The sequence below is a fragment of the Protomyctophum parallelum genome, assembly GCF_964188405.1.
Source record: "Protomyctophum parallelum genome assembly, chromosome: 14".
Taxonomy (NCBI): domain Eukaryota; kingdom Metazoa; phylum Chordata; class Actinopteri; order Myctophiformes; family Myctophidae; genus Protomyctophum; species Protomyctophum parallelum.
In genome coordinates this window covers 49,977,799-50,049,887 of record NC_139709.1, presented here as the reverse complement: position 1 = coordinate 50,049,887, position 72,089 = coordinate 49,977,799, and the positions used below count along the sequence as shown (strand labels likewise).

The 72,089-nt window shown below is 43.4% G+C and overlaps 1 protein-coding gene across 1 annotated transcript; it reads right to left on the bottom strand.

Moving 5' to 3' along the window:
- Window positions 1-19,819: 19,819 nt before the first annotated feature.
- slc6a9 (solute carrier family 6 member 9) lies at window positions 19,820-68,155 on the bottom strand (the record flags this gene model as incomplete). Its single annotated transcript, XM_083781660.1, has 13 exons — window positions 19,820-20,071; window positions 20,377-20,547; window positions 21,301-21,401; window positions 21,826-21,925; window positions 22,678-22,812; window positions 23,201-23,438; window positions 28,273-28,376; window positions 28,589-28,723; window positions 30,277-30,409; window positions 32,447-32,750; window positions 35,166-35,297; window positions 36,484-36,640; window positions 68,114-68,155. The coding sequence occupies 13 exons, from the start codon at window positions 68,153-68,155 to the stop codon at window positions 19,820-19,822; spliced, it is 2,004 nt and encodes a 667-aa protein (XP_083637786.1).
- Window positions 68,156-72,089: the final 3,934 nt, after the last annotated feature.

The following is a 72,089-nucleotide window of genomic DNA, read 5'->3' as shown; positions in this document are numbered from 1 at the left end:
AGCATGCAGTAGTGCAAAGCAGGTACATTTTACTGTAAACACAAAAATAGACGAAACACACCATTAACAGCAGATATACCAGCCACTAAAATCTCTGTGCATTTGCACACTTCTTTTTCAAGTCATGATTGATTGATTGGTTTATTAAGTTTGCAGAATTACAGTACATTTCAAGTACAACTCTAACAAAACGGTAGAGAAATGACAGAGTTACCATTTGGGGGTCCCTGGGGGTCCCTGGACCTTGAGACCCCCAAAGACGCCCCCAGGGGGGCGACAGGATTCAAATGAGCCCACCCCCGTTCAAAACGGTTGAGAAATGACAGTTACCATTTGGGGGTCCCGGGGGGTCCCTGGGGGTCCCGAACCTTGAGACCCCCAAAGACGCCCCCAGGGGGGCGACACAATTCAAATGAGCCCACCCCCTTTCAAAACGGTTGAGAAATGACAGTTACCATTTGGGGGTCCCGGGGGGTCCCTGGGGGTCCTGAACCTTGAGACCCCCAAAGACGCCCCCAGGGGGGCGACACAATTCAAATGAGCCCACCCACGTTCAAAACGGTTGAGAAATGACAGTTACCATTTGAGGGTCCCGGGGGGTCCCGGGGGGTCCCTGGGGGTCCCCGAACCTTGAGACCCCCAAAGACGCCCCCAGGGGGGCGACACGATTCAAATGAGCCCACCCCCGTCCAAAACGGTAGAGAAATGACAGAGTTACCATTTGGGGGTCCCTGGGGGTCCCTGAACCTTGAGACCCCCAAAGGCGCCCCCAGGGGGGCGACACAATTCAAATGAGCCCACCCCCGTCCAAAACCATTGAGAAATGACAGTTACCATTTGGGGGTCCCTGGGGTCCCTGGGGGTCCCCGAACCTTGAGACCCCCAAAGACGCCCCCAGGGGGGCGACACGATTCTAATGAGCCCATCCCCGTCCAAAACGGTTGAGAAATTACAGTTACCATTTGAGGGTCCCGGGGGGGGTCCCTGGGGGTCCCCGAACCTTGAGACCCCCAAAGACGCCCCCAGGGGGGCGACACAATTCAAATGAGCCCACCCCCGTTCAAAACGGTTGAGAAATGACAGTTACCATTTGGGGGTCCCGGGGGGTCCCGGGGGGTCCCTGGGGGTCCCGAACCTTGAGACCCCCAAAGACGCCCCCAGGGGGGCGACACAATTCAAATGAGCCCACCCCCGTTCAAAACGGTTGAGAAATGACAGTTACCATTTGGGGGTCCCGGGGGGTCCCGGGGGGTCCCTGGGGGTCCCGAACCTTGAGACCCCCAAAGACGCCCCCAGGGGGGCGACACAATTCAAATGAGCCCACCCACGTTCAAAACGGTTGAGAAATGACAGTTACCATTTGGGGGTCCCGGGGGGTCCCTGGGGGTCCCCGATCTTTGAGACCCCCAAAGACACCCCCAGGGGGTCGACATGATTCCAACGAGCCCACCCCCGTCCAAAACGGTTGAGAAATGACAGAGTTACTGGGGGGGTCTTGCAAAAGGAGCCCCCCCCCTTACAATGTAAGGAGCCATAGGATTGGCTGAAGGCGGACCGATCTGATTGGCAGAGGAATCTGTCAATCAGAATGATTGACAGATTCCCTCAGCCAATGATGACGTTCGTTAACGCCCAACGTCAGAAGAGTCTCAAAAACAGTCTCAAAAGTCTCACAGATTTGTAACTCACAAGTTCAGATTTGCAACTCACGTGAGTGAACTCACAGGTTCACATTTGTCTTTTGTATCCACAAGTTCAGATTTGTGTTTTGTATCCATGTTTCGCATCTGTGTTTTGTATTTGTATTTTGTATTTGCGTTTTGTATCTGTAATCTGCATCCAGGGTTGGGAGGGTTACTTTTAAAAAGGAATCCCCTACAGTTACAAGTTACTTGCTAAAAAATGTAGTCAGTAACGTAATCCCGATTACTCCATTTAAAAAGTAACTACAAGTTACTTTCAGTTACTTTTGGATTACTTTTAAGTAAAACTCAATTTAATTAGATAATACAAGTTTTACCATTGATAGACAAGAATGTTGAGCCTATGAAATTAAGATAAGGACAACTGAAATATGGTTAAGGTCATTTAATTGTTAAGAATTTGACCTCTCTGAACAGGTACATTACTGTATAGTCATTGTGTAACTTATAACCGATCATAAGAAAAATGCATCTTGACCTACAGAACCATTTTCATTGTTTGATTGACAACAACCAACAACTTTGACAACCAACAACTCCATCCATGTGTGGTCAAAGTGGCAAATAAAAACTATTTTTGACATTCCTGGCTGACACTCATTTAGATAGACATGGCATGAGTTTAAAACATTGACTAGACAGTAAAGACTCATTTATATAGTCTACAAAGAACTCAGCCCTATACAATTATATTTATACCCCGTAGGCTACTCTTTAAATAAAAAGCCTCATTGTATTTGACCTAAAAGAGAAGACTGCGCTACCCATTATTTATCCCCAATCCAATATATCATATATGCTCTCCTATCTAGTATCTCTGCAGTGTTGCCTGGTCTGATTATTATAAGCCACATTGGGCTTATTTTTCTGAAGTTGCTTGTAAATAATGGTAGAACGGTTGTGAGCTTGTAGATCGTCTATTTTCAAATAGCAAGCCAACATATATAAATATGCACATTGTTTAATGGACGATATCTTTGAAGTGCTCGTGTGGCCTTTTATAGTCACTTCTTTTGGGCTTGTTTTCATAGACCTGGTTGCTTATTTCTCTCGCAAATTGGCAACACCGCCCTGACGCAGCAGCAGCCTCCACTGTGAGGATTTTACACAGAGTCAGAGAGGTGCGCGCTGCGCTCAACTCCAATCCATTCCGTTTGGTGTTATAATAATTTATAACTTGTTTGTAAAATTAATGAGGGGAAGGGGAGAATGTAATCCTCATGTAACCCCCGTTACAACACCCCCGTTACTGTAATCCAGATTACACATTTTAAAATGTACTCTAAGACGTTACAGTTACGTTTTTTTTTTACTCAGATTACAGTAACGGATTACATGTAATCCGTTACTTCCCAACCCTGTCTGCATCTGTGTTTTGTATCCGTGTTTCTCGTCTGTGTTTTGTATTTGTGTTTTAAAACACAGATGCGAAACACGGATACAAAACACAGATGCAAATTACAGATACAAAACACAAATACAAAACACAGATGCGAAACACGGATACAAAACACAGATGCGAATTACAGATACAAAACACAAATACAAAACACAAATACAAAACACAAATACAAAACACAGATGCGAAACACAGATACAAAACACAGATACAAAACACAAATCTGAACTTGTGGATACAAAACACAAATGTGAAACACAAATTCAGTCACGTGAGTTGCAAATCTGAACTTGTGAGTTACAAATCTGTGTTATTTACTGTGAACCTTTTGAGACTGTTCTAACTCCATACTAGCCCTCCAAGCAGAACCCAATGGTACTGAAGTTTCTGACATTTTTTCCGAGAGGGGCTAGCACAGCCCCTGACCCTGCCGCTGTTGGCCTGGCATTGAGTGAGAGGGATGAGATGAAGGATGAATCACTCGACTGAAGAAACGGGTGGAGGACTTGAAGTTGTCACTGAAATGTAGCTTTGGGCTACATCGATTTGAAGGCTCAGACTCACAGATTAGAAACTTCACAAGGTGATAATGACTTGCATAAAGCATACCAATTTCATATGCATTATTTTGCATTATTTTCCCATTTCACAAATTTAACTTTAAGAATTACTTTATTAGTGAATTAAAACGCGCAACCTCCGCCTCCGCGACACCTGCATCACAGGCCACCGTTCTCGCTGTTACCCCACTGGCATGCTTCCTCTAGCTACCGCCGCAACACAACAAACAGTGGCCTATACAATTTTGCGCCGCATACATCAGGCAGGTTCCACAGCTTAATGCACACGTTGTCTTGGCTTCCACCACTTTGTCCAAATTCCGAGCCGCTTTGTGTGTGTGTGTGTGTGTGTGTGTGTGTGTGTGTGTGTGTGTGTGTGTGTGTGTGTGTGTGTGTGTGTGTGTGTGTGTGTGTGTGTGTGTGTGTGTGTGTGTGTGTGCGGTGCATGCCTGTGTCTGCTACCCCCCAATATGTGTTTGCCTACACTGGTCAATGCCTGTGTGAAAAGTAGGAGTGATTGGTGCAGGGCAGGCAGAGGAGCTACTGCCGGTCCACCATGTTCAATTCATCATAGTGAGCTACTCAGCCTGCCAGCCTGGATTGCTGCTGCTACCCATGGTGTCGGGTTACAGTAGTGGGAGCGAGGCTAGTGAGGAGAGGAGGCAGGACAACCTGATGTTTGTTTGGCTTTTCTAACATTAGGAATGTAATATTGTGTTGTCCACTGTCCAGGAGGACTAGACTGCTGGCTTCCTTGGATCTACTTTGTCTACGGTAAAAATGATTACATATGCATAATGCATGATATTATATGCATGAAGATTATCTGACTTGATAAGGAGTAGGCCTACAGGCTACAGTACATTTTAAAGTTTGATTTTCCTTATGAATGGTCGATGCAGAAATATAATTTGACTAAATCGATAGTTCGATTAACTGTTGCAGGCAGCCCTATGGATATCACAGTCCATTTATGCTACTGTATTTAAAGATATAAACATAGGAATATGGGATGTAGATATATTATTTTGTATAACATTTGATGAACTTGTGCAGCCTCAGTCTACTTTATTAGTCTTGTCTTGTGAAAAAGGAAGTCAAATTACTTAATTAGTACTTAGTAGTAGTCAATTGGCAATGGGCCACTCAGCCTATTACACAGTTCAAATAAATCACACCCGTGTGAAGTGAGGGGCGCTCTTATCAGAGCCATAGAGTAAGACAGAGTTACGACATTGAGGGGGCAGAAAACAGCCCGGTCACCGGGTCATGTGGTTCATGTAGGCTAACTAGTCTAGTCACTGGAGGGGGGTATCATGCACCCCCCGGAAATATACTTCTAATCAGTGTTTTCTTATTGGAAAAAATGAGCTGAAAATGATGAGCTATGATAAAAAGTTGTCAAAATGTCCCACCTACCTCAAAACCCCCTTTTTGGTATATGGCTTTGGCGAAATTGTGTAAAGGCAAATATTAATTTGCTAAAATGACACGAATAGACATGGTAGTCTGAAATTGGTCATGGAGTATTCTGACTTATAGGGGTAAGTAGCAGAACAGGATTTGAGGGGTTGCTACCATTATATTCTTAAATATGAGTATGACCCACATCATCCTAAGAAACACAAAGAAATGTGGTCCACATTAGGGTGAAAATCACTGCCTCACTTGTATACGTAATTATAGAAAACTTCCCATATCCCTATCCATATCCAATTTGAGCCCAAGATAACATTTCTATCTTGTAAAATTCTGAACTATACCTCAAATCGGTGAAAATTGTATATTCAGTCAGTATCAGCTATACATTTTGAATGAATGATTGAATAACTGAGTTTGAACTGACTCCACATTATGGAATATTTCTTACTTGAATAAGCTATGTTAAAAAGTTGGCAAAGTGTCCAATCTACCATTTCTATGCAAATGAGTGTCACCATTATCAAAACAATCGATTTTCACTATATCTCAGCCAATATTGCACTTAAATGAACAAATAAGGTGTCTAGACCTATGTTTTGAGGGTTAAGGATCTCAGTTAACCTATTCTTAAAGTGACCACATGTGCCCGTGCCCCGTGCCCCGTGGCATGCTAGTGTAAAAACCAGTGCCGCCATTGCAATAACATCACATTTATACCAAGTAAGAGATACCAATATTGCATATAACATCTAGACAGGTGCTGTGTTTTTAAGCAAGCTTTATAATTTAGAATATACTGTAGCATAACAACTAAAAACATCCTTAGTATGAACAATAGTATATGGCAGTATACACACTAGGCTATAGAATGGCCTGCAATATGCACTACAAAATTAAAACGGTCACACAATCCTGTAACAGTATTCCATCATATTCCTGTACACACTCAAAGGCAAAAATGTAAGCAACATGTACAAACTGTGACGACCCTAGCATGAATCAGTCATCGTGTTCATAGATCTCATCAGTATTCTTTGTCTGCTTGTCCATGGTCTCCAATGACAAGGATTTTCAACCATCTCTGCCCTTCATATGGTTTTGGTCTTTCCACAATAGCTTCATCAGCTACATCAGCTATCAGGCAACACGATGGTTCTCTTCAGAGCAGAGTATCATGGAGGAAGACGAGCCAGGTCAACTTTAGATTTAAGAAGTGGGTTTGTCATTTGCCCCCACCATTGTCCGCAGCAACTTGGCACGGGTGACGTCCACTGGGGCCGGGGCGGCGGTGGCTCAGGGGTAGAGTGGCTGGATGGCAACCACAAGGTTGCCAGTTCAAACCCGGGCTCCCCCAGAGCTCCCGATGTGCAGGTTGGTGCCTTGCATGGTTTCCGCTGCCATCAGTGTATGAATGGGTGAATGTAATGCACAATCTATGTAAAGCGCCTTGGTTAAAAGCGCTTTTCTAAATGCACCATTTACCATACTGAAGACTCGCAACTCTGTCCATACAGCAGACGAATTGAATTGCTCCAACTATACTAATTAAGGATCTGTTCCATATAGTGTAGCACAAGGCACATTTCAAAGACCCCCATAACCCTTATGGTTCCATTTATACATTCAGAGTTGCACACCCGTAAGGGGCCCTGGATATCAACAGCTCAGTGGCCTTGTGGTCACAGCATTTGCCTTGAGCCTGGGAGGTCGGGGTTCGATCCCCGGCCAGGTCATACCAAAGAGTGCTTCGTACTCAGCATCAAGGGTTGGATTGGGGTACGTCCCTGCTTCATACTAGCATCATGTCCAGGGGTGTACTTGTAGTGTACATCAAGCTGCCTCCTACTACAGAAACAGGAGTTGGCTCCTGCCCTATGGGCCTCATGGCTCCGCAAGGCTTACAGGTCCATTTGGTTCCATTTTGTACACTCTAGAGTTACACACCCGTAAGAGGCCCTGGATATCATCTACATCTCAGTGGCCTTGTAGTTAGAGCGTCCACCCTGAGACTGGATGGTCAGGGGTTCGATCCCCAGCTGGGTAATACCAAAGGGTCCCTGCGACATACTAGTCATGCCAGGAAGTGTACTTGTTAGACTCCTGCCCTATGGGCCACATGGCTTGGCTAGAGCTATAGAGCTATTTGAATTGTGAGTCTTCAGTGAAAGAGTGGTGGGGGAAGATGACAAACTCATTTCTAAATCTAAAGTTGACCTGCTCGTCTTCCTCCATGCTACTCTGTTCTGAAGAGAACCACCGTGTTGCCTTATACAAGTGAACTGATGAAGCTTTTTTGGAAAAAACAAAACCCTATGATGAAGGGCAGGGGTGGTTGAAACTAAAGAGTTTTTTAATCCATTGTGTCCTGCGGTGCAGTCCTACCAACCTCACTGGTTGATCTCCTACACTGTCTGGAGAGCATGGACAAGAAGCCGACGAGATAGAGGAACTGATTTAATCGGCACTGATTTGTACACCAGCATGCCACGGGCACATGTGGTCACTTTAAGAATAGTTTCACTGAGATCCTTGACCCTCAAAACATAGGTCTAGACACCTTATTTGTTAATTTAAGTACAATATTGGCTGAGATATAGTGAAAATCGATTCTTTTGATAATGGAGGCACTCATTTGCATAAAAATGGTAGATGGGACATTTTGCAAACTTCTTAACATGGCTTATTCAAGTAAGAAATATTCCATGATGTGGGAGTCAGTTCAAACTCAGTCATTTATTCCAAATGTATCAACTGATACCGACTAAATATACAATTTTCACCGATTTGAGGTATAGTTCAGAATTCTGGCTACAGAAAGAGTAATTTAAAAGATAGAAAGGTTATCTTGGGCTCAAATTGAAGCTTAGGGATATGGGTAGTGTTGAGGTAAGTGAGGCAGTGATACACACCATAATGTGTTGGAAAATAACCATCTTTGTTGTTATTAGTCAAGCATATTTTCTTGTGTTTTTGAGGATGATGTGGGTCATATTTAAGAATATAATGGTAGCAACCCCCCAAATCCTGTTCTGCTACTTACCCCTATGTGTCAAGATACTCCATGACCAATTTCAGACTACCATGTCTATTTATGTAATTTTAGTGAATTCATATTTGCTTTTACACAATTTCGCCAGAGGCAGAGCCATATACCGAAAAGGGTGTTTTGAGGTAGGTGGGACATTTTGACAATAGCTCATCATAGCTCATCATTTTCAGCAATTTTTTTTCCAATAAGAAAACACTGATTAGAAGTATATTTCCTGGGGGGTGCATGATACCCCCTTCCAGTGACTGTACTAAACTCGTTTGTCACGATGAAGCCTATAGACTCCAATGCATTCTGTAAACTTCCGGTTCAGGCCTTTGTCACTATTCGCCAATAAAACTATGTAGAAGAGCCGCCATTGGACTGGCCCCATGCATGAAGGTTACAGAGTTGTCGTAACTATGGCTTATCTTCATCATCTCCTTTTATACGTCATCATAGATCATCTCATTCTCAACCAATGGCGCATCTCCTATCCAATCAGGCCGGCCAATCACAATTTGTGTCCTCACTTTTGTCTTCAATGTTTGTGTTTACACACTTTTGTCTTCAATGTTTGTGTTTACACAGACCCTCAAAGCTGGACATGGGAGGGGCTAGCGCCTATAGCGCCCCCTCAATAACTCGTTTTTAGACGGTCAGCTTAATAAGAGCCCTTTTACACCTGTTTGTATGTTCTTTGCTGCATGGTGGTGACACAATGCAGCTCCAGTGTCACTCCAGTGTGCCCATTTTTGTTGTATTATCTTTTGATTGTTGTCTCCACCAGGCCGAAGGCATGTGGGGAGAGTATGTTTTGCACTCCGTCCGTCCGTGTGTCCGTCCGTGTGTCCGTCCGTCCGTCCGTGTGTCCGTCCGTCCGTTAGCAGCTAATCTCGGCCACCGTTAACCCGGTCCATGCCACATTTTGCACACACACTCCCTGGATGCCAACGATGAACCTCTGCCCCAAACTTTCCAGAACGGCCTGTTATAGCGCCACCAGGAGGCCGCTTTGTGCAAAACAAGTTTTTGCACAGTACACCTACAGATTTTGTCCAAACATCACGCAAATTGGTACACAGTCTCTCTAGAGCCATTCAACCAAACCGCTCTTTCACATTTCTCACACTCCATCCTGATTGGTTAAGATTGGCTTCCAAAGTTCACAGGAGTGCTCAGTTTAAAACAGAATGCTGCAAATCATGAACACATCGCGTGATTTCCGTGAAATTGTGCACCCACATTCCCACTAGGCCAAGGACGAAATGTCACATGAACAATTTCAACTCAGCCTCAAGGTGGCGCTATAACTGGCCAAAAAGTGTTTTTACCTCTAACTGCACGGATCTGTGGATAACTTTGTATGCCAACTCCCTAGAGGCCAAGGAAAAACCTTTGCCTGGAATTTTTCACATCTGCTCTTTATAGCGCCACCAGGAGGCCGACATATGTAAAACACATTTTCTATTATTACTCCTTCAGATTTTATCCAAATTTCTCGCAAATCAGTACACATGATCTCCATAGTCATGTGATCAAGACAGGTTTGTTTGATTTCTCATATTCCATCCTGATTGGCCACGATTGGCTCCTACAGTTTTCAGGAGTAGCAAATGGCCACAACTCCTCAATGCAGCGTCCGATTGCGATGAAACTGTGCACGCATATTCCCACTAGGCTGAGGAAGAATCCTGGTGGAGACCTGTGCCGATTGGCACTTTATCTAGTTTAATCTGAAATACTGAGCATACTGAGTACTGACTCTAATTTATACTCTGTATGACGTAACAACCGACCAACAATTCCAATGCTCAAATTTCGGCCTCCTCCGCCCTCCATCCCTCCAGCATGGAACTGGTGGTTCCCAAATATGTGACGTTGCGCAGCGTCAATGTCCGAATGTAAATCACAGCTCTGAAATGACACAGATGCTTCACCGGTTTTAACGGGTTAACCGAGTATACTTGGTTGAACTCTGTTGGCCCATTAAGACCTGGAACGCTTTTAACCATTATTTGAAACTTTAGCGATTGAAACATTAGCAGATATACAAGCTCATAGGCCTACCGAGTGCCGCGCTAGTATGAGCTTGTAGAGTTTTAGAAAAATCGTGAAAACGTGTGCAAATCTTTCAATATACAGTGTATATTCTTCTCCCGTTTTACGATTTCTCATAAACAACCCTTTTTTCATCCCCCCCCAAAATAAATTATAACTGCTTTTTTGTTCTTCTCTGCTGTCTCTCATTTCCTCTCCAGTCTTCCAGGACAGAAATGGAAAGCAGGTTGGACCACCATCAACCCCAAGTAAAAACATATTGACTAATTCACAGCACTTTGTGTGTATTTATTATTATCCCAAGGAAATATATTTCACAAAGATCTGCCCAAAAAGATGTGCTGAGAATATGCTTTGGTTCACGATAAGACATATTATTTTCACATATACACTATTCAAAATATATTTGAAGTATGGGTATTCTTGTATCTGTGACTCAGTCAGTGTACAGTTTTGTGTCTGTATATACTTTCTTGTGTGTGATGTGTGTATTTAGGGGTGTGTGCAGATGTTGTGGGTCTTTGTTGGAGTCCATTCACCTCACCACTGAGGAGTACCACCAACTGAAAGACGTAGTAATGACTAGCATCATCCAAGGAAGAGATGTCTTCAAGAAGACTACACTTGAGACACACACACACACACACACACACACACACACACACACACACACACACACACACACACACACACACACACACACACACACACACACACAAATGAGCAACAAAGACATTAAGAGAATGAAATGAAATCAAGCTACTATACTGTGTATAATTCAATTAGGTTATAAATGATAAAGTAAGTAGGCATGTCTCCACTTGGGGCATGTGTGTAAAGCAGCCAGTCTATTGAGATTGATAGTAGAATGCTAGCGGGCTCTAGTGGTGCTCGGAGGAGCTGCTTTCACTTCACTTCATGATGACTCTTCGGGACTGCAGTGCAAAGTGTCTCTTCTCCTGTCAGTGTTCACTGCGGATCAGCAGACTGGACTCAGCGCTATTCAGTACAGGACCCCCAAATTGATATGTATTTGCATTTGGCCAAAGAACCCCATCTGTAAAGGTTTTATGCCAGGGATGCCAAGAAGAGAAGATTTATGTAGATATGTAAATTATTCAAAGGTTTCCAAACATATTGGATATTCTTAAAATAAATCACACGCGTACACTGCACGATCGTGCATGCGCGTTCATGTGAGCAGGGTCCCTTGGGTGCGTGTCTGTCTGTCAATCTTTCCACTGTCCACTGATTCAAAGAATCAATATAAGGATTGATGAATTTGAAACTTTGCAAAATGACAGTATCATTGAGTTTAATTCTATTTCAGTGCAGAACTCTTTACATATAGGCCTATATGGGGCGGCAGTGGCTCAGGGGTAGGGTGGCCAGTAGAGCAGCTAGATGGGAACCATGAGGTTACCAGTTCGCTCCCGGGCTCAGGGCTCCCCCAGAGTCAGTGTCGAAACCTGTCTGTATCGCACGATAATATCTAAAATAAAATAAACTGAATAAGATATGATAAAACAAAGTGTAATACAAGTCAAATTAGTATGTACTTTAGTAAATTAGTATGTAGTTTAGTCCACCCAGAACTGATACTATAGGACAGGTTCTGACCTTTGACTTAAGGGTGAATATATACTCAGGGTTTGATTTGTTAAACGGACAGAGGGGGACATTTTATTAACCACTTAAGCCCTGTTGTATGACAGACAAATAATGAAATTAATTAATAGAGATCCAGTGGAAAAAAATAGTGGACAGTTGAGAAAAGGGGCAGGCTGTATTTTACTGTACAATAATCTATCTCTAGAAGTGTATATAGCACCGAAGTCTGACGTCAATATCGGTAGAGGGCGCAAATCCACAGGTTCGTGTACTTTTTATTTGCATTATAATCCCCATTTTAGATCTCCTCATATAAGAACTGTGTTTGAAAAATAAACATGTCACCCTGGCCGCTTCACTCATATGGATATTAAGAATCAACTGACTGAGAGAAAACGCTAATGTTACTGCTACTGAATTAGTTACATTTTCGCTAGAAGCAGACTGTATCATATATGAGTGACTGAAACGATACAGAGACACCTCCCTGACAATAACACTGAGACAGATTGTTTATTTTTGGACCACAACGCTTATATGAAACGATTTTAAGATGAGCCTATGTTATTCTCCATAGAGAAATTACTTCTGCGAACCAGGGGAATCGAAGGGATGAGCGAGTTATGTCAGGACTTCGGTGCTCATTAATGAACTCTGGGAGAAGGGATGACATTGTTACAACCAGGCATTTGGACCATGGGCTATAGCCCATATCGTACGGCATACTATAGCACGCCGTTTTTCATCATTTTTGAGGATTTGAAAAAACAAACAAACATGGGTTATAGCCCATCGTTTTTTGAATTTTAGATTTTCTTTTTTTATCCTCGTTTTTCATCATTTCTGAACATGGGCTATAGCCCATACCGTACGGCATACTATAGCATGCCGTTTTTCATCATTTTTGAGGATAAAAAAAAAAAAAAAAAAAAACATTGGTTACAGCCCATCGTTTTTTGAATTTTTGAAAAAAAAATTAACCTAGTATTTTATCATTTTTGAACATGGGCTATAACCCATACCGTACGGCATACTATAGCACGCCGTTTTTCATCATTTTTGAGGATTTGAAAAAAATGAAAAAAACAAAACAAACATGGGTTATAGCCCATCGTTTTTTGAAATTTTGATTTTCTTTTTTATCCTCGTTTTTCATCATTTTTGACTACCGTACAGCATACCGTTTTTCATAGCCGTTTTTCATCATTGTTAAGGTTTTGAAAAAAAAAACAAAAAAACATGGGTTATAGCCTATCGTTTTTAGATTTTTTAGATTTTTTTTAATCCTCGTTTTTCATCATTTTGGACCATGTGCTATAGCCCATATCGTACGGCATACTATAGCACTAAAAAAAATAAAAGAAAACCTGGGCTATAACCCATCGTTTTTTTCAATTTTTTTTTAGTATGTTTTTATCTTTTTTTATAGTATGCCGTACGATGGTCAAAAATGATGAATAACGAGGATTTTAAAAAATGAAAAAAACTATGTTTTTTTTTTTTTTTTTTTTTCCTCAAAAATGATGAAAAACGGTGTGCTATAGTAGTAATAATAGTAGCTATGCCGTACGAATACGATATGGGCTATAGCCCACCCACTGAGCAATAGCCGGCTATTAGACGTGCATCTAAATATATATATATATATATATATATATAGACGTCTAATCAACGTCTAATCTAAGAATAGACGTCTAAAAAACTTAAATTTTTAGATGTTTTTTATCCCATTTTGAGACGGCCCTTATTATATTATATTAGACCAAAAAATGCTCAGTGGGCATGGTCAAAAATGATGAAAAACGGGGATAAAAAAATGAAAGAAAAAGAAAACAATTGTTTTTCTCATTTTTTTCAAATCCTCAAAAATGATGAAAAACTGCGTGCTATAGTATGCCGTACGATATGGGCTGTAGCCCATGGTCAAAAAAAGAGGGGGAAGTCGCTGAGGAAGACATGCTCTGGGCCGTCATCTCCCTCGCTTTCCAATGATGAAGGCTGTGGGAAGGTCGTTCTGTCTGGGATGTCTTTTGATGTCTGGGTCCCCACCCACTCACTCAGGGTTGACGCGTCACAACTGCAGTGACGGGAGGGGCGCCAAAATGTGGTGTTTTGATTGGACAATGAGGGCACTCCCTTATTATAAAAGTACAAACTTTTGTGTTTGTTCACATGACCTGATGAAGATCAAATAGATCGAAACGTTGTCAGAGAAATGTTCAATAAAGAACGTCTTTCTTATACCTGTGGTGTCCATCTACTGGAACCTTTTACTTTGAAATGTTTTGTAGTTTCTGAGTTATTTTCGTCTTTTTTTCAAATCCTCAAAAATGATGAAAACCGGAAACGGCATGCTATAGTATGCCATTCGGCTATAGCCCATGGTCAAAAAGGATTAAAAACGAGGATTTGAAAAAAAGATGAAAATCACTCAGAGACCATGGCCTATAACCTATTTAGGTTCTTCTTACGTTGGACATGTGTAATAGTTTTAGAAATATAGTGCTTTCAAATGTTATACATTTATAATAGGGGTCAATTAATTTTGGCACGTCAAAAAATCACTTTCACCTAGAAACACTTTATATAATTCAGCTATGGTGGAGACACATTCTGAAACTTTTTACTTTGAAATGTTTTGTAGTTATTTAACTTAAACGCCCAATGCATTCTCTATTGCAATAGCACAAACTTTGGTACGCTACTAGTCCTACATATACTGTACTGTAGGTACGTATGTAGTACGGACACAATATGTATGTGTCAATTTCACTCTTTGCTCCAGTTTGTCATGTGCTATATCTCAAAGAAAGAACAGCAGAGCATATAGTTAGCCTAGTGGAATCAATAAACAACATGAATACAGTATGTGGGACAAAAACGTCACAATGCGTTGATCTTTAAAATAGATTTTATTTTCCATTTTGTAATTGAACAGTTTACGATATACATCTGACAGGACTAAAACATTTCAATGGATTTTGGCCCTAAAGGTTGAAGAACAAGAAGAGACATGGTTAGATAGATAGATAGAATGATAGATAGATAGAATGATAGATAGATATAGATACAGTAGATATGATAGAAGACACCAGAAGAACTGTGTTCTCTTTTTCATTTGTGCTTTTCCTTTCCTCTCTTCCCCATGATAATTACATTGGCATAGTAACAACACAGAATTCATCCACTGAGTATTTCTTTTTTCCAGCCAGACCATTGAAAAAGGCATTAACTTGATGTATTTTGTATGTGCTTGGAAGTGTGCTACTATAATGTTTTTCCTGTTGCTTATGAACACAAATTATTTTAAAGTGCTGAGACGATAAGGATGACATAATTCTTTTTATGAGTAGTAGTAAGAACTTCAAGAGGTAATTTCTGCAATTTACAGATAACTGCAAAAATAATAAAGTTGGGGGGGGATCAGTTTTACTTTATTTTTTAGTACAGTAGAGGAGTTGCACTGTCAGTTTGTGTTCAGAATAGCTCAAAACCTACGAGTCCTCTTCAACATCCAGAGGCTTAACAGCCATCTTTGTATGAGGTCACTACATATAGTGTTAGTATGTCCAGGCCAGTGTAAATCCTTCATTGAAACCCTTTTCAATTAATTTCACAGTTGGATTTGGTCTTCCTGGAAGGCCAAATGGGTGTAGTCTCACCCATATGAGATAACGCTATCTGCTACTGTATGTTCCAGTCTAAAATGACCAGCTGAGAAGAAGCAAAACAAGTCCATTTCAAATAGTAACTGGATACTAGCCTGGTATCAACAATATATAACAAAGTGCTTCTCAAGATGGAAGGTAAAACTAATTGAGGAGGTGACGAGTGATATTGTACAGTGTCATAACAGAGACACTACCACAGTTGAGTAAAAAATGAATGTGCCTCTCACGCTCATCTTGGAAGCAACTATGTGGATATTGGCATTTCATAAGAAGCAGCTTTAAAAGTATGTCGATTCAATCTCTCTTACCATGTTAGTGATTTTGGCATTTGAGTTATCTGTGTGTGTGTGTGTATGTGTGCGTTTTTTTTTTTTTTGCCACATGTAAGGTCTTATAAAACACGAATCCCAGATTAAAAACAACAGTTTGGGTAAAAGGCCAAACACATACCTCTGTAAACGGATTGTAAACGGGTTTACACTGTAGTGTGCCTGGCTGTATGTTATCCTGTACCACCGCCGGCCCTGTGATGTGTAACAATGCTTTAGGTACTGTAACACACGCCAGTGTTACACAGATAAGCACGTTCCTCCCCCTGCAGCTATCTCACCAACCTCACTGTAAAAACGAAGCGTTCCTTTGTAGTTCAAGTTTCAATCCAAAGCTTTTTGTTTGGCAATTTTGATATCAGCTGGCTTTTTATCTCATATTTATTTCTCTACATAATACAACTTCAATAAGACAAAAGAGCAGTGTCTTTGAACGTGGATAAATGGTGATTAAAATCTGAACATAACATGTGTAGCTTTCTTTCACTTTTAGTAAAAAAAAGGAAAAAAAAAGAAGAAAAAAAATTATTAAAATACACATTAGCAGAATAAGGACTTTGCTAGTTGTGGTGGATTAGAGGTACACACACATCAATATGAAACTATGGCTGCGCTACACGCAGACTCAGCAGTAAATCCACTACACAGAAAATACACAAAACACTCAACATGGCCTAAATGACACTAACACAGTGATCAAACCCCAGCACACCTCAAACACACCTCCCGTCCCTCGAATAAAAACAAAGAAAAACACACACGTACACACATCGCTCTTACAATTACTATGTTTTTTTGTTTTTTACATGACTGTACAAAGGGATAGGCAGACCAGCAAAGATGTTGAGGGGTGTGATATAGCTAGATAGCATGGTAGCATCGTGGAGGCTATGCACCACTGGCTATACAGAAGGCAGATATACACGGGACTAGGGCTGCAACTATCCTTTAGTCTTAGCGAATTTTCCATTACTCTTTGCTAATCAAAAAGCTATTATTATAGACATTTAAATCAATTTTACACATCAACAAGTCAATTAAATACTTAAAGGACGACTTCACTCATTTTCAACCTATCCACATATTATAATTGGTCCTCACTAACGCTCATGATATGTTTACCACTTATAGGAAGATAGGTTGAAAATGTCTAAATGCATCCTTTAAGTGTTATTTTCTACTTTGTTGCACAACAGTGTCATGCAAAAATAGTGAAACATACTTTGTTACATTTTCTTTTACTTCACCAATAATGACATGCCCCAAATATAGGGATTGATTATTAATATATATTTGTAATCGATTACATCGCTGTTGCAGCCCTAAGCAAGACATAATGATGAAACCAGCACCCCCATCATGCACTGACATTTTAACACTTCGTCCTTCAGCCAGTTTACTCATGCAAATGGGGTATCATAAAAAAATATTATTTTTAAACAGCAGCTTTTTTCTTTTACAGTGTACAGAGCTGCTAAGTGTTGGAAGAACCCGATTTAGCTGTAGTTGATATGAAACAATTTGATGTTGTGTTCTTTTTTAGATATCATTTCTGGAGAATAGTTATGTAAAAAATACATGTGACTGGATGAGATTAAAATGTTTTGAACCAGTGTTGAACTGGCACAGTGATTAACAGGATCTCGTCTGCTCTATAAAGTCTTGCGTTGTGTGACAGACAGTAACCTTTATTTAAATACTGAGAGGCTTTCTATTACAAAAAGCCCATTAAAAAAATACTAATTAAAAAAAAAGTGAGTTTAATTCATGACCATTTGGAAAACAAGACCCACTTTGAGCTTATTGTGTTCGCCTTCACTATACCTAAGGCTACTCTGTGATGAACGCTTCTGAACCAGAGTCCAGCCACAGCACCTTGAGTCTTTAGTCTGTTAGGCTGGCTATATTAATGACCTAGACTTAGTTTTAGTGTCCTTATGGACTCCTAATCCTTGCTGTATTAGCGTGACTTTGTGGTGATTTCCCCCATTGTTATTCTCCCATTAAAATGTCACATTTTCAGAAGTAAACTTTTCTTTGTGTAAACCCAGTCAATACTGCTAAGATCATAGCTCTACTATGATATGTCCATCGTGGTCATACTGAGATGTTGGAGATAACAGAACACCAGTCACTATCCTATCAAAGCTACCCTATCACACCCTCCAACAAAGTGACAGCGAATCAAGTCATGGTTGAGGAATGGTAAACAGTACGGTTATGTTCAATAAGATTCTGTAACTTCTTTACAAAATAAACATATGTTGTCTTCCTTATAATTATTTACTATGTTACTTTACAATAATGAGAGGTAAAATAAGACAATTCTATTGAAATAACAATACTATACAACTACATTTTAACCTACGTAATTCAGTAAAGTTTTTTTTTTTGTTTGTTTTTTCCTTAATGGAGACAAGCTCCATCTCCAAGCCAACCGATTGGCCTTTCTCCTTCCCGTTTTCACGTATAGTCACCCGACCGCTTGGCTCAGAGCTTTTAAAAAAAACAATGCCTACAAAAACATTTAAGGTTCCGTTGCAAAGCGACAGAATGGATACCAGTCTGATATATATATTTCTTTTCTATCTGAAAAAGAAAAAAAAGTGATGAAAGACACAAAAGTTCATGCATGTTGAACACGTTTTTGGTAACATGCCTTGATGGGGGCACATGGCTACATGTTGTGAGAGACTACCGTGACACAAGAACTTTATCCTATGCTCTGGTCAAGCCGCCTGAAGTGACCCGCCACGTACCAGGATGCATTTCACTTGGAAAGAACGCTTGGAAGACTTAAAAAGAGATGGCACTTTTATGTACAAAAATGAGTTGCATCCACCTATATTATTTCTGCACGGGCGCCGCTCGTACGTGTTGGATTTCCAACAATGAAACATTAACACTAGCCAATTTTAGTTCCCTAAAATCTGCAATCCTAGATTATTAAGCCCCTGTAGTCGAAGCAAGGTTTCCACAGGTAAGGAAGAACGTCCACCCAGGAATTGTAGCTCTTTTGGGACCCTGAGATTGGGTATTATTAGGATCTCTTGGGCTTCGGTCAGGATGGACATTTAGAAAGCTGGAGACAAACATGCCTTGTGTTTGAACATGTGTGTAATTTGTGTGCGCATTGTGAGCATGTGCACATAATACACATGCAACAGCAGTGGCCATTTTTAAAAGCAGCGGTGACACTAAAAAGGTACAAAAAAAACAACGATCAGGAAGTGTGCTTGTAAATTCCTTGTGCTCTGAGTCACCCTCAAGCAGCAACATGAAATGACGGGCTTCGTCTCAACGGAGGGTGACTATGGTGGAGATCAGTTTTTTGTGCCATGAAACAACGTATCGTTCCTCAATTACCCCTGCACAGAATCATACTATGAAAAGTCATTCTGTCTCCAGCTTTCAAACCGCACGTTCACTAGAAAGCAGCTGATTTCAAACGGATAAACGTTAGCAAACAAAAAAGAAACAAGGGGGAAAAGGTGAGTGCCCCTCCAGCTGCTACGCTGCGTGTATTTCCACAGGATCTGCCTCCATCTCCCCAATGAGAAGAAGAAGAAACATAGGTCAAGTTGTACAAAAAAGAAAAATGAAAGGAGAAAAAAAACAAATTAAACAACATCCCCAAACCCCCGACTAAAGAAAAAAAGATAAAAAAAAATAAAAAGTAAAAAGGAACTTTTGGGACGATGACCTAATTTATCTTTCTTTCATTCTTTCTTTCTTCTTTTCTATAGAGACGACAGACAGATAGAAGAGGTTAGGACAGAAATAATAAGCCCTTACAATATGTAAAGGTCTCCAGCGAATGGGATCTCCCCCACAGAGGACTGTGGGAAAGTCGGGTGAGGAGAATGGGTGGGTATGAGGTTGGAGGACATGGGAGGGATGAAGGGAGGGAAAGGGAGAGAAGGTGAATGAGGGAGCAGATGCCGGGGCGGCCGAGGGCCGAGGCCTTCCCCTCCCCTCAGTAATGTGGGCGACCGAGGCAGCGTGGCCCCACCCCTCCCCCCGCCCCCCGAGTGTCTATGCGCTGGGGTTGGGGCTGTTGTGTGTGTTGGTGGTGGAGCCGTTGCTTCCCTGGATGGTGAGGCTGATGTCCTCCTTCTTCTCCTGCTCCTTCTGCTCCTCCTCCTTCGGCTCCTCCTTCTCCTTCTCCTTGAGCGGGCACACCTCCACGGCGTCCGGCTCGGACGCCATGGGCGCATAGACGCCTATCCGGTGCTCGCGGAGGGCAGGGCCCCACTTTGGGTCTGCCCGGCATGCAGCCCGCACCCGCTAGGGAGGGAGAGAGAGAGAGAGAGAGAGAGAGAGAGAGAGAGAGCCACACAGAGAGACAGACAGACAAGAAAGAATAAGTGAAAGGGAGAATGAAAAACAAATACATACATAAGAAATGCAGACCTCGGTCCCAGTGTTGTCAAACTGTGTGCCAGGTCCTCTGTAGTAGATATTATATGTATGTTTGTTTTTGTCTATGGTGCATTATAACCAACCACTGTGCAAAACACCAGTGAGTATGCAGCAGATATGCCAGGAGAAGCACTCTTCTCCCGGTCGTTCAATGGGACACAGCGCCGTACCTCCATGAAGGTGTTTCCCGGGGACTTGGAGATCTTGTAGAGGGCATAGATGGGTATGCAGACCACCGAGGACATGGCCATGAAAAAGCCGATCAACAGGGCCCAATTGGGGTACACGTAGTCGTTGTAGGTGATGGGTTTGTACTGGATTACCGTGAAAATCAGAATGAACTGGAAGGAGATGTGGGAGAGAAGAAGAGAGTTTATTAAGCCTTCAGTTGAATACCACCATCATCATCATCATCATCTGGTTTCAGGCATTTATTGTTGAATACTAGTTTAAAAACAGTGAGATTTTAATAATTGCTATGGCTGGTCATATTATCACATGACAAAAAAAAAAAGGAGAAAGAAAATAAAAGTTCAGAACACTAATCCATCACGCCGTGTTTCTTGGTCGGCATAGCAGATTAGTGCACTAATATGCTTTCTGTGGAAATACCACTGATCATAGTTGCAAGGGTTCAATTCTCTAGCAAGACGTGCAGAAGTGTAAAACTTTATATCGGGAATAAAGCAACAGCGGCCGGATTGAAATGTAGGTCAGGTCCATAATGACAATGTGTCACCAAGACCAAGATGCCAGGGACTGTATAAAATACAGCGTTGGCACGCTTTTGTGAGTTTACACCGGTTCATGCAATCCCAAATGTTCTGGCATTTGTCATTGTTAACTTATGAAATGTTCTGACAAATTTCAGGTCATGTTCCATGGGATGTGAGAAGTTGATTACATGAAAATGACATTGGAACACATTTTCGCAGGGCACTGACAACATACACAGTATCATCAAAAGTGAGTCACAGTAATTCAACTGTGTGTGTGTGTGTGTGTGTGTGTGTGTGTGTGTGTGAGTGAGTGAGTGAGTGCGTGCATGCATGCGTGTGTGCGTGCGTGCGACGTGCGTGTGTGCGTGCACTTACACTGATGATGACAGGAGAGACGAATCTCCAGCAGACCCTGAAGAAGAGTGGAGGAGGGAATCCCAGCATCATCTCAACGTCTCTGAAGTAGTTCTTGTGCCCTGCACCCATCATGCAACACAACACAGTCAGTCACAGTCCACCACGCAGAGCAGTAGGGCCGGAACAGTTAGCCCATTTAGACCCAGTCTAAATGAACGTTGAAAAGTGTAACAACTTATGGGTGTTCAAGGTCTAAAATTCTAAATGATTATACAATAAATAAATAAATAATCGTTTCATAATCTATCATTGATATATAACACCTATAAAAACATAGAAAGGCAACATATTAATAAAAGAAAATTGTTTATTGGAATTATTCAAATTCAAATAATTCCATAGATTCATCAATAGAATAACTCACTACTACGTGTGTGTGTGTGTGTGTGTGTGTGTGTGTGTGTGTGTGTGTGTGTGTGTGTGTGTGTGTGTGTGTGTGTGTGTAGTGGTGAGATACAGCAGGAGATGACCGTGGTTACTTACCATAGACATACATAACACAGATGCACATAATGCAGGAGATGACCACCAGAGAGAAGCTAGCAGCGTAGTTATCCATCAGCAACAGCCAATAGATTCCTGCCTAAACACACACACAGCAAACAAAGGCAAAAGTCAATATTAAAAGTGCGACACACAACGTTCCACCACTAGATGTCACACTACACTCATACAACATCACAATACCTCTTCTGCATGCACTGCAGCACTAATGCACATCACACACCACTAGAGTTAAGTTAAACTTTAGCTATTGAAAAATAGCAGATCTACAAGCTCATAGTGCGCCACCGAGTGGCACAACTTGTAGGTCTGCTATTTTGGAAAAATCGTTAAAATGTGCCTCAAATCTTTCAGAAAATGTACATGATTTAGAAAACATTTTTCTAAATGCTACTTTTGTGTGATGCTGTAGTATGATTGAGTAGGCCATTAATATGGCCATATATATATATATATATATATATATATTATATATAAAAAGAAAAAGGTGAAACTATGAAGCTTTCCGCTCGACAGCAACGCTATGTGTTTGTGCAACGTGTATGATGTACCAGTGTGGTTAGTGGAACCCCGAGCAGGAAGCCCACTACAGCCACTCCCCCAGTAACCACGGTGATGTACCTGTGTGGTCAGTGGAACCCCGAGCAGGAAGCCCACTACAGCCACTCCCCCAGTAAACACGGTGATGTACCTGTGTGGTCAGTGGAACCCCGAGCAGGAAGCCCACTACAGCCACTCCCCCAGTAACCACGGTGATGTACCAGTGTGGTTAGTGGAACCCCGAGCAGGAAGCCCACTACAGCCACTCCCCCAGTAACCACGGTGATGTACCTGTGTGGTCAGTGGAACCCCGAGCAGGAAGCCCACTATAGCCACTCCCCCAGTGACCACCGTCTTGTTCCTCATGATCCAGTCTGTTCCGATCTCATCGACCACGGCCGTCACCAGGGTCTCCAGCAGGCAAAACTACAAGTACGGCAAACAACACAGGGTCAAAAATCAAGAACTTTAGTATGCCAAACACAGAGATACACATAATAATGAGCTAAAGTCTCAGACAATATCAGCCAGGAGAAAGATGTAAGTTAGACATAAAGTACAGCATTCCAACCATGGCACACAATGTATGCATTTTATGTAGCTTTTCTATACTTAAATTGCTTTACAAAACAAAACAAACAAACAAACAATTAGGAAAATAACAAAAATGGTAAAAACTAAGTGAAACATGCATGTGATTCCACTTGCAATACCCGTATTATGGTATTCTCAACCTTGAGACTGAATTCACACCAATACACTGAACCAAACAAAATGGCAAACATGTCCATGAACACGTGCTCCCGGGTCTCACCTGCGTGCCCAGTCCCAGCAGGATCAGCATGAAGAAGAACAGCAGGGACCAGAGCGGCGAGATGGGCAGCAGAGTGAGGGCTTCTGGGTAGGCCACGAAGGCCAGCCCCGGGCCGTGGTCAGCCACCTCGTCCACGGGGACGCCCAGGTGGTGAGCCATGAAGCCCAGGATGGAGAAGATGACGAAGCCCGCGTACACGCTGGTCGCACAGTTCGTTATGCTGATGATGATGCTGTCCCTGGATATATGAGACAGAGAAAACTAAGCGTCAGGAGTGATTCAACTTGAGCAGTGCAGTTGAGCATGCTGTTGAGAAGTGACACTGCGGCTGAAACTAGCTAGCATGCTGGCAGTTGAGTGTAAAGGTTAATGCAGTCTTTTCAGATGCAGTTAATTGCTAGCTAATCTCTCAAGAACAGTTTCGATACAAACAGCAGAGGGCACTGTTTTTCCTTTTTTTGGCCGACGGGTTCCCATATTGATTGCTAGCATACACATTGTAATAATGGCAAGGGTTAGTAAAAGTATTTTTATCTATTTATTAAGTCAAATGAATTCATTCAAATAATGATGTATAGGACACAGATTTCCATTTTACCCCCCATAAAACTCTATAGCTTTGACAGAAGACAAACAAATCCAGAACCATGTCCACTTAGGACCAGATACGGTATTAATACTAAACTTCATTTCAGTTTTGAAAGCCCTCGTCCTCGATAAATCACTACAGTACAATGCTTTTGAACTCCCAGTCCCAACCTTCTACAAGTCAAATTACTTCAGCTTTTAAGTCACTTGGGTGCTGCAGGAGGCCTGGTATAGAAGGTCGTCCAATGATCCCTGGGTCGGCGGTTCGAATCCCGGCTCCTCCTGTCAAAGTGTCCTTGGGCAAGACACTGAACCCTACATTACCTCCAATGAGTCGGTCGGTGTGAGCTCGCCACCATTGGTGTGTGAAAGTGGGAAGTGAGGACGCTGGCGTCGACTCTTCGCCGCTTCACCTCCCAATGTATGAATGAATGAAATGAAATATCCTTCACAATGTGTGCTACATTCATCCATTCACACAGATGGTGGAGGCCACCATGCAGGGAAGCACCCTGCAACGGTAGAAGTTCAATGCGGTTCATCTCACGGACACTTCTTCAACATGAAGCCAGGAAGAGCCGGGGATTTAACCGGGAACCTTCAGGTTTCCACAAGGCCACTCATACCTCCAGAGCCACAGCTGCCAAGGAAGATGATTATGCGACTGACTGTACTGCTGCAAGAGGAGATACCACGCACAACCTCACATACTCCTGGCAGAAGAACAAAATGATAATGCTCTGCCTTCAAACACCCCCCCCCAGTTTATATTTCCTCCAACGCTTGCTCCTTCAGCACGTGGGGACCGCACAACCTACAGTACAGCTCACTCACATGGGACTCAGCAGCATCTTCCTCTGCTCCTTATCTTCTTCCCTGAACCCACCACCCCCATTCCCTCAACCCTCAGGCACACCAGCTCTCGGGCACACAGGCTTACAGGTTCCTTAACTGCAGTCAAAACAAAGTTTCCTTTATCTCCGTCGCTCCCGCTGACCTCCCCTTATCTCACGTCTCTCCACCCCGTCCCTCATTTATATTTAGTCAAGACTTTTCCTCTTCGGCACCTACAACTTGAGCCCTCCGCACTCCGCCGTGAAACCTCACGTGCCTTACAGGGAGAGGCCGAATGACAGGTCCTCCTCCTCTCAACTATCCTCCCCCCTTGCATTTTCTCCTTCCTCGTGTCCCTCTCTGTACAGTGGCCTCATTACCTCCAGTACTGTCTAAGACAAGCTCTCTATTCTGTCACCACTGTGACATGCATGTACAGTCGGCCCTTCACTTCCTTTCTCATCCCTCTATCTTTACGTCATCGCCTATGCATGCTTGTCCTCTCCTCTTACTGCAGTCTCCCCCCCCCCCCCACCCCCTGCCAGGCTTATCTCCGGGTATGGCTACACTTGTTTTTACAATGCAAATGTTTGCAATCACATCGCAACTCAGGTGTGTCCGCATGTGTGTTCACACTTGACATTTCAGTGCACATGCCTGCTCAGATTTGCAATGGGTGAGGCCCCAGGACTTGGGAAGACGCAGGTGTATTCTACAACTGAAAAGGCTCGAGCATAATATATGCTCCATCAGGCAATTAAGCATGAATTGTACGTTATCGTTTTATTTGACCGTTATTTTTTTACAGGTGAATTCCATTGAGATACAAGATCTCTGTTACGAGGGAGCCCTTCTACTGCTGTGGTTGTGCTGCTCCTTAAACCAAACCAGACCAAAATAACATTGACAAAATCATCATTGTCACTACAGGGCAAATGGGGTCCTTCGAATGGTTAGGGTTCACCCACCAAAAACTTCAACAAGCAAGTTTCTTAGCAATTATGTTCTTTAGTTAGGCACTAGGAAAGGCCATTGGGTGACTGGGGAGCAGAGGAAGTTTTCAAGATATCTTGTCAAGTGTGAGCAAGAGGTATTTCCTATTTTTTGGCGAAATGGTGGCGCTAGAGGAAGGAATATGTGTCACCAAAATCAGTCGGACCAATCATAGGCGGAGCATGATGTTACACAGGAATCCAGCCTGCAGTTTTCAAGATATGATATTTGGGACCAAACCAACAGCCAAGCCTCAACCCCTGCCACTAGCAGGAGCTAAAAATAATGATGCTAAAAATAATGATGCTGCACAGTAAGTACCTGGCAATCCAACCTGTAGTTTTTATAGAATGGCCCTAGGTTATATGCTACAAAAACATTTGGCTTTTTACAGTAATGGGACCATTGATTTACATAGTCTACTGTACCTTTTAAGCTTAAAAGGATCCCTGGCTAATAAGACAAATATGCCTTAAAACATTATACCTCTACAACTAAAATAAAAAAATAAAAACACCTTCAATATTTTATTTATTTCATAAATAGAGAATCTTTCACTCAATAGGAGCTGCTCCTGTCGCAAGTTGATGATGTCATATGGCCTATGGAATGTATGGAATGCATAATGCTAATACAAATCACACCTGTGTGAACTGAGTGGTGCAACTCCCCTCTCCCCCCCTCCCCCCTCTCTCTCTCTCTCTCTCTCTCTCTCTCTGTCTCTCTCTCTCTCTCATTAGCAGACAACAGTACAGCACTATCTCTCTCTCTGTTTCTGGCACAACAGCGCCCCTACTGGTACTAATAGTCATACTCGTGCTCATTAACGTCACATAGGTGGGTGAACCAACACATAGGCGGACACGCGGACACCGACATTGCTGTTCCTTGGAGTGGTTGCACCACTCAAAAAACAACTTAATACTTCCTAAGGTTAATATGAGCATCAAAGCAATATTTTTAAATAATTTGTATTAGCATGTGCTAACATTACATAGGGCTGGACCACACATATGACATCGTCAACTTGCGACGGGATCAGTTCCTATTGAGTGAAAGATTATCTTTTCACGAAAGAAATAAAATGTTTATGGTGTTTTTATTTTTAGTTATAGAGGGCAAGTATAATGTTTTAAGGCATATTTGTCTCAATAGCCAGGGATCCTTAACAGTTAATGACATAATTACACAATCAGCGTGGTGACAATCAGACATGAATCCAGATTCAACATCCCTAGGCCTGACCAATAAGCATTTAACAACCAAGCATGTAGGACGTTTTCAGCGTTCAAGGCATAAATGCAATACATAGGGCCTAATTGGTCTAGATTGTGCCCAAATAGCTACCTAAACTTCACTGGGATGTGAACTCGATGTGAGCCAGGCCGCCTCAGCAGGAAGCCTGGCTCGCAATGTGGCCAAGAGTGTTCACACCTTCGCAGTTAATGTGAACTGGCATGATGGATGCACCAGGTTGTAATGAAAAGACCAAGTGGAACCACCCCATCTGTCAGTGCTTCTTGCTGAACAGCCCAGCAACACACACACGCTGCTTAATTCACCACAACCCCAAGCAGTACACACACTTGTCTGTGGGAATTTGCAGCATGAGAGCAAAGACAAAAACAGACACTACAGACCGACAGAAGCCCTGCCCCTGACACAGATACGTGCATGCAAACCAAAGGTTTCACCACACATAATATAGTAAAGCACACAGGCTCATCATACACATGAATAACTAGCTACTTTTCTAGATAAGAGCTGCCATTCAAGAAGGCAAACATCCGAAACTTTGCAGAAGCAATTCATTGCACTAGAGGAAAAGGCACCGCGGGTCGCATTTCACCTCCATATATGGTCACGCCTCGTGACATAACGCCTCCATATATGGTAACGCCTCGTGACATCATGCCTCCAAACTGTATATGGTTATGCCTTGTGACATCACGCCTTGTGACACGTCACGCCACCATATATGGCCATCTCCATATATGAAGATCACGACACTGACCTCATCTAACCCTGGATAACCATACATGGACTGGATCATCACCTAGATCTGCATATATGGAGCCGGCCAGCAACTCCACATCTGACCTCAAACCCTTAGATCTCCATATATGGAGCTGACCGGTTCTATGTTGATCCCTTCTCACCCGTCCTTCCTGTTCTGACATTCCATATGTTGATATGACCTCATCAAACCCTGTAGACACACTCCATATATGGGCAGTACAGATCTGACCCCCCATGCCAAAGCGTCAGCGCTCGCCCAGCAGTCTGCCATCACCCAGGCGGATGTGTGCAAGCGTCCTCGCCCGCTTCTCGCCCTCAGGGCGTCTTACTGGTATTAAATACTCAATGATGTTTTGGAATCGCCAGAATGGCAGGACGCTAATTAGTAACTGGTCGATGAATTAGTTAAGCACTCTAATTGTTAAAACCAATTTTGCTAAGGGAAAGGTAAATCCGACTGTATTGGTGCATGAGTACACTTGATGTATGTATCGACGCACTTTGGTGGAGAAATTGCTGAACTCGGCAATTGCATTGTTCACTTGACTTTCCCTTCCTCTGAAATATCTGACAGATGCTATCATTTAATGGCGGATTTCTTGTTTCCGTTAATAACAGGACCTACTAGGGGTACCAACCTGTAACAGTTGTTGTGGAACTTATTGTAGGAGGCCATGGTGATGAGACCGCCCCAGGCACAGCCCAGAGAGTAGAAGATCTGGGATGCAGCATCTCCCCAAACCTAGTTGGACACACGTGCACGCACACGCACGCGCACACACACACACACACACACACACACACACACACACACACACACACACACACACACACACACACACACACACACACCATTAAATCCAGAGCACAAGAGAATGCAGAAAATCGGTCTGTCTACAGTATGAATGTTGGGTGGCAATCAATCAATCAATCAATGTTACAGTGGTACAGTACCTTGGCATCAAGGATTTTCTCCCACTGTGGAGTCAGGTAGTATTTGATACCGGTCATGGCTCCATCCAGAGTGATTCCCCTGATGAACAGGATGGTCAGAACTACGTATGGGAATGTGGCTGTGAAATACACCACCTGGACACGCAGACACGCAAGCATGCGCACACACACACACGCACACGCACACGCGCACACACACACACACACACACACACACACACACACACACACACACACACACACACACCACATGTTTCAATTCACAACATGTTTGCCACACATTTGGTCCAGGTCTGCCATAGGATTTTGTGACAACCACATACTAATACGTGAAAAATATTATCTTCACTATATATAAATGATATCCCTGGACATTGAGTTTCTCTAGAACAGTCTGCAGCCACTGCCAGCATTTTTGAGACCCACAGAATATTTTTGTAATATGTAAACACCAAAGAAAGAAGTTAGTCTCTACTTGCACAAGTGTGTTTCGGAAATGTTCTGTGTTTTAGTTATTAGCAGTTGAATAGCTTGTTTTCACCAAAACACTGTCTAGGAACGAAAAGCAGAGAAAAATTTAGTTTTGTGAAATCCTATAATTCTATAACATCCGGCTTGGTTTTGTTTATATCGCATTTTTTCCCCGGTTGACTCACAGGTTGCGGGTGAGCGCTCTCTATAGCAATCTATCCCGCTATAGCCCTCTATCGCAATATATCCCTCTATCGCCCTCTAACGCCCTCTATCGCAATCCCCTGAAAACACGGATTGACGTTTTGTTTGTTTTTTTGTTTATTTCATAAAACGGCCGGCCTGGTTTGGCCTGGACTGGACCGGCCGGACAGACAGACAGACAGAGTTGTCCCAGATTTCCCAATGGTCAGCACGTCCCTGTGTAAAAATATACAGTGTATATATATTGATTTTAATTATTCACCCCTCCCCATAACTGTCACAAAAAACTATGTATTATCAGCTTGAACTGCTATGACAGCTTGACAGCTTGAATGTTTTACTTGACAATCGGTGTGCCTTGGGCACAAAACATTTGGAACCCACTTCTGTAAACAGTGCATGCATGGTTCTCCATACCCAATGCCTGATTCTTTTTCTTTTTTTTTATATATATATTTTTTATCCCACGATTTTGTAACCCATTTTCATCCCTGTGTCAATCATCTAATGTGATCCTGGGCTCTACACACCCTCCGCCAACCTGGGGAGAGCAACGGACTTAACTCATGCTTCCTTCATGCTTGAGTGTCCAAGTTGCTCCTTTACACCTGACAGGGGGGAGTTTCCCTGGTTGGACGTAGCGCGTGGAAGGAACACGTTATTCCAACCAGTTCCTTTCCCCTCCATCAGGCGCTCCGGCTGGCCAGGGGGAGGCAGTTTAGAGACCAGGATTACTGCATGTTTTTGTGAGGGTACCTACCCTAGGGGACACGGGGAGAACATGCAAACTCCACACAGAAAGGCCCTTTCGCCAACCCCGCCTTCGGGTATGGGCACTGATGACGCGGAGGAGGAAACACGCCGCCAGCACCCACAGCGCCCCGAGCGGGAATCGAACCCAGGACCTTCTAGCTGTGAGGCGACAGCACTACCAACTGTGCCACCGTGCCCCTTTAGAGGCAAAACAGAACAACGCCTTTCAAATATAGTGATGTCAAAGCTGTGAGACTGACCTTTCCTGAAGACTTGACTCCTCTGATGAGACAGAGAAACACGACCACCCATGAGACCGCGAGGCAGCCCAGGAGAGGAAGCCTCACCTCGCCAAAGTTACCGATGTCGTCTGAGATGTTCAGCACATAGTTTCTGACAAATTAATTAAAAGGGAAAATGAGAAACATTAAATACACACAGACATGTCACAGTGTCAAACTGTAATATGGCACTTTAGAGCAGAGGTTCTCAAACTATGGGTTGACTCGGGAGTCGGGACCCCAAGTGGGGTCACAGGAAGATGAAGTTGGGGTTGCAACTGAAAAAAGAAACATTCCCATTACGTCTGTCTTATTTGTTTTTGAAAAGCACAAGTTTTCTTTCTTTCTTTCTTTCTTTCTTTTAAGGTTCTGGCAAAAGATCTGTGTTCAGAAACACTTTTATGTAACACAATATCAGCAGGAATCACTGCATTCTTCTCACTCCAATTCAAGGCTACCAATGAATGATTTATAATATTAAAATATGCTTTATTTCAAAACCTACCCCCATAAAATGGGGCCGTGGTATAAAAACATTTGAGAATCCAGCCTGCCAATCAATCTGGCTGTCGAGATAGACACACCTGTATACTGGCGGCGGTGGCGGTGCCTGGATGTGCTAACCGTAAGGTTGCCAGTTCGAACCCGGGCTCCCCCAGAGTTACTGTCGAAGTGTCCTTGAGCAAGACACTGAACCCCTAATTGCTCCCGATGTGCTAGTTGGTGCCTTGCATGGTTTCCGCTGCCATCGGTGTATGAATGTGTGTGTGAATGGGTGAATGTAATGCACAATCTCTGTAAAGCGCCTTGGATAAAGGCGCTATATAAATGCACCATTTACCATTTAGCATTTACTGGCGGATATATGTTCGGCAGGGTGAGAGGCTAAAGCTAAGGGCTGGACACAAAATAGCCTTTATATTTCCAGTTCTCTTTGTTTTTCTGTTGTTGCTGCATGGTGAGAGCTGTCTGCTCTGTGTGTTTTGTGGTAGGCTACGACCAACAGTAGCCTGTTCAAATGGCTTGATCATGAATAAACCTGAGTAACAATGGAGGAGTTGGTATTGAATCACTTGGGGCAAACGCTACAATAATAGAAGGAGAATTGTCCAGATATAGCCATGCACACGGCTGCAGCCCATATTTCAAGGCTGGAGTGTGGCACACCGAACAGCAGCCATACCAAAACAATGGCTTACTTCAACAGACAGAGGGGAAAGAAACAAGTGGCCCTTTCTTCATGGTGTGCTGAGAGAACCACCCAGACCTCAGAACATACAAGCTGTGCATAATTGCGTCTTGTTAATGCCAGCACTGTGTTTGGATAACCTATCATGTACACATGAAGGAAGTGTGAGTGTGTTTGCAGAACTACATAACGGTTATCCAAAGATTGAAGCCTAGAAGCCTGATATCTCCCTGAGGGTGGTAAAGGGAGGATTCCCCTATGTAAATGTTTGTTTTCTAAGTTGTTACATTTAAACTGTTTATCATGAGCATTTGTGAATAATATTCACAAAAAAGACAACTAGTTGTCTTCTCAAGTCTTAATATTGATCTGATCTGAGCTCACATATACTGTATATAAAATATATCACATGAAGGGCTCTATTCAAGTGCCTATCAAAACAATCACTTACTGCACTACTTCAACTGCAGAAAAAAAGGAGTCTGACTTTCTTTAAAAGTGAACTGCGAGAAATGCTAATCCTGGTTGTTGCTCAAAAATGAGTGTTTGAAAAATGAACCAAGAATGCACTAAGCAGTAGGCGTTCTGAAGCCCTTCTGCATGCTGATTAGCGCTTAGCCACGATTAGCCAAACAACCAACCATTCACCTCGTTTAATCCACATTGGTATTCACAAATCAATGACAAAATCTCAGAAAATTTTCCCTTAATCGTTTTATTCAACATATTGTTTTTAATGGGCGTAGCTAGCAATTCAGAGCTGGAGCCAGGCTACCGAAAATGGAGCGTTTCAACAACAACAACAAAAATCACGAAGAAAAGCAATTTTTTGCGATCTGCGTGTGACACTGCAGTATGACAAAGTAGTAAAATAGGGCCTGTGTGCATTTTATCAATGAAGCGATGAATCATGCATTGTTCTGAAACTTCAACCACAGCGTTTCCAACACATCTCTTTACCTCCAGTACTCTTCGCTGGGGCTGGTCCTCTTGGTCTTGTTGACCACCTCTGTGACGCCCGCCGCCACCACGCTGGAGGTGGCGTTGGCCAACTTGGCTATGGACTTGACCAGGCTGGTGTTGAGGCTGCCGCTGGTCGAGTCCATCACGCCCACACAGGCGGGCGTGTTCCAGGGGTTGGAGCAGTAGGTCCATGGCAGCAGGTTGGTCATGGACGTGAAGAAGTAGTAGAAGCTGATGCAAATGACCACGTTGTAGTAAATGCCGATGTATGTCGACACCACCATCATGCCGTAGCCCACACCTGGAGTCGAACAGAGATAAGAGACGTTAGTAAGACAATATTATGGTCAAGATTATTTGGGTGTTAGCATTATGTTATGCTTTAGCTATTGAAAAATAGCAGATCTACAAGCTCATAGCGCGCCACCGAGTGGCGTGCTACGAGCTTGTAGGTCTGCTTTTTTTTTTTTTTTCGAAGAACGACTGACATAGAAACTGAAGAAAAAATGTCAGGATGTAGAAGACATTTTTAGAATCTGATCTCAGGTCAAAATGGGTTAAATAGCCATGTCACAGCATCACAGGGAATACATTTTAAGATTTAATTGGTGACATTAAAGGCAATAAATTGACTAGCACAAACATTGCTATTATGCTACTACTGCCTCGGCTGCCAGTGAGGAGACACATAGTGCCTCCCTCCTCTCATTCAACACCACCGCTGACTTTTTTCTTTTCATTTATTTCTTTAGCCTTGTAATAAGTGGGACAATCAACGGAGAGGGGGTCATTATTGAGAAAGAAACCCTGCTTATTTCTCAATAATGACCCGCTCCCCATTGACGATCCCTTGCATAGTTCCTTTAATTTTACTCTGTGTTCAATGTTCTGTTATTGTCTAAGCACTTTGTAACATTGTTAAGAAAAGTGCTGTTGACCCTGTCATCATGTACTGTACCATCTACATTCTACAGTACTGTGAAAACACAAATTCAGTGAAATAGGCAAATCATGCAACCGTGACAGCTGTGGTAGGAGCTTTTTCATGTCCAACATGTGCAAAAGTGTTGCTTTCCATTGCACCTGGCAGACACACAATGCAGACACAATGCATTACTAAGGCCTCAGAGCCGTGTTCAACCTCAAGAGCACTTAAGCATTCTATGACAACAGGTGTCTATGATTGCCAGCACCAACACAACGGTCGCACGGCAACAATTCAACTCAGAGCGAGGAATAAGTGCTGCCACGTGACTGATGATGGAATGTGGACGTGACTGAGAACCAGGCAATGTTGGCAAGTTCAAAACATGGCTGAAGATGTCTTGAACCCTGCGAGGCGTGCCTGAGAGAAGCGACGGCCAAGCGAGTGCCCGGGCAGAGTGGTCGAAGCCCGCTTCTGCAGACTCAGCGCTGTCCAATTAGCGTAATTATGTGTACATTAAATGATCCGACATCGTCAAAGTGGTAACTGAAAGGGTGTCCTGTCATTGGATGCCAATGGTATCTGAAATGACACGAGTTGGGAGCGAGAACGCAATCATTTTATTTGTGGCTCAGAAGGTCAGCCAACGTTTCTCAAGAGCAAAAAAGAGAACGCAACGATCAAATGAATCTGGAAAGTGTTTGGTTGGGTTAAGAAAAAGAATCTGCCAAAAAAATATGGTGACAAAAGGTAGAAAAAGCCATGACATGAGTATCTGTTCACACCTCTATGTCAAGTCTGATCCGAAGGCTTACACAGACAGCCCCCACTGGGGGTGGCAGTGGTTCAGCGGTAGAGTGGCCGGTAGAGCGGCCGCTTTGGAACTGTTCCCAATTAGATCCAGGGCTCCCCCAGAGTTAAAACTGTCGCATTTTCGCACATTTGCCACTGAGCTTGCATTGACTTCAATTGGTTTAAAAAAAAAAGCCAAATTATTCGCACGAATAAATCGCGTCGCTAATTCGCCAGTGTGTAATGACCTTTAGTGTTGAAATGTCCTTGAGCAAGACTTGCAAGAATTGCGCAGGTTGGTGCCTTGCATGGTTTCCTCCGCCATCGGTGTATGAATATGTGTGTGAATGTAATGCACAACCTATGTAAAGCGCTTTGGATAAAGGAGCTATATAAATGCACCATTTGCCAGTTATGTACAGCGCATCTTAGCGAGCAGCTCCAAAATGTGGATAGTGGATAGTCCCAATGTATGGATGAATGGACCACTGCAAAGCGCTTTGAGTAGGGCACGTAGTGGATAGGATAGTCCCAATGTATGGATGAATGGACCACTGCAAAGCACTTTGAGTAGGGCACGTAGTGGATAGGATAGTCCCAATGTATGGATGAATGGACCACTGCAAAGCGCTTTGAGTAGGGCACGTAGTGGATAGGATAGTCCCAATGTATGGATGAATGGACCACTGCAAAGCGCTTTGAGTAGGGCACGTAGTGGATAGGATAGTCCCAATGTATGGATGAATGGACCACTGCAAAGCGCTTTGAGTAGGGCACGTAGTGCAGCGAAAACTCTCAAAACTAGTCTTTTACCTATACGTCTCATAAACTGGCTCAATCAATCCCTTTTCAACTCTCCCTCACTAATGTCTGTAGCTATTATAGTATCTGTACTGTTGCAGCAGTGTAAGGAACAAATAGACACACACACAGACACACACACACACACCGCACATCCGGTATGAACGCATCGTGCGCGTCACAAGTGGATGCACTGACCTTTGAACATGGGGCTGATCTTCCAGACTCCTAGACAGCCCTGGCTGGCAAACTGACCGAAGGACAGTTCCAGGAAGAACAGGGGGATCCCACAGAACACCAGCATGATGAAGTATGGCAGCATGAAGGCACCTGGACAACGCACGCACCAACACAAGCAAGTCAGTCACACTTCCAGGGACACACGGTTACATCATTAGTGTTAATGCCATGTCCCCCAAAAGCACTGACTGGTTCTCAAACTTTTTCAGTTCAAGGTCCCCCAGTTAGGGCCACGGGACTCCCATAACTCTGAGAGTGTACACATTGAACCAAATTGTACACTCTCAGTCTGAGAGTTACCAGTTTAGCTGTGGACTCCCTGGAACCCCCTCAAGGACCCCTGGGGGTCCCAGACCCCACTTTGAGAACCACACTGGCCCATACCAGCTGTAGGACAGTGGTTCTCAAAGTGGGGTGTGGGGACACCCAGGGGGCCCTTGAGGGGGTTCCAGGCGTTCCCCAGTTACTATGGCATCACAATCATTTCCATATTTTATACATTGTCAGGTTGGCTATTACAACAGACATCATAGTCACAGTTTTCAAATCTTGAAAGTGTATGAAAAATGGTGAATCATTTTGAAACAGTGGTTAAAACCCCCCGCTAAAATGTACCCAGTACAATTAATTATCAGACCAGAACATCACAACCTGCTGATAAAAAGACAAACAAGAGCATATGTACACTTACAATAATTTATGTCCTTCAACGGGGGCTTCTGTGACCGCTAAACATACAAGACTAACCCAAATATTTGCAGTGAAAACATGTGAACATAAGAGGGACTGATGCCAAGGAAAGGACTTGGAATATTGGCACGGTTAAGAGGTTACTTGACCGAATTAAACTATACAGACTTTAAATGGTGCTGGTGGACAATCTGGGGTTTTGGTCTGCATTTACTTTCAGAATTAAATACATAAAGAACGTATAGTAGTCAATCTAACTCTACAGCTGCCCTTTAAACCGAACACAAATCTAATTGCTTTTGGCAGGGATCAGTAATGACATCTGAAGTATCACAAAATATATATTGATACCTTGGTCTTACAATTCCTTTACATGTTTCAAAATTAAACATATCTGAAAAATTATAAAATAAGAAGTAGCATATTGTATTCTTACAGTCCTAATGTATTGTATATCGTCTCTGTTGGGTGGAAACCTCATATGTCCAAAACTGGTGGCAAAATAAAATATCTCTAGGTCTGAATGTTAACATTGAATACATCTCCCAATATCCAAAATCCTGGGGTCAGAAGGAACATACTGTACCTCCTCCATTTCTGTAGCAGAGGTAGGGAAACCTCCAGACGTTTCCCAGTCCCACAGCGTAGCCCACGCTGGTCAGGACAAACTCAATCTGGTTCCCCCAGTTCCCTCTCCGCGTGTTCTCGTCTGTCTTCGCGGGCTCACCTGGAACGGCTCCATTCTACAGCAGAAAGAGAGAGAGAAAGAGAGTGAGCATATCTGAGATTTAAACACGAGACAGACAGACGTCGGCGAGGAACATACGGTATATGGCAAAAGTTAAAGGAGACTAGCCATTTATTTTCTTTTTTTTTTAATGCTGATGACAATAAATGATGTTTGAACCACTGTTAGTGACAAAAAAGATTATATAGGGCGCGGCGCAATGGCTAACACCAAAAGGGGTTCCCGTCCAGAATGGCTTTAAGCAGGTAGGCGGGGGTTAAACGTCGTCCTGGTCAAGGCGGAAGCCACAGACATTCTGCAGACTTATTTTCAACATCTACTAGTACAGATGTAAACAAAAATATATAATCGTCGAGCAATCTAAATAAGTAATTCAGCAATTCACCCGCCGGTCGGACCTGAGGAGCTTCTTTTTTTTTTTCAATGATCAATGGATATTATTATCGACATTTTACGGTAAGAAAACAGCTAGTCCGGAATTCACCTTCAAAATAGTACTGATGTTGTAGAGAAAAGTCTAAAGCCCAAGTCATCATATTATGCTGAACATTTTTGTTGTATTGTAAAGTATAAAACAGGCTTTAAACAACCACACACGCGCACGCGCACACGCACACGCACACGCACACGCACACGCACACGCACACACACACACACACACACACACACACACACACGCACACACACAGCACTGTGAGTCAATGGTCATGCCACTATGGCATGTTATCTGTGGCATGAGGTAAGTGCACTGGAGCAGACAGGATGCAAAGTGAAATCAGCGCCTTGGGAACAGCTGATAAGCATTTGGTCTTGTCGTCCTGATTTCAAGTTTCTCCTCTCGTCTCCTGCACTGTTCCACTTGCTCGCTCCCTACCTCCCTACCTCCCTCCATCCATCCATCACTCCATCTGCCAGAGTCAGATGGTCCGTCTCTCCTGATCTCTAGAACCTCAGCTGTGTCCGTCTGCCCTTGTGAACTTTATTTACTCAAGAGAAATCATTTTGACTTGAAAAGTTACCTATGGAAGTGGTTCTCAAACTTTTTTAATTTCAAGGACCTCTTATGCATTAGGCCACAGAAAGCCCATCAATCTGAATGTGCAAACGGAACCAAATGGACCCATAAGGGACTAGGGGCCCTATTATTTACCAGTACCTTAGCCGTTGGCACTACCCGTTGCCCTTGAATTACTGGCAGGGCAGCTTGCACTGTCCCTACATTCATTATGCCGCATTGCAGACTCCATTATTTGCGCCTGGGGTGTGTTGTTACACTTTCCCTAAAATTGCTATCTTGCCTCTTTGGGAAAGGCCAAAGGGGGCATTCTAACACCACACGCTATGCCAAATTTGTTTGGTAGAGCACGTGCCTGCAATGAACATGTCCGGAGTTGGGCTACGGCACAACATTCAGAGGTCTCCTTCTCTCCTACTTCTCCACAAATCTGTGATTCTAATTTTCCTATAATCAGCAGAAGTGTGTGTCAATTCCTTGTGTCAATTGTGTTGATATAAGATGATTGTCTATTCAAAGAAGATCTATCTTGGGCCCTTTCCCAAAGGTGTGTAGTAGACAAGATAGCAATTTTAGGGAAAGTGTAACATTCCCACAGCCACACCTCCAGGCGTCAATAACAGAGTCTGACCTACAGTACATTTGACTGAAAACACAGAATACAGAGATATGTTATCATTGTGACCATTACAACAGAGAACTGTCAGTATATACACCCAAAGTAACATGTTTTGTTGTAGATTGATTGTTAACGATTTGTCTGTGCTTAAAACAATCCACGAAACAGTCCTTCAAAGAATGTAGAGCAACGGTTTGTGTTTCTAACAAAGCTAAGCTGACAGATCTGGACTAATGAAGCCATAATGTGGGGGGTGCTAATTACTCGACAACCTAGACGTTATTGTGCAGTCAAGTTCACACTGCAGCAAGAAAGTGTGATTTATATATTTTGATTACAAGTTGTTGGAGTGACTCCAGGCCCACTGGACACATGGCAAGCAGTCTGTGAAAACTCACTACATATGCAGAGAGGCACGTGTGCATGTGCGCACACACGCGCGCACGCAGAGGGCCATTTCTCCCAGCACAACAGACTGCGTCTGTCAAAGGAACCAGACGTCGAGTCCTATTCAGCTGAGAAATATATCAACAACAAACGCAGCCAACAACTGAAAAACAATCATATTTTCGCCCTACTGCGATGCAGTTTGTCTTTGGTTCAGGCTGTGACAAAAGAAAAACAAAATGACTAAAATGGATGAGAAAACACAGACAAACAGCTGGCAAGTCGTTCCACAAAACATTATCATCGCTGTCGGGCAGAAAGCTCTTATCTTCAATTCTCTGTATTTCAAAAAAGTTTAAAAGAAATCCTGTTCCTACATACAGTACATAGCAACAGGTTCTGGTTTTGTTGCTATATAAATAGCAACGTCTGAAACGACACGGCTGCATTCCCGGTTTCAAAGGTATAACAACGTAGGCTTTCCCGGTACCGAAAAAAGCGCTTGTGACTCAATGCCTACATTGAATCCATTGGCACACAGATCATTTTTGAGTGGTGCAACCACTCCTACGTATCTGGAGCTTTGTGTGTCCCTGGCTGTGTCCCTGTGTCCCTGGCTGTGTCCCTGGCTGTGTCCCTGGCTGTGTCCCTGGGTCCAAGCACGAAAATAGCGTTTGGTTGGTTTTCATCACCAAGTGTCACTGTTGTGCAGCCTAACACACACACACACACACACACACACACACACACACAGTCACACACATATTAACTGTATATATTTTACAACGCTTTTGGTCATACAAGGCTTCTGCTCGACAGTGACAATGATACAATGTTTATCTCTGGTCCTGGCTGTGGCCAACTGTCAGCAGAAGAAAACTACGGTAAACTAAACTAAACTAAACAAAACAAAAGCTTGAGATGTCTTGGTGTTGGGACAGGTGGGACCGACAAGACGAAGGACAAGAGCAAACACAGGTGTTGTTGATAAAGAAATGCTCAGAGTGACCCCATCGGTCGTGTGTGTGTGTGTGTGTGTGTGTGTGTGTGTGTGTGTGTGTGTGTGTGCGTGCGCACCCGCGTGCGCACCCGCGTGCGCACCCTCGCAACGAACCCACTGTCACAGTGGGTGATGGTGACACACAATGTCACCATCTGGAGTTGTCTTTGGAAGGACAATGTTTATCAGTGTGAGTGTGAGTGTGTGTGTGTGTGTGTGTGTGTGTGTGTGTGTGTGTGTGTGGTGTACATATCCTTGTTGCACCCATTGCTACAGTACTTCGTTATACCACATCTGGCCTCGCCAACAGCAACCAAGTGTGTGGCTCTTCCAGTCACACACACATTACGCGCACACACATGCACGCACGCACACAGCGCCGTGCACACACACACACAGCCCACCTGTGAGTCCGTCTTAACAGAGCAGCAGTGTACTGTAGAGAGTCACACGCTGGGAATAACAATGAACACTCCACTACTTCCTCACTGCAACTCACCCAGACGTTCCCCTAACACACACACACACACACACACACACACACACACACACTGTGTAGAAGGTACTGTGTACGTGTTGAAAACACAAAACAAACAAGGATAGTGGGTGGGTGGGTGGGTGAGTTGATTCATAGCCAATTCATAGTCCAGTTGTCAGTGAAGAGGTGACCACTCACACAACACATCTCTCTGTTTTTACTAACCACCGTTTTGGTGGTCAACTCTTCACCGAAAGGAAGGCCTTAAGGAACAAGTGTTGCAATTATGCCCCGTTTTCGTCAGAGGAAGCCAAATACACCTTCAAAGTCTGTTCCCAAACAGCCTGCTAGTGATGATGCATTTCCTCTACTAGAAATCAAATATCTTTCTTTCTAATTATAAGTCCCTATAATTTCCTTTATTGTCAATGCGTTTACTAAACAAACGTTTAACTAAAGACATACATTAAACCCCCTCAAAAATACACACATACACTCGAAACAAGTGTATATTGTGTACAAGATCATAAGATTGCCACACATTATGATAGAGATGACCGATCGGTCATGCCTCCAGATCTGTCTCTGTCTCTCTCCCTCACTCCCTCCCTGTCTGGATCTTCCCTAATCTCTAACCGCCTCCTCACTCCTTGCCCAGGTGTTCCAGCCTTGTGTTGCGCTCCCAAAAATCCCCCTGGCCAGCGACAAAACACAGACACTCTCATCCAGCCTTCCTTCCGTCTTTAGTTTCCATCTATGTGTTGGAAAGACGGACCATCTGCGCTTTATGTAAGATCCCACATGGCCTCATGTCTCTCTCTCTCCATTATGTCTCTGTGTTGTAGCTTCTGCCACTTTGTCCCAGCAGCAGTGACTTCAGGCAATGTCTCCCATGAGTTACAGACGTACACACGTACATATGGAGTTCTGTGTCATGAGTTACAGACGTACACACGTACATAATTATGGAGTTCTGTGTCAGGCATGCCCAAATATGGAGTGTTGTGATGTCATGGAGCCTGCTGGGTGCCCTGACCAGCAGGCTGTCTGAGCTGGAGCAGCTCAGACCAATTTAGGCCCTTTAGTTTAATAACAGGGTGCAAGTAAGAAGTGACAACGTTTTGATGTTTCAGTTACATCCCAGCCAGACTACAAAACAAGGCCCTGAGCATGAACATGCCAATGTTTAACCTGCAAATGTCATTGGGACTAAAGTCCGAAATAGTTTTTTTTATAATCAATTATTTAGAAACTTAGTACACACACACACACACACACACACACACACACACACACACACACACACACACACACACACACACACACACACAGAGGAGAGCCCATGCAGGGAATATGTAACATGCACACACCTAATACATGATACATACATGACACACGCACAAACGCACAGAGACAGGGCCCATTCATTCGTTATTTTGAGCAAATCAAGCATATATCTTAAATCGCCTATAATGGTCTAATGGTGCCTATTGTGCTTCATCTTACATTTAAATAATGAACCATTTCTGATTATCATTACGATGATTTGCTCGGATCATTTTGGTGCACCCTCGTGAATGTTATGGCAGAGCGGTGGCATCCATCCATCCTTTGATTGAATAGAATATATTAACCCATTCTGACCGGGCACCCATTTTGGTGTCAGCATCATGTTGTGCTTTAGCTATTTAAAAAGCAGATCTACAAGCTCATATCGCGCCACCGAGTGGCGCGATACAAGCTTGTAGGTCTGCTATTTTTGAAAAATCGAAGAACGACTGACATTTTTTAGAATCTGATCTCGGGTCAGAATGGGTTATAATCAGACCAGTGTGTGTCCAGCGGAAACCTCGTATGAATCTGATCCCAGGTCAGAATGGGTTAAAACTTTGAAAACAGCAAGTACAAGTTCACAAGCTATGCTAAAACTGGATAATGCAAAAGTGATCACAGGCAAGGTGTTACGTGAGGTGGGATGTGGGCCTCGTTTAGGCAAACAATAGTATCGTTCACACTAGCTAAAGGAAAGGTGAACCTGATGCTGCAGTGTCCCTGTACCATCCTTGTTTTAACAACTTTTAACTGTACGCAATGTATATCTATAAGACCATTGTACAACGAAGAATCCAAAAGGGCTTAAATGGTTAAAGTGAATGACACTTTCACACAACATAAGTCACATTTATATGGACATAATGTAAAAGTTCTTTCCTATCATTCAAGAGGACAAATCCAAGAATCGAAGACTAGAAGACACAATCTACACATCCAATTACCCGTCTCACCGGATTCTGTAACAAGCCCATACAAATGTATGATAGTAGTTATACTATATACAGTACGATTCACATTAAAATATGGGTCATGGGCATCTGGAGGCATGCCTTCCCATAATGCCTCATCAGCTATACCTCTGGATCGCCTCATAGAGCTAGGGTGGTTTTGTGTTTGTTTAATGAATCTGAAAAGAGGATGGAGGGGGAGAAAGAGGACGACAGACAAGACACAGACTGAGAGATAGACAAAGGCCGGTATACAGTATACAGTAGTAGCATCAAACCAGGTTGCCTAAACCAGTGCTTCTCAAACTGTATAGTGCCAAGGCAAGGATCCCCAGCAAATTGATATACTGTACCTAAAAAAGTATTGTGACGCACTGTGAGCTTGTATATCTGCTCTTTTTGAGAGAGAGAATCAGTCACATTCGAGGCACTGGGCAGCGTTGTACACAAACAATACATTTCTGTCATTGTATAGATTTTCTGGAGCTGTTTGATTTAATGTAGGATTTATATTGATGGGAGCTTATACGTTCCTGCGTTTGCTCTCAGCACCGTTGCTCACTCATCTCCTCTACTCTACTCCCCTGCAGCAAAAAGAAAGTACTTCAGCAAGCCTGAATAATCACTTACCGTCCTATGTACCAAAGATAATTGGCAGAACTGTCCTCCGCATGCACAGATGTATGTGTGCAGTGCACACAGACACACATGCACTCGCGCACACACATACACACACACACACACACACACACACACACAAAACCACTTTGACAGACAGCAGTGTTAACCTCTCAAACTCCTCTGCTGACAGCAGTCGCCCGGTCAGTGAGGTGTAACACACCACACACACACACACACACACACACACACACACACACACACACACACACACACACACACACACACACACACACACACACACACACACACACAGAGAGCTTATGGCAGCAGATGTTGGCGAGTTCCGAGTTGCCTGCCAAACAGCATTTTGGACAGTGAACTGGGTTGCATCCAAACAAGCCTCTCTTTTTTTCTTTCTTTCTTTCTTTCTTTCTTTCGGACTGACTGTACACATAAATTAACAAGTTATGGTATATAATATGGACATAATTAAGCAATATTACACAAGAGGGTGTTCTTTAATGTCATTAATGCAACGCCTGTGGTGCCATAGGTACCGAAGTATCGCAGAAGTGCATTAATGACGTTAAAGAACACCCTCTGTGGAAATATTGCAATTATACAACAGTTACCCTTAAAACTAAGAGAATCGCTGAAAAATAATATTTTTACAATGACAGATGATTGTAGCTACTACAACCTAGCTAGCCTATAGTCTGCTGTGCTCTGAGACAAAAGCACGGCTGAATTGTATGTTTTGATTAGGTGTTGAAATAATGTGGTTTAAGCACTGCTAGAAATCAGATTGCCTCCTCAAAACGACCTGTTGTATAATTAATGATAGTTATCTTTGAAAACAGAGCAAACACTAAAGCAAGTTAACTGATAATGAAAAACAAAAACACTTTTGAGTGAGATCTGATTCAGACAGCTCTTTAAATAGGGTCTTCTTGAGTTCCCCAGAACTGATGTTTAACAAGAGCAGAGAGATGCTTCAGAGCAGCCGTCTTTGATTCAACTTGACAATATGCGCATCTGCGACCCACAAACAAGCTCGACTTTCTGCCGGCATCACTCAGCCCGAACACCATGTACTGGCAATGACTCTATAGTCTCTGCGGGGGACTATAGTGAACAGTGGTGGCCACCTGAGCACAGCACCCACATCATGTCTCTATGTCGGGATGTTTGGCTTCTTTGCCAAGTCCCTTCATATACTCCTCCATTATACAATTCCATACCATTGCCGTCGGGCAGAAAACCCCCACAAAAAAGGTTAGATCATGGAGATTAAATCTCCACATTCTAACTTTTTCGTGAATGAATGCCGTGCCTGATCATACCGCAGCCGCAGCGTCACACACAAAAGCATGAAAAGTAGCAGATCAGTAGCACTTGTGTTAATGTAACTCTGAGGGCGGGCGTCCATTTGGGTAAAGTCGGTGTGCTCTGCGTGAGGATTTTCACTGCAGCAGTATAGGAGCAAGGGACATTATGTTATCAGCTATAGATGAGTGGCAAGAGAAGCTGGGCTGGATGGAGCCAGGAGCGATGGAATGGATGGACAGAAGAGAAAAAAGAACATGTCTTTTCATCTGACATCTGTTCAAACACTGAAAAGCCAAGGGTCAGGAGGAAAAAGGAGAGAGAGAGAGAGAGAGAGAGAGAGAGAGAGAGAGAGAGAGAGCGTGCGTGCATTGCATGTGCATGTTTGTGGTGCACAAACGTGCATGTCTCTCACTCTAACCTGTCAGAAACCGGTGGCATCAGTAAAGATGAAACATGTTATTTCTGTACGATCAAGTATAACGCCGCTGTCAGGCAGAAACCTCTTTTTTTAAAGAAACCTCTTATCTCCAAGTTTCACGTGTTTATGATTCTTCATAAATGAATGCCCTACGTGATGATCGTGATCAGCAGCACACAAAAGTATCAAAAGTACCAGATCTACAAGCTCAAAATGAGGCAAGACGCCTGAAAAGTAACAGTTTTGGACATATGAGGTTACAATAAATAGAGAGAAGAGAGAGAGAGCGAGAGAGAGAGAAAGAGAGAGAGAGAGAGAGAGAGAGAGAGAGAGAGAGAGAGAGAGAGAGAGAGAGAGATGCAATACCTCTGGGAATGCCAGATGCTTAAAATAAAGTTTCAACTAGAAAAAGTGCCCCTCGGGGCACAGGTCTCCCCCAGGGCAGGTCAGGTTGTGGCCTCCTGGTGGCACTATAATAAGCCAATGTGAAAAGGGTGTCATTTCTTCTTACGCCTTGGATGGCAATTGGATGATTTGAGGCATTTTGTTCCAAAAATGTGTTTTGCAAAAATCCACCTGTTGGTGGCACTATAACAGGCCAATGTGAAAAGGGTGGGATATATGCCTCAGCCTAGTAGGAACGTCTGTGAAAGATTTCACGTAAATTGCACGCTGCGTTCATGATTTGATGCTTTTTGTTCAAAATGGGCCAATCCTGCAATTTTTTAAAGCCAATCAGGATGGAATATGAAATATCGGACAGATCTGTCTAGAGCACATATAGAGATACTGTGTAACGATTTTCGGGATTTTTGGACAAAATATTGAATATATCAAAAAATGAGTTTTACAAAAGGCGGCCTAGGCCCAGGCCGTAGCGTAACGGTCTGGGCACCGGACTGGTGATCCAGTCGCGGTGTGCCGCGGGTTCGACTCCCGGACCCGACACGGCCTTTACCGCATGTCATCCCCCCATCTCTCTCCCGTTTCCTGTCAGCCTACTTTCTATCCCTTAAAAAAAAATCAATTAAAGGCGTAAGCCGCAAAAAAATATCTTAAAAAAAAAAAAAAAAAAAAAAAAGGCGGCCTCCTGGTGGCGCTATAACAGGCCGTTCTGGAAGATTTGGGGCAGAGGTTCATCGTTGGCATCCAGGGAGTGTGTGTGCAAAGTTTGGCATCGACTGGGTTAACGGTGCCGGAGATTAGCTGTACACAGACGGACGGACGGACACACGGACGGAGATCCTGGTGGATCAGCTGATCAATTGGGCGGGGTATTTAAAGGACAACTTTAGTTTTTTTCAACCAAGGTTCATGTTTTAGGTTGTTATTAGAGAAACTAAAAGGTTTTTTCATTTGCTGCTTTCTTTCGTTTTAGGGATTTTAGCTCTTTTTGACAGGGGGATTCGAGCATGGGGCTAAATATGTATTTTTTTACCAAATTTGATGGTGATTTATTTATTTATTATTCACTATAGTCCTAATAAACCCCAGGAAATAACATCTGGCCACAGAAGATCACATGATCTACTGAATGTGAAGGTAGCCTACTGGGGGAAGGCTTATACTGTGTGTATAGGCTCAATATGTCAGTTTGTCACATTAAATAGATCCTGTGATCTTTTGTGGCCAGATGTAATTTATTGGGTTTATTAGAACTATAGTAAATAATAAAATAATGAATCGCCATAATATTTTGTAAAAAAATACATATTTTGCCCCATGCTCGAATGCCCCCGCCCCCCTGTCAAAAACTGCTAAAATCCCCAAAACGAAAGAAAGCAGCAAATTAAAGAAAATGAACACTCACCTTTTAGTTTCTCTAATAACAAATAAAAGTTGAAAAAAACTAAAGTTGTCCTTTAAGCTCACCTATAGACTGCATGCTTCTTCCTGCCTTCCTTCTTCATATGGTTCCTGGTTGTTGTTGTTGTTATGTTACCGCCACCCCAGCACCACCCGTGGGCTCTGTTATTTCTGTTCCCCATGGGGGGTTGTTATTGAATATCTATCTCCTTGCTCTTAATATTTAATGATGGTGTTTAATTAAATTAAATTAAAGATAAAATATTATATGCACAGCCACACATGTATTCTCATTCTATAATAAATATTGGTTAAATCTATTCGTGAGTTTTCTGACTGAACTATGTCGGTGGGTTCAAAAGAAGCCAGGTGGAATTTTGCTTTATGCAATAATTGAAATAAGTGATACTGAAATAAGAAAATACTAGTGAATGCAATGGAAATTATCGTTCTTTTCACTAAAACGTTTCGGTGGCTACATAGTCCAAACAACATCTGACCGAACAATTGTGTGTGATTGGTCTGACACTCGATGTGCTTGCAAAATTGTTTTATTTCTGCAATCTGTTCACAACGTACCATGTACTGTTTTGAATAAAAGTTGGCTATGGATAATCCACCTCCGTACATGCCATCCTTCATCGCTGTTGCACACCAGCACCACGGTCAGCAAATAAACAACCGTCTACTGCATAGCCTTTCGTCTGTCTAATTACACATTTCAATTAAGCTACAACAAAGATAACCAGATGGCAATTAATTAATGGAGAGAGATAGCACACACTTTGTCCACCGTCTGTCGCCAGAAATGGACATTAATGAAAATAAACAGCAGCGATGTACAATGCTTCAGCGAGTCACAGTGTTAGGGTGTGGCATCCGGGTGCCCTAGTGGCCAAAATATGGGCCTATACTGTATATGAAAAGTATGACATTTCTGAGAAAAGTGAATGAAATAAAAGGTAAGGAGATTGTGTGATGTGCTGGGAGAATCGGCACAAACCAACACACATGATCCACCTCTTCTGGTATAATATTGTAACATGTAACTGGTATGCATGTCAAAAATGCACATGCTGGCCCCTAATTACTCAAGAGTGGCACACGTAATCTCCCTTGCACCACCTACGAAGCGTTTAGTAAACACGTCTGTCCATTGGGGACTCAATCCATTTGGCTATTATGGGACAAAACAGCCCACAGGATCCAGCCCATCTCACCAGATACAGATTCCTCAAAGCTCTCTTTATGAGAGGGCTGTGAGCTGAACGTAATAGGCCTAAAGGCAGGGTAGAACCATGGACTTCTCACCCTGCAAGCGTAGGGGCTGCATACCACAGGATCCCATTGGGCAGTGACTGAATAACTGGCCTCCACGGTTGATTAATTGAACCCAAAGGAGGGGTGTCCGAAGGAGGAGAGAGATGACAGAAAGTTGGGTCCAGTTAAATTAAGGGAGGGGAAGATGGACGCCCATAAGTTAGCGGTCAATCCAGGTTGCACCACTCCATACATCCAGTCAGTCAGTCAGGCTAATGCTTCAGTCAATGCTTCCGTGTCTTCCTACTAACAACATTGTGTTAAGGCAGTAGTGCTGAAAGATTCTGAGAGATTAGCCTAAATCATCACGTTACACAGCACTTAATTCAGCTCTGTCTACAGGTATTAAACAGACCCGGTACCTGCTGAGGTAATATGATCTGAACAGACGCAGACCTGAGTGAGCATGATTAAAACATGGACCCCAACTCGTTCAAGCTCTAGACATTTCCAGGCTCAACTACTACAAATCTTTTCTTACCTGCATGCTCCCTCAAACATCTACAATTGATGCAGAATGGACGTCAGCACACCTGGGTCTTCAACCTCCCAAAAATGTCACATCTCTCCACATAAATGCGCTTACTCCACTTGCTGATCACATCCAGTTGAAAATACTGGTGATGAGTAGAGAAGGCCACATAACCTACCCTACAGCCATGCACACTACGATTAGCAGGGCATAGCAAACAACATGCAGTCAGTATAATACAATTCAGGCATTCTGCAGGTGCTCTTATCCATAGCGACTTACAATAAGCAAGGTGAACACATACATAAAATGCAGAAAGACGTTTAAAAAGAAGAAAGGAAAAGCTAAGCTTTTCTTATATCGATTTATTAAAATATTGACTTAATAGATTAAATTGGTTAGTTTGCTTAACTGTTGCACCCTAATATATTTACCGTATGTATACTGCATTTCCGTAATTTGAAGACTCAACACTTCGGACTCCACCTTAGCCTATAGCACTTGGCCTAGTCTTGACGACCATGCAGACTGCATAGGTTAAATCTAATTTAGATAGCATGTTATTTGGACAGATGTGTTTACCTGGTATCCTAGTCATACAGATCTTTTTTTATGATTTACTACATTGTTTAGACTGATGCTATATGTTCTTGGTTTACCTGTGATACTTGTTTACTGAGGCACTACAATGTCTCTCAGCATTTTGATGCATGTCTTCAACCTGCTTATTGTAAGTTCCTTTTAAGAGTGCCTGCTAAATGCCTAAATTGTATCACAGTTTTCCATGGTGTGCAACTTCAGCATCCAGCAGCATTGACGGCACCTTATAGGTCCATACCATCCTGAATGTACTGCCTGCTGCCTGGAGAGCATGTGTTCCTCAAAGGCACTTGAAGAACTGATGAGGCTGGAGGTCCTGGAACATCAATGCTATGGTGATCCAGCGGTGAGACGGCAGGACTTATAAAAGGTTAGGGAACCTATTGACACAGTGGGTCAACAATGCTCCAAGTGCCTCGCGCCATAATAGTAGTCAATGCTGCCACACACACAGTCACTTTAATACTCTATGTCATACCGTTTAATTGATGCACCCCGAGGGACTGCAAAATTAGTATTTGCATAGCAAGATCTTGCACTCACAATTACAGGGACATGTAGTCATCCGTAGACTACAGCACACATGCCATCTCCAAACTTTGCCTCGAGTGCCTGGCACACTGTTTAATAGAACAGTTAGTCATTTAGCCACATAAACCCTTGCTTCCTTATTCAGGGCATGTCATAATAGGAGAACGTTCGGCAGAAATACCGGTAGGCAAACATTCTGCAAAAAATAGCAAATCTACAAGTTCGCAACGAGTGTTCGCAACTGTTTCTTACTGGTAGCTGATAAACCTGTATATTATTTTAAAGGGATCCCTAGCTAATAAGCCAAATATGTCTTAATACATTAAAATTACCCTCTAAAATTAAAAACACCTTAAAATATTGTTTTTATTTCAGAAATAGTTAATCTTTCACTCAATAGAGACCCATCACAACGATGCTGTCCATTTCTGGTCCAGCCATATGGAATGTATGGAATATATTCCATGGAAATAATTAAGTAGTTTTTTTAGTTAGCACATGCATCCCATACTCCAAAGGGCTGGACCACACATGACATCATCAACTTGCGACAGGAACTATTGAGTGCAAGACAAACTATTTATAAAATAAATAAAATATTTAAGGTGTTTTCAATTTCAAATTTTAGTTATATACAGGGGCAGGGCAAGTCAAATGTATTAAGGCATATACGTCGTATTAGCCAGGGATGGTTTTAATGGTATCCCCCTCAAAGTCATCTATTGGTGTCTAGACAATAAAACATCCATCTGGATATTAAAATGCAACCGGAAAGGCAAGGCAAACATCGGGGTGGAGTAATCAAACACACAATGTTTGCCTTCCCTTAATTGGCATCAAATTTTTATAACCGTCTTGACGTTAATGAGAGAAGTTTTAGTTTGGTACATGTTACACCAGCTTTGTGAGAAACCACCCATCTAGGTGGTAAACACAGTCTGTGGTTGTAAACAAACAGCTGATGTGTGCCTATACTGCCTGGTCATAATAATATATAATATAATATAGTCCACACTTTGTTGTGGTATTTACAGTATCACTGTATTCATTGCATTTTACTGGAGCACTGGCCCTGGGCCCTACTTTTGATGCTTTTGGGTGATGCTGTAGTGTGATCAAGTATGGCATTAATTTCTGAAAAACACGAACCGTTAGAATATGGAGATAGGAGGTTTTGCCCAACAATAATGAATATGTAATTTTTAATTTTAATTAATTTTAATAATTAATATGTAAATTAATTGGAAAGCACCCTGACACGTTAGGAGGCGATTGGAGGAATGGTATGCAGTGCAATCCACTGACTCAAGTCTCACGCATGCATGCACACACGCACGTACGTACGCACACAAACTACAACTCCAGTAGGAGAGTTGGCTGGATAACCTTGGGCCAAATTGACAAGAAAATATTATATTATATTATACATTTTTGCTTCCTGGCTCAATGGAAGACAAAGATGTTGCTTTATTTTCCTGTTTTTACGAGATCTGAATAGCATCCATGTACTTGGACCAAGTGCACAACTGGTGTGTGTGTGTGGCGTTTGTTAAATTAATGGGAGCCATCTGCTGTGGTCTGGCAGGGTGTCAGCAGCTATTGGGGTTCATTTAGGTAAACACAGATCCACACTAGCAGAATGCACAGGGAGTCAGGGACAGACTAAGTGATTTGGGGGCCTAATGCAGGCATGTGGTGCCCCAAACCCCTTCTTTAATTGCTATTTATTGCTGCTGTCGGGAAACCTTGTATGTCCAATGGAACCTGTCTTCCAATGGATCCAACGTAGTTATGATTTAGTCACAAGCTCACCAATCTGAGAACCCATCGTCAAATAATAAGGGAAAAACAGCGCCCTATTTTCCTTAGAATTTTGACAGAGTCAACAGTCTGTCTCGACTCGAGAGACTACAAGCTCACAGACAGACTTAACCGCACCTCCCAGGTTGAAACCTTTGGTTTGAACCAGGCTTAGGCGATAATGTTCCAAACATGCAGAGCATGTCACACTGTGAGCTTGTCGGTTTTGCTAGTTTCACTACTTTGTCATAAGTACGAAGCACGGAATCAGGCAGTAAGTTATAAATAACAAACAGATGAAATATGGAGATGCAAGGCTTCTGCAAACAGCTCCATCGATCAGACACCACGTGTATGACACATACTGTACCATACGGTGCCCTAGACTAGTACTGTAGCAGCACTGCTGCAAAAGGTATTTCAAGGCAACATGAAGAAGGCATAGAAGGCGGCACAGTGGGTCTGCGTTGCTGCGTCTTAAATCCATAAACACACAAATAAAAGTGTGTAAAAATATGTCATTATATCTCCCATTATTATTTTCAATGTCTTTCTTATGAATGTAACAAAAATGCAGTTATTGTAAAAGATAAGCGACATTGCGTAATGCAATTCAAGTTAAAGTTTAACCACTTAATGTCTTAGACAACCGGACTTGAGTTACAACTGTACTTTCTTCCTGTCTACACCAAATATCTTTTGCCAAAACAGCCGGTGTGAGCTTGTAGATCGGCTATATTCTTGGCGAATGCACCCTCCAGAATATGGAGGCGTGGTCCAAGTGATTAACCCAGGTGCTGCTGCATAACTCAACGCAGAGCATTTGACAGCACGTCCAGATGATATTTCTGCCAGCAGCAGGTTGTTCTACAGAGCATCATGTGTGTGCTATATATATATATATATATATATAGTACACACATTATTATATAGAGTACACACATTATTACTTGAGTAAAGGTATCAGTACCACCATAAAGACTCATTATATTATATATTGAATTGCCAAAAGTGAAAGTACTCATTATGCAGAATAATGCAGAATGTCCCATTTTAAGTTTTCAAAATGTATACAAATTATTTGGAAAATAGAAGATCTACAAGCTCTCAACGCATCTTATTGTGATATATAAAATCTAATCGAGATATATAAAACATTGTAGTGGAGGAAAAGTACTCCATTATCCTCAGATGTGGAGTAGAAGTGAAAGTACTGAAAATAAAGTAAAAAATAGCTCAAAATTGTACTTGAGTACAGTACTTGAGTAAATGTACTTAGTTACTTTCCACCACTAGATGTAAGTATAAGTAAGGTTAAGCTGTGTTGAGAATGACAACAGAGAGAAGAACAGCAGGAACTCAGGATGCATCACACAACATGGAGAGTCAGCGTTATCTCAAAACAACCACCGGATAATGATGAAAACCATCAGGGATTCGTAATCCTGTCCTCTACAATGGGCGAACACGTCGGTGCACTGCACTGGTGGCTTTATTTTCGGTACACCAAAACTGTACAATTTTTAGACATGGGAGGGAAAACGTGATTGGCTCGTTAATGGTTGACAACACCACCAGTAAAGCTATAGAGTTATACTGTAGCTGTGCGGTGGGTCAGGTCACACCGAAAAACAGACTATCTACAAGCTCACAACGGTGCCACATTGTGACGGCGCGCTGTGAGCTTGCAGATCTGGGTGTTTTTGGCGCGCAACACCGGCACACAACTAAAGTATAATCACGACGAGGATGATCTGCCAATCCAATTCGGAAATAGACCATTTTCTATTGAAACAATAGGATTACAAGTGACAAGTGAGGGGGGCACAAAGGGCCAGCGAGAAATGCAAATCCAGTGAGCAGAAGACTAAGACAAAGATGCACTCCCAATCTTTTCCGCCGTGGTCTGAAAACCCACCTCTTCAGACTCCATGTCAGCCCCGTACACTTGCTCTAGCCTTACAGGTGTAGGCAAAGGCTCAACTTATGTAACTTAGATAGCATTTTATGTAGACATGGCACTCTATAGTAGGCCTATGTAATACGCATAGTTTCATTATATAGATATTCCACTGTTAGGTTCTTAGCTTACGTATGATTCATGATGACTATTTTTTTGTGATGTATTAATACCATGTTTTTTGTTCTTGCTTACTGTAAATCGCTCTGGATTAAGAGTGTCTGCTAAATGCCTAAATTGTACATTGTAATGCACACAGAGACACCAGAGAGAGAGGGAGAAATCAAAAGCAGAGAAAGAGGTTTGATGCATATGATGCGTCGCGTGGCGGACATGGTGGACCTAGGTTGGCTATCTTTGACGTGGGACACCGTCCCCCAGTATGGGTTGGGCCTGAGAGGGAATGGGAGAAATGGCACAGGAGTGGCTTGATACGTGCAGATAGTTAGGCAGGTCTAGCTGAAGCCGCTACTCTGCTGCCACACACACACCCCCCCTCTCTCTCTCTCTCATCCGCTCACTCGCTCGGCTTAACGAGTTCATTTAATTAGGGCTTCAAGGGGCATGGCTGTCAAGTGATGCGCGAGACTGGCCCGCGGAGCTGTTGGCCAATGCAAGCTGTTCACCTGCACCCAGCACACACACACACACACATACTCACAGATGCAGAATTTGCACATGCACGCGCGCGCACACGCGGATATAACAGGGTATAAATCTCAGCATACAGCATATAATAAGAATAAGAATTAGTGTATGATCCTGGAAAGAATGTGTTCATGAAAGTAATGACCAACCCTAATGTTGTTCAGTGTGGCTGTGCACAGCATGGCATATCAGAATTAGTTAGCACTTTACGTTGTTTAATTAACCAATATTTGAAGGCTTGATTAGGCTAGAACAACTTGGCATGGAATCAGGCGCGGTTTGGCTACTCATTCACAATGAGCGCCATGGTCAAACAGTTTCCGGTTTCTGGAAAATGGTGCAGAGAGTGTGTTTTTTCCCGAATAAAGATGTAAAGAAGTACTGTACAATAAAATATATTTTATTTATTTATAGAAGAGACATGTTTGTAGAACCTAGTGTACAACTAGATTCTCAACTATTATAGCCTAATCCCCGTTTCCTAATAGCTGTGATTGAGATTATGACACTACGGGGACTTTTTGGAATTGTCTTGGAAGTCTGCCGACTACACGAATGACACTGGGGACACATTTCGGTTCATACACATTCAAAATCATACACGCGACATGCACGCACGCGCACACACACACACACACACACACACACACACACACACACACACTAATGCTTGGACACTCAAACAGACGAAGCTGCTTCCTCATCATTTTACACACACAGAATGAGAGTGCATGCTGCCTCATTAAGAGGAATACTAGTGCACACACACGCGCGCACACACGCACGCACGCACGCACGCACGCACGCACGCACGCACGCACGCACGCACGCACACACACACACACACACACACACACACACACACACACACACACACACACACACACACACACACACACACACACACACACACACACACACACACACACACACACACACACACACACACACACACACACACACACACACACACACACACACACACACACACACACACACACACACACACAGGTACACGTGCGCATGCCTAAACAAGCAGTATCAGCCGCTTTCCTCTTGGTTTTCTCCACTATCAGCATGAGCCTGCTGCCTCAACAAGCATCCTCATCATCATCATCATCATCTCTTTTCTTCCAATGAATCCAGGACAATGTGGAGTGAATACATCTCATCAGGCTCTCTGCACCCCACATGGACATGTCTCATCACTGCTAAGTGGAAACACCAAATGAGCAGGCTGTTAGAGGCTTTTTATGCCAGAGTTGGAACTGACTGAGCGCCAGTTAAACACTTTTCAGCCGACGTCTCTATTTTGGGCATGTCATTATAGCTAAAACCAGTACCGAAATACAGTATGTACGCATTACGTAATATTCACAAATTATTCAAAAATAGCCAAAAAACAGGGGCACGGTGGCACAGTTGGTAGTGCTGTCGCCTCACAGCTAGAAGGTCCTGGGTTTGATTCCCGCTGGGGACACTGTGGGCACAGGCGGCGTGTTCCCTCCTCCGCGTCATCAGTGCCCATACCCGAGGCGGGGGTTGGCGATAGGGCCTTTCTGTGTGGAGTTTGCATGTTCTCCCCGTGTCCCCTAGGGTAGATACCCTCACAAAAACATGCCGTAATCCTGGTCTCTAAAACTACCTCCCCCTGGCCAGCCGGGGCGCCTGATGGAGGGGAAAGGAACTGGTCGGAATAACGTGTCCCTTCCACGCGCTACGTCCGGCCGGGGAAATTCCCCTCTGTCAGGTGAAAAGAAGCAGCTTGGACTCCTCATGCATAGAAGGAGGCATGAGGTCAGTCCGCTGCCCCCCCAGGTTGGCAGAGGAAGTGTAGCGCCCAGGATTACATTAGATAATTGGCACTGGGTGAAAAGAAAAACTGGGTTACAAAATCGTGGGATAAAAATGTAAGAAAAGAAAATAGCCAAAAATAAATAAAACAATAGCAGATCTACATTCGAATTAACAATTGAGAAGTATCCCTGGACCCTAACTGAGGATGAAGTTAAAGATCTTCTCTGTCGGATGGAAACCTACAATGTCCAAAACAAAAACGTATTTCTAATGAGTGACATTTTTATTCAGTGACTTGAATATAGTCTCTGTGACTTAGGTTCAACAGTACGATCTCAACATGAACATGTCTGTGATCCTTCAACAGCTCCAAGTAAAAAGAAGAAAAAACCAACAAGAAACATCACAGTAGAAGCACTAGCCTGGATTCCAAGTGTCCCAGGAGAAGGAAGAATTTACAGAGCCATCTAAAAAGGGCATTCAGTGGCACACGTGTGTGTGTGTGTATTGAATGGTAAACAGAGATTTGGCCATTACATAACTTGACCTACTTATGTCTGTCCTTAGGGTTCGGACCAAAGGTGACCAGATTCAGGGCATACAGTTGGACAGATTCAGGGCATACAGTTGGACAGATTCAGGGCATACAGTTGGACAGGGAGTCCAAGTCATATCTTTGTAAACAGATTTTTGTTTAGAGATGCACGATATCATCGGTAGATTATCGCCATATCGGCCACAGATATTGACACAACAATAATGTGACGGTAAAAGTACGGCACGTGAGTGACGTGGGAACTGAACATTGACTTCAAGAAAACATTTGAACATTTATTATTTGATTTGGGGTTTGGGTTCACTGTTGAATATACAATACACTGCTCACTTAAATGAAGTCCTCTGTGTGTGCGTGTTTCCTTTATGATTCTGTATGGTATTATTGTGTGTCTACTGTATGTTCCAGGGGTTGATATATTTATTTATCTATCCCTTGTACGGTGGTTGGGGCTGTTATTATTTTACCTCATTTGTCAGACTGGGTCTCTGACTGGCACCCCGACGCGAGCTCGCCCCAACAAACCGCTACATAAAAAGTGGCACAAATGACATCCTATTTGTACAGTCGAGGAAAAAGGTGATCAGAATTTACATTTATAGCTGGTGGTGACGGGACGTTGCCATAACAACCGGACCAATGTCAAAAGCTGCTTGGTCCGGTTACTAAGGAAATGCCCAAATATGTCAGAATGATGACAGAAATGATGGTAGAGTTATTTTTGGGGCAGTTCTGGACAACCGTGGGTCCGACCGACTCAACACCGGGCACTGCACCCCCTGTGGTGGTGTGGAACGTGCGTGTCAAATTTGAAGTCAGAGGGCCGAATGGTTCTCAAATGATGTGGATTACAGACGTACAGATGTACGTACAGAGGCTTGGTGCATTTATAGTTAAATTAATCTCTAAACATGGTCCTTTATCTCAGTCTGAGCCCTAAAATGCTTTAGATCGCGTGCGTGCACAAGGATATTTTGGATATTCGATGACTACACACCATGTTAGCCACCGGAGGCCAACGATGGATAATAAAACGGTAAAAATAAAATACTATTAATTCTGGATTAAATGACATTAAACAAAACTGATATTTCTCGTGTTGGCAAAGCAGATAGCAAGCACGAATCCTGAAAAATCGCGGGTCTGGCATAGATTCGGTTAAGTGCTGAACAAGGAAATATTATTGATTAGATTACATAGAAATAGTTTAATGGTTAGCACATTGCCACACACATCTCTCATTATTTCATTATTAGTAGCACCAAAGCAGGTCTGAAGAGTTGTAAATTAATTAATTCCTGTAGAAAATTATAATGTACCTATAATCCTTTGATGATGGAACAAAAAAAAACATTTGGAGCTCCTCATTTGCTGTCAGTGACTTCTATCTAAATAATCCTTACAAAGACAAAACCTGAGGCGTAATGTGCTTTCCCCTAGCCTAGGTACATTCTCTCCTGCTCTGTGCGCGCGCGCGCGTGCACTGCTTGCTTGCGTAGATATATGGGTGCGTAATACAGCAGGGAGTAGCAGCAGGAACTTAATAGCCATCTTCACACTTCACTACTGTCATCCAATAGCCTCTTTAGTACCAGCTATATTGGCAGCCCATTAGTATGGCAGCTTACTGACATTTTCACACAATTTCATGCAATGTGGTTCTCACAGTCCACGACGGAGCGTCGGTCTAATCAATACCAGCTCCTGCTTAATTGTTCCAAGGACTGCACTGCAGCGAACGAGCAGCCAGGCCAGCGCAGCACAGTGCAGTTCATGCTCCGTCGTTCCAAAAGCATCTAACATCATCTCTGTCTGCATGACTCGCACTGGAACACCGTGCACATACAGTACACAGTACAGTATGTGTGGCTCTGTCTCCATCAGTCTGTGTAGCATGTACTGTACTGTACCACACTGAGTGAATACTTTATACTGCAGGCTTCAGACAGCTTACATTTCACAGTTATAACACGGTACTAGTCATTCTTTCTACAAATAAAATACCATATCTTTCCCTAACCTTATGAGGGGTTAAAACACTTACATTTCTGCAATTATGACTCCTTTCAAGCTGGTGCAATGCGTCATAAGCATATTAAGATCGTGTTGATTTGTTGATTTCACAGATTGCAATTGCAAATGTTGCATTATTCTGCATTTAAAATGAGAGAAGGAATTACAAAATATGCATAGCCGAACATGGCCACGTGGCCTATTTCCAAATTATTAGTTAGTACACTTCTCCTCATTCAATGTTAGAATGATAATACATAATGTGCAATAACTGTGTTCCAAGTAGCGTTGCGAATCTGGACCAATGCAACATGTTTGCGTTTGGGATACGGTAATATAAGGAAGATACCTATGCTCAGTTCACTGTTTGGACAGGATAGTAGTGAATCACCTCACTGCGGGTGTAAACCACCAACTGACGCAGTGACTTAATATGAGCTCCTCTGCAGCAGGTAGTGACAGAGTAGAATGTTTGGTATTGCAGTACACTCGTACGAGCTTGACAGTCATACTGTCAGTCTGACAGTCTGACCGTCAGTCATACCACACTTCAAACAAAAGCCCTCTAAGGATCTGCACCATTCACGCAAGTCACCAAAAATGACAAGAAATACTACACATTCTGCACAAAGTGAATTGTTGTATGTCTGCCTACATTTACCAGCTTCAAAACCACATTTCTCCTTTGCGATTGCGATAACATTATTGTAATTCTCATGAAAGCCACATCGTTATTGTATTCTGACAAGATGTTGGTCATCGCCGTTCGAAACGAGTATGATTGTCCTCCCGGCGGTTGGTCTGGTCATCTGCGGTTCTTCAAGTGGCACTAGAGGCCAACCCTTGATCCACAGTCAAATCTGGATGGTCAATTTAACTGTGAACGTGTAAAAAGTGGACCCATTTGTACACTTTCACTGTGTATACGCCTCCCTTTGTCCAGGCTGTGGCCCACTGCCACATCCACTACATCTGTACCCTGAGTGAGACGCGGTGTCCTGTACCACTTAAGGCCTGTGGCTGTGCAGCCTCGCAGTGACCGCAGCATGCTTTAACAGTTACAGGGACATGGCCTGAGGCAGCAAATAGCCACTCTTATCACCCTTTTCTCCATGTAGTCTAAGCTCTTATATCGTCACGCTAGAATCTAGCTTGTATAGCTTGTATAGACACCGGCATGCAACTAAGTATAACTGAGGCTTTAGTTGTCACTCATTCCCCCCTCATAACTGACAAAGACCACACACACACACACGCTCACACACGCACGCACGCACACACGCACAGTCGCACACACTCTTGCTTGCAAAAGTAGTAGAGGCTATAGGTAGGTAATGCCATCCAGTTCAATGGGTGGAATTTCATCATAGCAAGCCAGTGCACCTAGTGACCCTGGCCTTAAGAATAAACATGACCCCTTTGACCCTGCCCTCGCCAGGCTTCAAGCCCTGATAAAGGAGCTTTTGCAAAGCAGGTTGAAATGTGACGTGGCATGTTGAGTGTGGGACCAGGCTGGGGCTCCTTGACCCCTCTCAGTGGCAATAACTACTCGTGAGAATATTTGACGAAACGCAAAGTTGTAATTGGCATCATTCCATGCCCCCAAATGGGGTAATTTGTCCGGTGCCTGAAAGTGTACGGTCATCGTGGAATTCAACATAAGAGCTTTTTCTTTTTTTTGTAATCTTTCCACCCTAATTACCGTGTGTGTGCGTGCATGTGTCTAAGATGTGCGGGCTACACAGCTAGACAGGAGACTTTTTAGTAACATTATATAAGGAAAGACGACAATTCACATATCACTCCCTTTTCTATCGTTACTGCATTAATCAACCTGTTCTGTGAATCTGTTGTATTGTTCCTTTCACTATATTGTCCATGTCTAACAAAAATCTGTATTATTGATATGATTATCGGACGCTTTCTGATATGAAGCACAATTCACAATTAGCACAATTTTAGAAAATGACACTGATCATCCCGTACATCGTCACTTGGAACTCATGCCATTTGGACGAAGATACTTTGAAATGGATACATTCAGTAGCTATCAGCTCAAAAACCCCATGTTTTCCTGGGGGCCAATAAAAAGAAAATAGAGCAATGGAAAACTCTCCCGTCGGGTCCAACCTCTTGAACCGTGTCAAGGGTTACACCTTCTCCTCTCATCCTGGTCACTAGCAGCTGTCCACAAGTCTGACATGTGCAGTAACCCCTACACATTCTGAAGACATGCCCCAGTCAATGAGACGCTGCTGAAATGACACCTCACACCCACAAGGTTATGATCTTAGGTGATGCTCTAGTCTAGACTTTCTAAAACGCATTCATTTCATTGTAAAGAACTGCAAACACCCAACAGTCCCAATATCTTGAATGGCAGAACTGTGATTACATGCAGCACCATAAATACCACTTGCATGTTTTCAAATGATTCAGTTCAATAGGGACAACTTGGACAAGAGCAAATTGATGTTGTTTTACATCACCCTATGTGGAGATGCCAGGCATCGGCACAAATCGATTGTGGCCAAATCCTGACCGACATAAGTTGTTGTGAGGCAGCGTTTAATGTCAGCACAAATTGATATTGTTAGGCAACGGTTGTGTGTGATGTCAGACAAGAGCCTAATCAGTGAGAGAGAGCGAAAGAGAGAGACAGAGAGAGAGGAAGAGAGCCTATTTTACCCACACAATAACCTATAGGCAAGCTGACAACGCAGTGTAAAGGCCTATTCATACTCAGAGGTGTGTTCAGGTGAGTGGTGCCGTCACTTATCACCGCGGCGTGACGTCATTTTTTTTCCAACCACCACGGTGGTCACTTTATCACCGAACTGAAGTATGAATAGAAGGTATGCGCATGCATAAAGTGAATGGCAAATCGAGTGGCAAAGTGACAGGAAACGTGAGTTTAACATTGTTTAATGTTGTTTAATGCAATTAGATATGACTTTTCTGTTTGGATGTATGGGGCTGTCAAGGCCAGAAAGTAGTTTTTAGCCACTCAGTAGACATTCCTGCTTAACTTCCTGGTTTGATGATGATGTCACGCGCATACCCTCTATAAGCCTTAAAGCACCACTTTCTCCAGTCCACTATATTTAAAAAAAATCACACTTGTGTGAAGTGAGCGGCGCCTTTTATCATGATGCATGGTCATGTATAAATGGTGCATGTAAAGCGCTTTTCTCCAAAGCGCTTTACATAGATTGTGTATTACATTCAGCCATTCATACACACATTCATACACCAATGGCAGAGGACACCGTAGAAGGCACCAACCTGCACATGGGGAGCAAAAGGACACTTCCACACTGACTCTGGGGGAGCCCGGCCCAGGTCCCAGGATCGAACTGGGAACCTCACGGTTCCAATCCGGTCGCCCTCCCGGCCACTCTACCCCTAAGCCGCTGCCACCCCCTTGATGATGACGAAGTGATCATACATCGCTTTTTACTGTGGCACCCACTACGACTACGTCATAGTGTACTGTGGAACCCATACGTTATAGTAAATGTATGCCATTGACTTGGTCTGAAAGTTTGTACGGAATAACGTTGTTCCGTAAAAACGTCCAAAGACTTGGCTGCCACATGACGTCACGGGGGGGGGGGGGGGGGGGGGGGGCACACACAATGCCACGACAAAAATAGATGTCAACATCTATGTAATTACCATGTCATGTGAACAAGTCAAGTCTGCCTAACCATCCATTCAGTCAGTCAGTTTGTGTTGGGTTACTGTAGGCCTATGTGCATAGTCTGTAGGGCAGCTGTGCGCCTGAAGGCTGCTCAACATAGCGAAGTCAAAGAGAGGCCGAGAGCTTCCACGGGGAAAGGCGCGCACGCACGCACACGCACAGACACACACACACACACAAACACACACACACACACACACACACACACACAGCTACTCCCTTGTCCACATAGTCTCGCTCACTACTAACTCGTCTACTAACCCTGCCCTTCCGCTCCATAAACCGTCCAGCGCAGCAACACCTGCCCCCAGATGGGATAGTTTGTGTGTATGTGAGTGCATACATTTTGTGTGTGTGTGTGTGTGTGTGTGTGTGTGTGTATGTGTGTGCATGCATGTTGTGTGTGCATGGCCAGGCCCCTGCTGGCTCCCCGTGCTAGATGTGTATTGTGCTCTAGAACTTCAATCTGAATCAAACTGAATTAGTCAATTCAACGACATCACACGTGACATGATTCACTGCAAGCAAATCCCACTTCAGAAAGTTTCCTCACACCGACATCATCCTGTTTCTTGCCATGAATCCCAGCAACAATGCAATTGCTGTATTTCAGGTGGAACTAATGCCATGCATGCAGCCAAATTAGTATACAGTATGTAACTAAGACAGCCCCGCAGGCTAGACAGGCGGAATAATATGAAGATACAGACAGATGAAAACCTCAACACATTAGTAGGTTGTGGGAAAAATGCAAGAGGTTGGTTGAACTTGATCTTTCTTTACCACTCTGTGATGCTGGAGAATTGGTTTCTAACACAACAGCTCTTATCTTATGTGACCCTACATGTACTGTAGGCCTGCACGTCAAACATCGGGGTCAGTCTCTCAACGCGATGTATTTTCCTCACGTTGCTATGGCTATTTCAGTCTAGGCGATCATGTTTGAAGACAAATTAATTCCGATATCCAATGAGCAATTAGCCTGATTACAATTCAGCAACGAGATCATGCAGCAGAAGAGCATTGATTTGATATTAAAAATTGTACGCATAGAAATCTGAAAATTGAATATCCAAAATCCATGCATACCTTAACATGGTGTCTATCCATCATCATCATCACTCAATACTGGCAATAAAACCTCATAGACTCCAAAGTCAAATACTAAGCACCAAGTGCCGTCCGAGCTCCTCTTTCTGCACGAGCATGTCAGGACCGATCAGAAGTACCCACACCAAGCAATTACCACATCCATCTGAACTCCTTATTACTCCAATTACTAGTCAAGCATGCTTGGAAATCACGGATGACCTCAGACTTTTGTCCCGACACAGTGAGGTCGGCCCACTGTGGAGAGCGGAGGTCCGACCCAAGAAAACCACAAAGGAATTGGAGGCAGGGGACTTTTGATCAAAGAGGGGTCATTTAAGTCTCTGTTGGGTTGAGGGAGGAGGAAAACAAGGGGTTCTGTATATAAATAAGTGCCTGTCTTTGAATGAAAAGGCAAAAAAAAAAACAGTACTGGCATACTATTTTAGAGAATAGTCACAAAACAAACGATAAGGAAGTTAGTCTCGAGGCAACACAATGTCATTTTCTCTAGACATATTCCACTGCACTTACTAGGTGTGTTCAAGAAAAGACAACATCTGTGTGAGGCTTTTTCTTGCGTGGAAAGAATTGGCAGCCAGTGTCTATTGAAATACTACATGTCCAATGTTTGAAGAAATACGAAAGGTGTGATCAGTGACGATAAGATATTTAGGTCACAAATATCACTCACTTAGACAGTCCATCCTCAGTACTTCTCCCCGTGAGAAGTAGAGCATATATTTGTGATATTCTGTTTAATCAAGATGATGGGTCTCATTATAAGATATGGATCTAAATGATAAGATATGGGTCAGAATCTGATCATGACATCTCTACAGCTATCGATAACACCGATAACAGAATAGAGGGTCAATTGACTACATCGCATGAACACCAGATTCTGTGACCCCTTGAGGTCCTTTTTATTCATGTTGCAAAGGTTTGGGACCCCCCCAAACCTCTATGTACACCACCACACCTCCCATCCCCTAATATTATTCATACAGATGTGCTTTTGAAACATAATATTCAAAAACACACCTTTGGCCTACATAGATAACACTTCCCCTCAATCTCTCCTAAAAAGAACGTGGGTAAAGCCACCATAAAGAGGAGGAGGAGGGGAGATAAGAGGGGGTGGGGTGCTGGTGGCCAAACAGGGGCGCAGGGGCTCAAAGGTTTAACAGCCATGTTTGTGGACACAGATGGAGAAGTATGTCATTCAAGGTTCCAGGTCAGCGAAGGGGGAAAGAATTACATCAAAGCAAGGGGGGGGGGGGGAAGCACAACCTACAGTATATCAACCGCTTATTATACAGCTTGGTTGAATGCTCCATTCTGATTGTCAACCACAGCATTCTGTGGTCCGTTATGTTTCGATAGGAGTTTGCTGTCGTGCTCAACAACAGATCGTTTGCACTCGCCTCATTCACAACACCTGTGGAAATATAATCTAATGGAACTATTTTCTTCAGCGGAAGCAATTCATTCATTTTTAAATAAATACAATCATTTTTGTTATTATGCTTTGGGTCAAATCATTGATTTCTTTATTAACCACTTTCGACCTGGCTTCCCTATTTGAGCATATCCGAAATAGTCCAAAATAGCGAGGTGCAGCAAAGTATAATTTGGTTTAAGAAGTTAAGTAGCCAGATAATAAGCAGGCTAGAGGGCATCACCCTGGGTTGTATTTCTGAATAATCTGGCTTTTCATTCTGCCTTAGATACCGCCCCATACTACCGACCACATACAGTACCACATACAGTTCCACATACAGTACCGCTGATAAGAATCCACTGCTGACTGTGAACTTCAAACAACCTACAGGACTTTGAAAGCAGCGAAACATCCGAAAATAATTTGTTGTAGTACAGTAGAATCCAATCCTTTTTCACCTATGGTAATTTAGAAGTCATATGGATTTGCACACACACGTGCCCACACCCCACACACACGCGCCCACACACGCGCCCACACATGCGCCCACACACATTGACATTACAGGCCAATTTTTACACTTTCACGGTTTCTTTCTGTGAGATTATCACAATTCACCAGAAAATATATTTTTGGAACAGTAGTGAGCACAGAGAATGCAAGGTGATATTAAGACAATTTCATTTGGTCTTTCTCTCCAAATAAAAATGTCTGAATGTATGAATGAAGCATCAACTCCTGCATATGAATAGTTTGATGCCAAATTACAGATATTTGTGTATTGTTTATTCATCAACGCCCTTGTTGTGTAAAGTAAAGACCCTCAATGTTGAAGATGGAGTGCTGTGATTTTTGTATATTTTCCAGTTTTTCATGTGTTTATGAGGTGACAATATGTCTTCCCTTTGCATTTAGGGTTTCTTCCTGAAGGCTGAAACCTTTACAGTCAAACGTACCAATGACAAAAACAGTGATATACTGTAGTGACATCACAATATCATACCTCTAACCCCTCCCTCTATATCCTACAACAACAGGTGTGGGTGCGGCTTCACTTCAGGTGGATCACCATTCACCACCCATCACCACCCACCAGGCAAACCAGGCATACTTAATGAACTGGTGGGGGTGTCCACATAAAAAAGACATTTTATACTGTCGTTATTATTTATAAATACATACATGGACTCATGTACTGTTCCGTCCACCTTATAAGGTCTCATTATAAGATAATGGATCTTCATGATAAGATATGGGTCAGAATCTGATAATGACAACTCTACAGCTTTCGATAACACCGATAACAGAATAGAGGGTCAATTGACTACATCGCATGAACACGTCAATGGTCAAAACCGTGACCTTCTCTCAGTGCAATCTGACCAAACTGGTCAGATTTGGTGCAGGGAAGATCATAGGGGTAAGACAACGCCCCTCTCTGCAGTCTGCAGTCTGCAGGCTACATTAAAACAGGCTAAGAAAATTGTCAGTGATGTTACCCATGTCTTAAATGGAGAGTTTGTAATTCTGCCCTCTGGGAGAAGGTACCAAGATCCGGAAAAAACAAAGAAAAAAAACCTTTGTACCAGCGTCAACTAAAATGTTGAATGAGGCCCTGAAACATCAGTGACTGTAAGAGGTTAGATTATTCCCACTATGTGTGCACTTGTGTAATGTTGTGTCTGTATTCTGTTTGTCATTAATGTTTTGTGTGTGGTTGCAGCAGGGGTCCCAAGACAAATATAATATGTGGACAATAAAGTGAGCCTTGACCTCGTCTCATACTCGATGCACAATGTTGTGCACTGAAAACATTGCCAATCTACATGCTCACAACAACTACAAGCTTGTGATCAAATACACCTGCTATTTTTGGCGAATGACATGGCACACAACCAAGCATAAATCAGGCATAGCATTGCCTCATGTGTGAAGACGATGTGGAGTGGAGCTGGGGTGAAATTAGAATATTTTCGAATACTTTCAATGTAGCACGATTATGTGGGACAGCTGTAGCGTAGTGGATAGAGAGTTTCCTGGCTGCACCCAGGAAAACCGTGTCCCTGAGCACGACACCTGACCCCCATCAGCTCATCACGACCGCTTGAGCAGCCATCAGGTGGGTGAAGTTGAAAACGCTCCCCCGAGTAGGCCGGTGCCCGCCCGGTCTAGTAACCGTCGATAAAGTAGTAAATTAAATAGCTTTCTCTTTGCAACGCTGTGAAGTTATTTGGCCAGCCATTCTGTGCATATGGTTGTGTATGTGTGTGTGTGTGTGTGTGTGTGTGTGTGTGTGTGTGTGTGTGTGTGTGTGTGTGTGTGTGTGTGTGTGTGTGTGTGTGTGTGTGTAAATGTGTGCATGTGTCCACGAGTGTGTGTATGTGTGCCTGCACCCAGAGAACTATAGCAAGCTGACTCAGCTTAGACAGTAGCAATCGGAAACAGGATACAAGGAATTGGCTTACGAAACAAATTGGCAAGGGCGCACACACACACACACACACGCGCACACGCACGCATTGCACATACACAGCCAGATGCACAGAAAGGCTGGCCAAACTGCCGTTACGGAAATAACTTCATTTTTGTCTCAAACAAATCCCAGGGTGAAAGTGTTTTAAAGTCAGGTGGCGGTTAAAACGAGTGCAAAACGAATGTTGTGTCCGCCGTGTGTGTGTGTTAGGGAGGCACATAAATATCCACCAGCAAGCCCCCTATCCCCCTCCTCCCTCAGCTCGCTCTTTTTTGGGAGGGGGGGGGGGGGGGACAGACACTTCGTCTTTTTTACTCTGTCACTCTCTTTTCACACATGGAGGGACCAGCCCACTTCCTTACCAACACCATCTCTCACAGCGCTGCCCCGGACTTCCCACTGCAATTACTTATAAAAACTTTTCAGGGCCTGCTACACGTGGTCGGGTTTTTAAAGAGCTGCGTCCCCCTCCTCACGTGGTGCGGGGGGTATTGAGTCGTCACCGACCCCCTGAATGATCACCGAAAAATAAGGCGGCGCAGACAATAGCTCGTCTTGATGAATTCAATTCTTTCAGGACCCTGTACCGTCGTCCAGGCAGCTCCGGGAAAAACAATCGCCGCTTTGATGAGTCCAAGAAAACTCACTCTGTCCACAAAAAAAGAAAAAAAAAAAAGGAAAGAAAAGAAAAGAAAAAAAAGCAGTAGGAAAAAGAAGAAGAAAAAAAAAAAAGAAAAGACTCGCTAACTACTTCCGAATCGAGGATCTAAACATATGGACTGGAACCCACCCAGGATATACTGTAGTTCTATTTTTTTGTTTCTTCTCCCGCAAATTCTTACAAGCCTCCTTTTAACAAAGACCAAGACACATCAGCCATGCTACAGAAGAAAGAAAAAGAAAGTAAAAAGAAAGATAGAAAGGACAAATAACATTAAATAACAGAGTTATTTAATGTTACTCTTCTTGCTTCGGCACACACAATTACGCCAACTGGACGTGAGTAGGAGCGACCCCCCCCCCCCCCTCCACACACATACACACACAATATTGTACCCCCCAAAAAAACATTTAAATAAATAGAAACCAGCTAGACTTTGGACTGACCTGCTCTGCAGTGGAAGAGACATTGACGTTGGACTCGGACATGATTTGAGGCTGTGTGACCCACTGCTGCTTCTCTGATGGTCACAGTTAGGCTCCTTCATTCACACCTTTGCCGCTCGGTTTCCGCGGCGAAACGGGCGGGGGGTGGGTTTGGGGGGGATTGTCGTGGTGCGATGGAGGGGGGGAGGGGGGGGGGGGAGGAGTAGTGAAAAAAATCACCCCCTCCCTTCTGCCCTGGCTTGATTAATGCCTGAATTACTTTCACCTCATTTCATCTGACGGAGCTCCGCTTCCTCTCCGCCCCTCTCTCTCTTGCTCATTCGGCATGGTAGCCCTCTCTCTCTCTCGCGCTCTCTCTCTCCCCCTCCCTGCCTCCCTTACGCTTACTTTTTTACATGCCCCCACCTCCCCTCTCTCTTTCTGACCCTTTTCTGTTGTGTTTCACCATTTCAGGAAAATGCCCCCCCCCCCCCCCCCCCCCCCCCAACCCACCATCACCCCCCAGCCCCCAAGACCCCCAACAAAAAGACATAGGAAAGATCCCCAGTCCTTCTCCCTCTACCTCCACAATGAATGGCTCGTTGTCACTCCAGCACCTAGGCTGAATACAGAGCAAGGAGGCAGGGAGAGAGGAGAACCGAGGGGGGGGAAACAAGGGGTGTTGAACTGCTAGTTTTAGCTGGCCGGAGTGAAGCAGGAGGAGGCAGGGGAGAGGGCTGGAGGACCCAGGGTCTGCTGCCAAGCGCTCTCTCTCTCTCTCTCTCTCTCTCTCTCTCTCTCTCTCTCTCTCTCTCTCTCTCTCTATCGCTTTTTCGACAGATTAAAGTAAAAGAGTTTAAAAAAAATGTGAGGAGCCAACCTTCTACCCCCCCCCCCCCCCCTCCAACCACCCGCCTCTCTCTCTCTCTTCTGTCTCTCTTATTTCTTCCATTTGTTTTCAGGGCAGCTGCCGCAACAAACTCCGTGGACCACCAACAACTCTCCATTCAGCAGCACTTGACTCTCCCAAATCCCCGTCCCTCTCTCCGCACCCTGACACTGCCAACGCGAGCACCCCCCCAAACCCCCCCCGCCGCCCCCCGTCCCTCCCCCCACCGGGGCCAATGCCCTCCATCCTCCGTCGCCCCCCGTCCCTATAGCCCCATCCTCAACGTGTTCACACAACTTTACTGCCTTGTGTTTCGAGTCAAGTTCTTCCCTCCTCAGACACAGTTCGGTGATCCAAAATGAATAATACACAAAAATACATGGTCAACAACCCGCCCCCCCCCGCCCTCCACAGACACAAACATACTGCTAATTTAGTCATGCGCATTTGCCAGCATATGGCTAATGACCCTCACTGCAACAACAAGAACAGCAAACAAATATCGGAAGAGAGCGGAAGAAAAGTGCATCACAACATGGAAGGCAAAACAAAGCCCATCGGTCACACGGGGAGAAGGGAAAGGCGTTTTCCAGCCTGTCAATCAAGGGAGCGACTCTCTGACGAGGTGGCGTACTGGCCATGTCAGACGTTGACAGGCGACTGGCGCGCGGCCTAATAGCTTTTTGATAGCCAGGGACAATGGCCACCGTGGGCCGCGTGGAAAACACTTCCACGAGTTGATATGAAACCGGCGAGAAACGTGGACAGGATGCTATTGATTTGTCCGTCAACTCGGGGGGATTAGGGCGGCTGAGAATGGGGCTTGAATGCAACGAAGGGCTCCCATAAAAACATCATTACCATATCGGCCCCTATTCAAGGTGGTGAGAAGAACGCAACGCGACCATGTCAGCATTCCTGAAAACAAGACACTGAGTGATAAGCCGCGCCGCAAAGAAAATGGTCCCATGTAATGTGTTCTGTTATGGACAGACCATTGCTCAAGGGCTATTACACTTTTCATCTGGGTTGGATCCAAGCAGACGCTTGCCAAAATATCCAATACACAACACAGAAAAAGAGTTAAAATGCATATTGTGGATTCCTTTAAAGGTATATTCAGTGATTTCACTCAAAAAACCTTAGGTTTCGTTTTTGGCTGCGGGACCCAGCCTTTCGTCCAATCAGGATAGAGAGTCAAAAACGAAACCTAAGGTTTTTTGACCCCCAGGGGTTAACTGGGGACAGGGAGGAACTCCTTATATGGTCAGCACACTCTATAGTAGGGAGGATTATCACAACAAAACAAAAAAATAAGTGATATTTTAATTAAGTGAAATCACTGAATATACCTTTAATAAGTTATTAAATTGATAACCATTTAGTGAAATGAGATATTTCGTACAGTAACAAAAAAAAGAGTAGTAGAAAATATTATAATAATCATAAAACAAAACATTCCAAAAGAGAGTTTAGCGTGAATGAGCCATCAACACATGACAACTTATGTAACATCTGACGGTTGCATATAGACTTGTGTACTCGCCGATAACCCGTCCTGAATTGTTAGGCTGTACCAGAGGCATTTCAACTTTATTTTTAATTGTAGACTTATATAGCTGCTAGCTGCTAGATATCTCCTGAAAACTCACCTGAATGCCTTTGCCTGCTCTCGAATTAACACAGTTATGCCAATCATGACTCTTTTTTGGGGGAGGGGGGGGGGCTAGTGTTGGGGGCTGTGGATAAAATAAGCGTGTGAAAAAAGAACCTGAGCGCCTTGCAGTCCAACTTTCTCCATTTCCGTTGGGACTTTCAAAGAGACTTCTGACTGCTGTTGTAGCTGGACCCGGCTCTGAAAGCACAGGTCTGATACTGGGCTCTCTCCATTCAGAGGACACACAAAAAGCAGCAGGAATGAAATTGCTTAGCTTTCTGCACGCTCGTTTAGTACAAAAGCCTCCGCACTGTGTGTGTGTGTGTGTGTGTGTGTGTGTGTGTGTGTGTGCGTGCGTCACACAGCAAAAAGAATGATACACATGAAGTGCTTAAAGAGGAAACTCATACGAGTTGCTGCAGCCACAAGGCAGACAGTACTAGTGTCAACTGTGTGTGTTTGAGCATGTGTGTGTGTGTGTGTGTGTGTGTGTGTGTGTGTGTGTGTGTGTGTGTGTGTGTGTGTGTGTGTGATGGCAGGTCATTAGTGACTCCATGGGGCATCCAGCCACTTCTTATTAGCCCTGCCACACAAGAGTCTCTTGGCCTCAGATTAGGTCAAATCTAATGAGGGGCCAAACACACACACACACACACACACACACACACACGCACACACACACACACACGCACGCACACACACAAACACACACACACACACACACACACACACACACAAACACGCCGATTATGATTGTACCCACTATGATCAATGACTATCAGTCTCTCCCTAGGAAGTTGATGGGGACTATACACATTTATAACACCTCTGAACTCAAATGCAGTGTCTGCTGTCACTGAGAAACTCGTTTTGTTAACTAATTGCCAGGCTACGTTTGGTCATTTGACTCCAATTAGAAAAGCTCCAATGAGCAGCGGGGTAGTCGTGCCAAACCTGCATGTGAAAGGCCTCTTGTATAGTGTTTAAAATGTTGTATGCATTCACTACTCTACACAGTACAATCCTCAGGGTTCATGAATCCATGTGTAAGTCCGAGAACGGTGATTATCATATAGGATTGATGACATGTGTGACTGTAACAGCAGCGGGCGACAATGTCTGTGCTCACAATCACACAGCGACTGCAAACATGCGTCCACACGTGACTTGCAATGCACCCCGTTTTGGTACATTTGTACTACACTCTTTATGTTAATAGACCACCATCACGGGTGAACACATGCTGGTCTACACATTAAGCATTCTCACTGGAGAGCAAAGATATTGATCACATTTTTTTTGTCTCAGTGACACTAACTGGAGAACTGACTGATTGCATTATAAGCTGCAGAGAGAGAGAGAGAGAGAGAGAGAGAGATGCAGATGCTGATGGACAGGAAGGTACAAAAGGAAAGACAGAGAAGGAGCAGACAGGTGAAGGGATAAGGTCA